The sequence below is a fragment of the Echiichthys vipera genome (assembly GCF_963691815.1).
Source record: "Echiichthys vipera genome assembly, chromosome: 14".
NCBI lineage: Eukaryota > Metazoa > Chordata > Actinopteri > Perciformes > Trachinidae > Echiichthys > Echiichthys vipera.
Window position 1 is genome coordinate 14,930,635 of NC_139839.1, and position 71,621 is coordinate 15,002,255.

Below are 71,621 nucleotides of genomic sequence, written 5' to 3' on the forward strand. Positions count from 1 at the left end.
CTGCGGTTCTTCATCTTCCTCTTCCCTCCCCTTGTCATCGGTTCAGCCTACGGTCACTCACACAGGAGTCCTGGGCTCTACCATGGAGATGCGGTTCAGTGGAGAGGGGCTCTATTCCAGTAAATCTCCTAATAAATGCCTCTTTTCTACACCGCCGCAGGCTGTTACTGTGATGTACATCTCCTATATGGTGTTTGTTGCATCTACGTAAATCTGCTGCCACTGGCCTGAATGTCAGTGATGTAGTAAAACCATAATTTAAGACTTTATTTGGCTCTTTGGTAATAGAGGCCCCTAAAGTATGTACATAAAAAACACATTTTTCCCTTTATACTACCTTTCACTGCATCTCCTTCACTCCCTGATACGCTATACGCGAAAGCCTCAGTGTTTGGTTAATCATTAGACTCTATGCTGCTCCTCGACTCCTTGATCATGACTGCACCTCAGACTTACAGGCCTTCATTATTAGCTGAGGGGTGTTGTGTAATAGCGCCACTGGCTCCCTGCCAATGTCACTTGTCAGGGTCACCTTTCCCCTTTAGGTTTGTCCAGCAGCTGCTAATGTGTCTTTTTTCATTTAAAGATCAATTAGAACAGCATTTTAAGTATTCCTGGTGATATTGCTAGGAGATACTGGGCGCTTTGATATGCATACTTTCTCAATTTAGTACACACACACACACACACACACACACACACACACACACACACACACACACACACACACACACACACACACACACACAAACATATCTCTTCCTCAGCTCCCCCAGTCTTCCAGTCTTATGTAATTGGATGTGCTTGTTGTTGTTCAGTCTCTTGAAAGCAGAACAGCTTGTGAATGCCTTTGTATTTGGATGTTTTGCCACCCACTGTCGCTCTGTTTCCTCTTGCGGCTTTCTCTGTTCTATGTCCTCAAACGGGAGTAAAGAATGTAAAAGACAGAGAAAATGTCACCTCACCTCAGTCACCCCTTCTTGACAGTGTGCCGTGTGTTGGACAGCTGTGTGTGTTACGTGATGCTGTTTCATACTGCTTTTCGTGGTGTTCCATGTCACTTTGTTTTCTTTTATTTTCTCTGATGTCTGCTTGTTAATTGGTTTCCCACTGTGCACTCTGACCCTGGTGTCAGTAGGCGCCGTCCTCATAGTGTCCCCGATCTGCCACACTGCAGCTGAGATCACCAAGATCTCGGCACTAGATGTTTTAACCTTTATGCTTACTTATAGATATGTATCTCATTTCGCTTGCAAGTTTGCACAAAAGCTTAATTCTAGAGTAAAGGAGAGGTTGTGATGATGTGTCTTTTTCTCTCACTTTCTCGTTCCCTCATAGCTCCCTAACATGTTTGGGGACCTCCGTTCCACCTTTATCGCCCTGATGATTGGCTCCTATGCCTCCTCCGCCGTCACCTTCCCTGGTGTCAAGGTAACAAACACACTTCTCCTAGAATGATTTTCTAATGTCTTGTGTTTCACATAAACTGCCGTAACTCTTGAATGTACTGTGCAACAACATTTAGTTTCTACCTTTAAAGGTCTCATATTGTAAAAAGTGTCTTTTTTATCATAAAGCATGTTGAGGGTTTATATAAATACTAGGGAAGTATCAAAACACTCAAGTCACAGAGAAATGCACATATTCCTTTAGTGAAACTCTTTAAGTGAGCCATCAGGACTTACAAGATATTCATTGTCTGTATGAGGAACATGTGTTTGTTTTTTGAACATTGAAGCATGCAAACATGTTCTCGTAGAAACCCAAAATACAAGTATGAACCTGAAAATAAGCATCATATGGGTCTTTAGAGGAACAAATTTAGCGCATTGTGCAGCCTTGGCAGAAGTCTAGGACTCGACTGATGAGGTGTTTGTTGTCTTCTCTGTTTTTTGTTTTTTTTTGTATTTATTGGTCATGTTCTGATGTGCGTAGGTGATCTATGACATGGACGTATCTTTTATCACTATCCTGGTGGTGTGGGCTGCCTGTGCTGGACTGGTCTTCTTGAACTGTTTCTTCAACTGGCCACTGGAGCCTTTCCCAGCACCAGAAGACATGGACTACACGTGAGTACCACGGATTCAATTGACAGTGAAAGTCCCACATGTACAAATGTATGCTCACTTATAAACAAGAGTACAGGCAACAATTGGTCACTCATTTTATGTACAGTAGGATAGAGTAATGAGTGTTTTAAAAACAAAACTAGTTGGACCAATTAAGTAACAGCAGGATCTTGCATGTCCCAAAGTATATGGAGTACTCAACACCACTGACACTGTTTGACAAATAATTATGTAATATGTGCAAAAATGTGCAGTGTAATGCTGCCAGGTTAAAGTCTATCTGCTGATAATCGCACTTTTTTAACTGTACCTATCCCTGTGGTAAAACCTTGTTGATAAAAATGACTTCCTTGCAAGAAAATGTTTTCCAGTGGACTGATTCACGCAGGACATGCATGTTTACTGTATTTCACCCATTTCTATTTGATATTTACTTGTTTTTTTGTACACTTTTCTATTCTGTCCACTGTCCACTACTCCCATTCTTTTTGTGTCTCTTTTTAATCTCTCTCCTCATCTGTTTCCTTAGTGTAAAGATCAAGTTCAGCTGGCTGGGCTTTGACCATAAAATCACAGGGAAGCAGTTCTACCGCCAAGTGACTGCGGTGGGCGAGCGTCTCAGCGTGGGCAACAGCCTCAAGCAGAAGGAGGTGACCACTAAGGATGGACACAAACTCTGCCTTTCCACCATGGACCTGGAAATGGATTCCAAGCAAAATGATGAATGTAAGAGGGCAGATTCCGACCCCCCTATTTGACACCTCGCTGTTTCTGCTTCTCACTCATTAATGTGTGTTGTTTACCTCTGTTGCGTTCCCGTTTCTCCCCTGCAGCCCAGTCATTCTTGAAAACCCTCAGCACCCCGATCTTCATGCTCAGTCTGGTGACCATGTCCATCACTCAGCTTCGTCTCTTGTTCTACATGGGGGCCATGAACAGCGTCCTGGAGTCGCTCAGTGATGGAGACCTCAACACAGGTCCGTGGCTTTGCGTTTTTATTTTTATTTTAACTCTCTGTGAGTGCAGACATGATTTTTTTTTCTTTACCTTGAATCAAGTTGTTTCTCTGTCTCATGACATGCCTGTGATTAATGACTTAAAAGCAACCAGACTTATGTGGTTTTAATTTCATTTTCAGCGGAGAAAATGGAAGTTGGTAAGAGTAAAAGCTTATAGTTGTACGAGTGGATTAGTGAGGCATTATACTGTTAACTCTCAAGCTGGCTACAATTAGAATTTAACCCCGGTCTTGTTTGCCATCGCAATATTGTACTAAATCCACCACCGCTACTCTCTGGCTTCTGACATAGTTGCTATTTCATTTGACCTTGCCTGTTGTGTTTTCCATGTCAATAACCCAGTCCTTCAGCTGTCATTCAGGTTTAATCTGAAACCACTAAGTACCATTTGTTGTACTCATTAACTAACATTGCCCCTCAGCACCAGCAAAGATCTTACATCATAAGAGCAGTTTCACATGACTCACTCATTACTGCCCTGGCCATAAACCTCATAATGGCATCAAATTGACTTTTGAGCTGCTGTTTTCTTCATATCCACTGTTGTTTCACTCAATATTGCTCTACCTAGGACTAATAATTAACTGTACCATCATAGTCATGAGAAACATTTCCTGGACCCTTCATCCCTGTCATATTTGTATCCTTCCCTCTAACAACCTCCCCTTTCTTATTTATTTTTAAAATTTCTAATTTGTTTTTTTTTCTTAATCATCAATCAGTGAGCCTGTACTCCTCCATCTTCGGCATTCTGCAGCTGCTTTGCCTGATGACCACTCCTGTGATTGGTCAGATCATGGACTGGAAGCTGAAGGAATGTGATGATGGAGAGAAGGAAAAGGATCCCTACAGCATGTGAGTCAACTTGTTCCTTAGACTTAACTCCATTTATATGTCCAGACATTACTGCATTTTTTTATTTAGCAGTGTGACAAATAGAATACAGAAATTAACCTTTATTGTGAATTCAAGATGATATACCAGTCCTTGCATAACCTGATCTCTCTGATTTTGACCACTAGGGGGGAGCCAAAGAAAAATCGCAGAGACAAAAAGATGCAGAAGTTGTCTAATGCCTTGCGAGCATTCGTCCTCACAAACGTCCTTTTAGTGGGATTTGGGATCACCTGTCTTGTGCCCAATCTCCCCTTACAGGTGAGTGGTCCACTTCAGATGTTAGAGATACACGAGGGCCTTCACAGAGACAACATACTTTCTGGCATATCATTTTATAACCTTATTTTACAAATTCTTTAGAGGGAGTATTAGGGGGATTTATGTTTGGACAGAGCCAGGTTAGCGGCCTCCCCTTTATGCTAAGCTAAGCTAACCCGCTGCTTGCTACAAATTCATAGACGTGAGTGGTGTCGATCCTCTCATCTACCTCTCTGCAGGAAAGAAAAAAAGCCCTGTTTTTTCAAAATGCTGGAACTATAGAGTTCAACAGTGAAGTTCCGGATGTGAAAATGCGATTCATATTCTCAATCAGGATTACGATTATTTGCCATAATGTCTTGACCATCAAAGGCAGACTTACCACGAGTTATGAGATTGCACTGACTGAATGACCTAAATGATTCTGAATATTGATCTCTTCTACTTTCCTCAGATTGTGTCATTTGTCTTACACACTGTGGTGAGAGGATTCATTCACTCTGCTGTCGGCGGCCTCTACGCTGCTGTGTAAGTTTCAATGTGCTTTTAACCTCATACACAATCATCATCATCCCCTTTGTCTTCTCTAAACTAAGATAGGTAACACTTCTGTCTCTGCAGGTATCCCTCCTCCCAGTTTGGCAGTCTAACAGGCATGCAGTCTCTAGTCAGTGCTGTGTTTGCTCTACTGCAGCAACCCCTGTTTCTGGCTATGATGGGACCCCTGCAGGGAGACCCATTCTGGGTATGAATTCACACACACACACACACACACACACACACACACACACACACACACACACACACACACACACACACACACACACACATTTCGCAAAATCACAAATTAAACGGACGGGCATGGCTAATTCTGGTGTTTTCCCCAAGGTCAACATTGGACTCTTAGCTCTCAGTATGCTGGGCTTCTTGCTGCCTCTCTACCTGATCTGCTACAAACGGACTCTCCTCAGACAGCTAAAGGAGAGGGAGGACCGTGCTAACATCTACAGCAAAATCAACGGCTCCGACATCCCTGAGGCGTATGTCTAGAGAAAAAAAAATCTTGAGAAATGGATGGCAGAGGATGAAGAATGAAGAACATTTGCAATCCAAGAATATGTGCATACATATGCATGTAAAAGGACAACTGAAATCTTAACTATTTAGAATGTCACATTTAGACCCACTGTGTAATTGTTATAGTCTCTAACAATTACGCTACACAAACAAACTGCCACATCCGTTTCCCAAAACCTCACCAAGATAAAGTGATGCTGCGGTTGTCACAGAAACGAGTCAGCTGGACAGTTGCCAAGGAGGAAAGGGAAACATGGAGGGAAAAAGAAAAAAACGAGGAAAGACTGTGAAAGGAAAGAGGCATGAGCCCTCTGCATTCCCCCAAAATCCTCTGACTTCTCTTTTTATTCCCTCATCTCCGAACGGCACATCAGTGCTGTTCCGTTTCCACCTAAGACTGCTTTAATATTCCCCATATGAGCGGAAAAGTTGTTTAGCTCATGTGCCACTGTGACAACGGCAAGGCTGCTTAACGTCACACTCACAAACAACCTCACCATTATCAGTGAGTGATTGCAATTTTTCAAGTCTTTTCTGTTTCTGATTGTATATCCCATAACACGGTGCTACCTATCTCTTTGTCAGCTGGATATTTTTTGATAGATGTTGTCAGGTAAATGTGGACCAAATGGCATTAATGAGCGACAGGTAGGAGAGAAGAGCCTTATTGCTGATGTTTTTCGGGCGAGTAGAAGAGAGACTCATGATTAATTATGGGACTTGTTTTTATTTCTTTTTTATTTCTTTTTTTTTTTTTACCAGGCTGACATCTTATTAGTATAAAACTACTGGAGCTTAGAATATATTGCAGTATAAGATGAATATCGTTGTTTTTATTGGCTGTACTCTGTAAGAGGGAAATCAAACAACGGTATGTTTTGCGACAAGCAAAATGTTCTTGTACGAATATTTATTTTGTTTTCTGCTTTCTTTAGTTTTCTTTTTATACTTTAACTTTACCAGGGGTGCCTTCATATATAATATAATGAATATACCTTCATTTGTAAAGGAGAAGATTTGTTCATTAAGCAGCATGTTCTGTTGAACTTTTTTACACATAGTGAAATGAGTCTCCCTTTTGCATTACATGGTAACACATTTCATACATGTTCTCCAATAATCCTTAAAAGTATCATCATTCAGATGCCTTATCGTAAAGTCAGTATTCCATTCAGTCTGTCAAACTACTGCTCAGCACTTTACGCCCCATAAAATTTCAAACATCAGCTCATTTCAGCACTTCTCTCCTGATGCCTCTCTATATAAATAGTCCCACTTTCATTTTTGAGCTCCTGCTACCTTCATATATGTATTTATTTCGATTTACACTCACTTTTCCATATCCATTTCATCGTGTATTTAAATTGTGCCGTGCTGACAATGACTCATATGCCTGATATGTTGTCTGTGTTGCTCGCATAGAGCTCTCTCTTCTACGGTTGAATATAATGTAGCTATGTTTTTTGTTGCACAGGCACTCCTGTTTAAATGTGGAAGAGTTTGGTGGTTAATAAAGAGGTGTTGTTATATGTCTCTGTGTAATTGAATTCTTACCTGGTTGCAGAAACTGGCTATTGACTCCACATTATGACATGGCAGATCATAATGCAGTTTTCTAGTGCAGGAGTTTTTTTTCATCCGCAGGAACATTGATGGGTGTTATAGATGCATATTTTTTGTGCTTCTGAAACAAATACAAAATTAATGTTGAAGCCCACTGATAGTGTCTTGCATTCGGTTTCAAGTAGCTGTAATGATCTATTGTCAGGCTTTTAATTTGAAATTCAGATTAGAGTGACCTTTTGAGATGTGTGAAGTTTTTACAAATTGTTCCTGTATTTGAAGTGACACAATTCAGAAAAGGCCATGAAACAAATGTGGAAAAATTTGCTGATAAAGGGGTTTCTGTTGTGCCACCAACCAGCAGAGGTCAGTATTGGCACCGTGTTTTAGCGAGCGATCACACTGAATGAAGACAGGAAGCTTGAGGTGAGATAACTGTATGAGTAGTTCCGATCAGTTTTCCACCAGAGGTTCCCAGCAAAACTCTCACTACATGATTGTTGTTTTTTTACCAGGCCTGTCAGTGCAAAGAAATATGCAATAAAACTGCTTTTAGATTAAAAAGATAGATAGATAGATAGATAGATAGATAGATAGATAGATAGATAGATAGATAGATAGATAGATAGATAGATAGATAGATAGATAGATCCTTCACTTCACTATAACAGTATTACAGAAGGTAGGTGGGTCATATAGGCTGCAGATGTGAAGACAGAGGAATGATAAGCGGATGTTGGCAGAAGGATACAGATGCTGCTATAAATACAGCAGCAGTGCGCTGTTATGTAATTTTAGACTCACACACACGCACTCACATCCGATCTCCGGGACGTGAGGCTGTTGGATTATAGGGACCTGGCTGTGACGCGCCAACACAATCTTGTAGACCGTTAGGTGCTGGACCAAAGCGTGGTCAGGGGACCTCCAAGGGTCCTTGAGAGAATTACAGGTCAGCCTGTGTGGATTTGCGAGGATGACTGCACAAGCTCGCCTCCACTAGTTCATCGTCTAACGCAAATATGATCGGTATTGGAAATTCCCCGCCATAAGTGCATTTTAAATCGGTTGTGATTGAAAACACATTTAAAACAATGTCAGTCATGAGTGGCGGATATCTAGAGGGGGAGTTTGGAATTTCTGGAGGCAGATAATCACGTTAGATACGGGGACTTTGTTTAAAGGGCTTAGAGAGCTGACGCACCGTGCGTCTGTGCCAGCGGTGGTGGTCCCCGTGTCATACCCATATATACTCTGATAGCGAATAACCACGCTTCTACGTCACCGTGACTGCGATGACGCAGAGGGTGTAGCACACTCTAAAGAACAACGGTTCAGAGAAGATCAGAGGAGCATCATTTTATGTTGTTTGTGTATTTATATTGTGTTCCTTAAGACGTTTTGTTTAGACGGGCTATATAGGCTATGTTTGTTTCATTGTCTGTGTTTTGTGATGATTGGTTCGCATTCTTGTGCTTTATCTAATTCATTATAAGTCTAAATATAAGTAAGAATAACTTTTGTGTTCTGGTGCTGCCTGCTCCTGTAAAAGACTATTAAGATTATATTTGTGTCAGCGAATAATCTTCTGCTTAAATAATGTTAGCATATATATAGGCTACCCTATTATGGAAACTGTGGCCTTGTCTACAGTTTTGATAGTCTACAATCTGAACTATTTTATTTAAACTTTGCACCAAAGTCTGGTGTTTTTCGGTTTCCAAAAATAAAGGATGAGCTGTTCCAGAATCTGCAGAGCCAGACACTTTTATAGACATACGTGTAATGTATTGTGGTTTCTGTGCACCCCTAGGTCACTCTCTATCTCTGTCTTTTGGTCATAGGAGTGTGGTCTCATAGAGTCTGAACCACACTAGAGTAAGTCTGAACCACTGGTCCAGACTAATTCTATATGGAAAGTATCCTAACTGATGTCATGATTTGACACTAATAAAACTGAATTACATTGTCAATGTCAAGAATATATATTAGGCTAATGCATCTATACAATTGGATGACAGAGTGTAGACGCACCACTGCATCCACAAAGTACCCCCAGCTGGTGAACCATCCTTTTTCTGTGTGTGTGTGTGTGTGTGTGTGTGTGCGGTCTGCTCTGAACACAGGCCTCGGTGCTCTGCGCGCAACAGCAACGCCGCGCCGCGGCCCCGATCAGGAAGTGAATTTGAAGAAATAAGCGACTGTGGAGGTAGAATGACATAGAGAGGGGAGAGGTGGGAGAGAAGCGAGCGGTGAAAGAAGAGACTACCGGGAGGGAGAGACCGACCCTGTTTACTGGACCCATATTGAGCTGCCCCCTTCTTGGATATAGGCATACTGCACCGGCAAAAAATGCTCATAAAGGAATTGTAAGTAGCTGTCTGTGCATGTGTGTGTGTTAGAGAGAGGGTCGAATTTGCGCGCGTTTATCCGTCTGGTTTCGCAGCGCTGACATTGTGGCCAGTTGCCCGAGAGTGGAATAACAAGAATGCGGCCACAGAGATGTCGAGGTCCCGTATATCTGCTCCACTTCGTGTCAGTCATTATTTTTCATGCACATACGACACTCCATTGCCCCTAAAGCATTCGCCGAATAAACCGAGAGGTAATAAAGCCGCAGCTGTGGATGCATCAGCAGCCGGCGCAGGCATGGCTGTGCCCTTCACATTTTGCATCACGAGCCCTCAAGTGAAAGATGGGAGTGCTTTTACTGTAGAGGATAAATAGATGTCTCTTCGCTTGGTGCTAAAATGACGGATGCCTTAGAGGAGTGGTGGTGGAGGTGGTGGTTGCTGAGGGAGAGATGGCTGGTGTAAGCCGCGCCGTGCAGCGCCGTGCCAGCGTCCATCCTCGTAAGCCGCTGTGTGGCCATGTTATTGATGCGCGGTGAAGGTGAAATGACTGATGGAGCATTCCGGCATTTACCTCTGGAGGAATGGAGAGATGGCGAGGTGTGTGGATGGATCCCGGTGGAGAGAAGTGGTTGGGGTGGGCAGGTATTAGGGAGGTGGTAGCTTAGCTTTGGCAAAAAAGAAAAAAAAGAAAAGGCAAATGGCGAGGCTTTGACGCACTAGTCAGACATTTCTGAGGATTTGACAGCTGGGCTGAAGGGACGGGACGGTACATCAAGTGGGATCGCGCGTGCAAGCGGAACGAATTGGTTGTTTTTTTTAACACATTACTTTAACACATTGCTGTTGCAGGCCTCAGTGTCCTGCAACTGACCGAGGCCTGCAGAATCAGCTGGTTGTTAGAATGAGGACGATGGACTGCAGATGACTTGGGGATGGGAATGGTCTTCAAATAAAAAAAAAATCACGACTCATGGTTGTGGACTTCACACAGTATGGAGGTTCCTTCATGTTCATGCCCTTAACCGGTGTCAGCAATGTAGGCTCAGTTTGACTCGAGGAGTAACCCACTTGTTAAAAAAAAATAAAATAAAGTCTTCACTCTGATTTTCTCTAGTGTTACAGTTTAGTTTCAGATCATTTTTTATCACCTTTCCATGACAATGTATGTATTCTTAAGATATATGTATTTTAATTGTTTTATTGCAATTCTATTGCAAGGTCAGAGCTATGCTGCTGTAAATTGGCAGACGTGTTCAGCTTTGGCAGCTCCAGCCCAATAACACTAATCTAGGAAATTCTATATTGTTCAGAGCATGGCTTAATCTGGCATACATTAATCAACACTCATTGTTGTCATGGTTTCTCCCCACCTGTATTCAATCAATAGATGGCCCTGCATAATAAAATAAATAAATAAAAAAGTGAGCTCAGGGAGACAGTGATGGCATGGCTAAAGATCTGAAGTGATTAGGGAGAGTCTGGGTCTCAGCAGTCTGCCTGGAAATTAATTAAATCGGTCAAGATTAAACGCTGAATGCATTTATACACGCTGTCAGCACACAGGCACAAAAAGCACACAAACACACAAGTCCCAAAATGCCAGAGGTCAAGAGGTGGTGAATTATATCCATGTAGTATTCACCTGAACCACTGACCTAAATCACTCCTGATTCACTTTTTCTCCAATCCCTCAAGCTTTAGCAGTAGTGAAAGAAACTGAAAAAAGGATCAGAAGAGACGGCAAAGAAGGACATTGCAGGAGAGAAGAGGGGTGTTCGTTTCCTGAAGCAACAGAGAGACACCTGATCTTCCTGTCAAGACCTTTAGACCAAGGAGATTGCACAGAGAGAGAGAGAGAGAGAGAGAGAGAGAGAGAGAGAGAGAGAGAGAGAGAGAGAGAGAGAGAGAGAGCATTAAGGCAACTAACTCTTTTACCTCTTGCACAAAATACTTATTTTGGGAGATTTGTGCTTCCATCTATACTGTAAATTTAATCCTATGTTAATATTGTCATTTGACATTAAACAGGCTTTCTCTGCCTTACTTGCAGCATCTGGCCTCCCATCTAGTGTCTGGCTGCAACTCAGACCCAGATTACAGTCAGTGGAGAGTGGGATGCAGGATTACCTGAATTTGGGCATACATCGTCACAACAAAGCAGCATACTGTACATGTGCATCATTTGGTACAAAATGTGCACAGGTGTCAGCGAAAGGAGGTAGCGCAGTGTGTTTTAGGTGCTGGTTCCATCGATGTATGTATGCTCAGATGTTTGTTTGTTTTTTAAATGTGTGTTTCCTCATGCTATACTGTATGAGGACAGATTTATAAAGTGTACAGGGGCTACATCGCCAAAGAATAAAAGCAAAGACTTCCCCATCAACTTGCACCCTAGTTTTCTGTCAACCTCGTTGACTTGTAACCAGCCATGTTTTTTTCTCCATAAATATAGATTTGCTAAACATGATTATTTTCATCATTATACATTGTACTAAAGCTGAAGAACAACAAAATGTTATTATTTTCTATTTTATTCCTCACTGCTTGTATTTCATACCCAGCTGCAAGAAGATTGTACATTATTACGTACAGTATTGGATAGAATTGCAAATATCAACACTCACTTTTTTGAGATCAGTTAGTGCAACACTAATCATCAGAACATATCGCATGTTCACCACGCAACAATAAAAACCTTCAAACAATTGCAGTTAAAAATGATTAAATAAAAATAAATCAACAAAAATGATAGAACAGTGTCAGCAGAAATATCCACATACATGGGTAACACCTGAATCAAGTGCAGTCAGCGAGAAAACGGCTTGTTCTTTTGCACTGCAAGGAGCCTTTGTAGTTGACCGATATGAGAGCTTAGAGGCCGATACCGATACTGTAGAGTACTTTAGAGGGGAGAAATTCAACGGTTACCGGCTGATGTAGTGAATTTTTATGCTGGAATGAGAATAGACCTTTTCTATGTGGATTGTTATGACTGCAAAGTGATTTTGCTCTGATGTGACTCTGCAAAGGTGCTTAGAAGGCTGCTTTCATAAACAAATAACTTTATTAAAGAATATTTAACATTACTGTACATTATCTAACAATGTATTACCAATTCTAAATGGACACTGAGAAAATAAACAAAACAAAAATTTAAAATGAAAAGTTAAATAAACTTAATTTTCAGTATCAAACAATTGCTGACCATTTAAATAAAGAATAAATAAAAGATATAACAAATAGCTAAATGTATGTTCAGTATCAGTCAACTGCTTATAATTCAAATAAAAACTAAGCTATATGACACATTTCAAAATCACTTCAAGCACCATTTTCTGCATAATAAGTAAAAGAGTTTCATATCGGGGCATATATGACAACATACATCTTTGTGATAGGCCAATATCGGCCGATAATATGGCCCATATCAGTCCGCCTCAACACCATGTCTTGATCCTATATAATACTTATTATCATAAAAGCCTATTGAAACTATATATTTTCTCCTTAAATATATCATATATTGATGTAAATCCATATCTCACAAGGTATTTCTCTTCATCTGTTGAATGACCAGCAAAGGTGGACTTGCTTATTCTCAGCTGATCTTGCCCCAGTGTCAGGCATAACCACAAAATATGACATAACAAAATTTTAATTCTCCTCCTGCTCCCTTTTTACCAGCTAACATACTACCCATTGCAAAACTGACAAACGTAGGTTCTTCCCGTCTACGTGACTTAAATCATTTTGTCTGATTTTGCGGGAAATCGGATGGTCCAAGCATTGAATATAACTATATAGAAGTAGCCAATTTTTTCGCTTATGGTCTGGTTTTCTTATGTAAGTCAAAAAGAGGCATCAGTATTAAATTGAGACCATTTCATACCAATTTAAAGACTCCTTGGAGCTGCTTTAAGTGGTACCTTTGATGGAAGTTATTCTTAACCTTTATAGAAGAATCGTCCAGCCTGAGCCCAGGCTTCACAACTCAGTCTGTCCCGCTGTTTTCCTGCTTTAGTGATGCATATACCCCCCCCCCCCCATTACCCCTCAGAACAGCAAAAATAGATCATCAATTCTGTCCAGATGACTGAGTAATACAGTGTCAAAGTGAAATACAGAAATTAAAGTGTTACTCTGTAAAAAATCGAACCCACAGTCTTTTTTCAGCACAAATACACATCAAATAAGCCATTGAGACAAGTTTTTTGGTTGATCACCTATAAACAGAGAAATCCCGGACAGCCACTAACAGCCAGACATGGCTAACACTGAGTAACTCGGGGCGGTGCGCTGAACCATCCAAACCACTAATACGACTCAAAATAGCAACAAACCTCTGCAGTAGCATGATAAGAGTCCTTATACATAAAACGAAGCACCAATGACGTAGTTAGAGAACCCGGAGTCTATTAAAAAAAGACTGTTTTGCAATGCTACAAGCCTTAGCAATCGACTGGTCCATATTGAGAAGGAGCAAAAACAAGATGGTTTAGCGCTCCACCCCGAGCTACTCAGTGATCACCTAAAAAACTTGTCTTGATGGCTTATTTGATGTATATTAATGCCGAAAAAGACCGTTGGTTCCATTTTCACCGGAGTTCCACTTTAACTACTTATAAGGCTGTTTTTTCACTTTAGATTTATTATCATATTGTTAATGAAGGATGCGTCATATGCCAATGTATAGAAAAGTAGCCTTGTCATTTATTTTGCAAAATCACTGAAGGAAGTCTCTTTGCTCTGTGAGAATTAAAAATCCTCTAAAAAGAAGTCATTTGTTTAGTGCTTGTCTGAGAGTTGAAGGAAGTCAGAGACCAAATCCCTTTTGGCTTACTCCAGCTCGGCTGAAGAGTCCTGATAGCGTCATGGAAGAGACTAGTTTGATTTCTTCAGGCTAATCTAGGTTCACAGAGAAAGTTCATTATGGGCAAATTAAAGCATGGTTAATGTCATATTATAATGCCTATAATGAATTTGGCAGCACAATTTTTTGAGGATTTTCTTCTCACACAAGAAAGTACAGTTAAATTAGAGTAAATAGACAATTGGAAACCTGAATTGCTTTGGTGTAACGGAGTAATAGAAAGTTAGTTAATCTTGAGGTTTAACAAGTATTAATCTTGAAGCACAAGAAACCACCTGTATCTTAATGTGATGTTTTCTTCATTTTGAGTGACTTCCCTCTTTTTTCCTTCTCTTCCAGTCGAGTGATTCTTCCTATCTCTGTCGAAGAGGTAAGTTTCATTTCAGTATATATATGTGCGTGTGTGTGTGTGTGTGTGTGTGAGTGTGTGTGTGTGTGTGTTAGCCAAAGTTGCTCAAGGCTCAGTTTTTGTTATCTGTTTCTCCAGTTCACTTTACTTGTAAAAGTGAGGCACAAAAGCCTGCCATCACTAAAGATGCTCATTTAAAGTGTCCTTTGGACTTTAATAGGTGTTTATATTTATTTCCTAACACACACAAACACACACACACACACACACACACACACACACACACACACACACACACACACACAAACACAAACACACACACACACACACACACACACACAGAAGACCTTTTTATATTTAGGAAAACTCAGCAGCCATCACCTTCTGAGAAAAAAAACTCTTCATCACATTTAAGAGCGCTCCAAACAGCTTTGACGCAACACAGTCAGCACAGTCCTCGTCCTCTTTTCTCTCTGTGTCCCTCTGTTCTCTCCTTATTTCCATTACAGTTTGCTCTTCTTTTCAAACCTGCATCTTAAATGAGTCACCTGAGACCACTTCCATGACTCCCCTTGCGGTCGCCCTCATGCGTATGCATATTTACAAGAGTAATCTACTTTTGGAGACATTTGACTTTGTGCTGTTTATTGATGACAAATAAATATTGACTACTGTGTCACCAACAAGCACTTAATCTGCACTTACACACAATAAACAGTTTCAAGTATGAGCGCAGAGCAGCAGCGAGCACTCAAAGACACGATGACCGTTTTTCAGCTGAGACAGTACTGCCCCTAATGCACTGTGCCACGTCAATGCCACATCAGCCACAGGACTGCAGGAAGTCAAATCTGAAACATATATTGTGACTGTGCTTATACTTAGATACTTTCATTCTAACTCAAAACCACAAACCAGCGGAGACAGAGTAATACGCCCGGAATTCCTTCCCCTTGCGTTTCCTCTGGCTCATCAAGGCTTTAGATCTCCACATGTTGCTTCTCATTAACTGTGTGTGTTTGTAACCTTTATCTAAATCATATCTCTACATCATTAGGCAGGTTTCCTCTGAAGCTGGAGGCCCGGAAGTAGTGTGACGGTCAGCATGCTCTGTCACAATTAGACACGGGCAAATATACTAAATGACAGTTATTTGTCTAAATTGTGAGCCACAAAGCCTGAACACAGTTCTCTTGAACTATGTGTGCCGCCTCTTCAAAATGTTCACTGATTCTTTAGATAAAGCACAACAGTTGTATCTTCACTGGGGATGACTTCGGATCCGTCTTTCTGAACAAAAGTTTTGTTTTGGGAGTAAATGTTGAATGAGGCTGCTCCAGCTGTTGAAACCCCTGCGGAGTTTACTGAATTCAGTTTGCTCTCTGTGGTAACTTCCTCCCAGGAGTGCATTCGAACCTGAAGCTTAATCTGTGTTTTGTTTTTGTGAAAGACGGAAGTTAAGCGAACATGGACTCACCCCAAAAGGCAATGTTGAATTATATTTGTCCAACACTGTTACCCAGGAGGCTTTGCTGTTCCTGAATCCCATTTATCTCGTTGACAGTTGCGGTGTCTGCAGCTGACATGAGGGAACAGTCTCTCTGTTGCTCTCTCGGTGTGTCTGGTAATTCAATCCAGAGGCAATCATGGTCACAATTATTACTTTGTTTCATCTCAGTGTTACCATTATGTGAAGGTCATTTGTTACAGGTTATCTGGGTCTTTGTCTTTTCCGTGGAGGCTGTTGCTGTGGAGGCATAACCTTTTCAATGCACACAAAAGTTCAAAAGCTCATGGTTTAAAAGAGAAGTTTCTGAATAGTGACTTAGATAAAGAAGATAAAGATAAACCAATTTCATCATAGGCAGATGCAACTCTCAAATCTCCACAAAGCATTACATCCACATTTTTAAATGGTTTTCATCATTGTTTATTTGTACTTTTACTACATTTGTGCCACATATTTTTACGAAACATCTATACATTTTTAATTACATTTTTTATTGGCTACATTATCTGTGCTCTGATGTATTTTTTTTTTTCGTTCGCCATTTGACGTTCTGTCAAACATAGTTATGACTTTTACACTATAAAGAAAATGAAAGGCTCATCACACTATGTATTTCTTCAACATGACTAATGACATTTGAACTAATACAAACTTGTGAGTGTCGAATCCACTCTGGTTTCTAGATCGTGTGTTTTCTTTGGGGGGATGTAGTTGCTTTGTTATGTGTAATAAGGTAACGTATAATATTATCAAGGATGGTTTGCTTTACATTAATGTACAATGTAATAGAAAGATTAAATGTAATCTCTCTCCTGTGAAAGTGACAGACTAATTTGGACTACATCGACTTGTTCCATCTTTGTGATGTTGTACATGTGTCTGCAATCTGGTCCAGCTTTGTGCAGAGGTTATATGGTGGATTAGAGGTGATTAAGGAATGAAAGGAGCCATTGTCCTGTGTTTAAACACTCCATGCAAACTCGGGAAAAGGAAGATGGAGAATGAGAGGAAGAGAAGGATGAAAGAAGGAGTGTTTCGTAAAAAAAAAAAAAAAAGCTGGCCGTAACAACCAAAAAGTTGACATCTCAAAATGACAAACAAGAGTGTATGGGAGCGATTATGAGGATTCAAGGACAAGGAAAGGAGAAGGTAGAGATCAGGAAGAGGATCAGAAGAAAAAGTAATCCCCTCTATGTGACTGTGAAAGCTCCCTCATCTACACAATAATGCATGTTGAGGGAAATAGCTCCTTATTTCTCACACAACTCGCTTCCTTCCCCAGACTAACCTGTTTCATTTTCTCTGTTTTTCAGTACCAGGTCGGCCAGCTGTACTCTGTGGCCGAAGCCAGTAAGAATGAGACGGGTGGAGGAGAAGGCGTGGAGGTGCTAAAAAATGAGCCCTATGAGAAAGATGGAGAGAAGGGACAGTACACACACAAAATTTACCATTTGCAGAGGTGAGCTGTTGACCGACATGTTTAAATGTTCACTCAGGACTGCTTTGTTCGTCTCTCCCTCGAGGCCATACTTCTTGGCTCCTATCCATTCATACATTTCTTTGCTGTTATCCCATCACTTTAAAGTCTTTTGCCTGGTTCACACCAAACAGTCTACTAAGACTTAAGGAACACTTCCACATTTTTGGAAATACATTTATTTACTTACTTACCAAGAGTTAGATGACAAGTTTGATACCTCATGTGTGTATGGTGAATATAAAGCTAACCAACAGCAGACAGTTTATTTTAGCTTAGCACAAAGAAAGGGAAGCAGGAGGAAAGTTGGCTTAAATAAAACACGCTAGTGGCTCTGTTAGCCTGTACTTAGTGGTGCTTTGAGCTAAATACCAATGTTAGCACGCTAACACACTCACAATGACTAACATGCCAATGCTAAGCGGTTATGCTGTTTACAGGAGTGTACCTATGTTCCCCAGGTCCTATGTTTTCCACTTTGTATGGAATGATGTTCCACGCTTTTCCCAAAAAGGGTCCTATGTTCCCCGGTCTGTTATTTTTTCCACTTTCAGTGCCGAAATTCACGGCAAATAGGCCTATGTAGACCCTAACACTACCCCCTAACCCTGACCCTTACCTTAACTACTAACACTAATAAAATGCGGAATTAAATCAGGGAAGGCTTATGCGATCGGGGAACATAGCAGCCATTTTGGGAAAGATAGGACCAGGAACATAGGACCCGGGAAACATAAGGATGACCCCGTTTACCATGTTCACCCACCATGACGTCGACACCTTAGTTTAGTGTGTTTGCTGTTTCCACCTGCTTACAATCTTAGAAAATAAAATCAAATGATAAAATAAAATATCCCTTACCTTTGTCTGTTCTCCATTCACCCCTCTGTCCTGCAGTAAAGTGCCGTCATTCGTCAGAATGTTGGCTCCGTCTTCAGCTCTCAACATCCACGAGAAAGCCTGGAACGCATACCCATACTGTCGCACAGGTAGCACACACACATAAACACACACACACAGAAACCTGCTACTAGCACATAAAAAGGCACTCAGCATCATCTTTCAAAGCTCTGTTTAAAAAAGCAATTAAGATTATTGGCTTTAGTGGTACACCAAATAAAGCAATTGTTGTCGACAATGTTGGCCTTTAAGTTTTTATTGTCTTTTTAATGAAATGGCAGTAAGAAAACCATCACATCATATCAGGGTTACAGGAAGTTAAATGGGGGAATATAAGTAGCACATACAGAAGTGAGAGATTCTGTCCAATATTTAAATGAAAAGAAAATGCCACAGTCACAGGAAATGGTTGAATAGAGGTGCCAGGAGGAAACTACCTTTTAATTGTAGATTAACTGCACAAGGACTCATAAGAGGCCATCTCTACCATTGCATCTACCCACTCTTTCAAATCTGGAGCTTTTTTTCCAATATATTCCAAATCATTCTGGAGTCTGCATCCATAACCACAACAATTACTCACATATAAGTATATATCTGGTGTTTGAGATCTGTCCTGCAACAAACTTGAATGCACTGTAATGTGTGAATACAGTTGATTCAAATGACTTAGAGGGCACAGAGATGCTGATCCGTCAAAGGGATTGTCGTCCTCTGACTCTCTCTCTCTCTCTCTCTCTCTCTCTCTCTCTCTCTCTCTCTCTCTCTCTCTCTCTCTCTCTCTCTCTCTCTCTCTCTCCCTTTCTCTCTCTATCTTTCTCTCTCTCTCTCTCTTTCTCTCTCTCTCGCTATCTCTCTCTTTCTCTTCCTTCCTTCCTTTCTCTCTTTCTCTCTCTCTCATCGTGTCTCTGTCACCTTGAAGGAGTAGTTGAATAATTAACTACATGTCCATGCAATCACTCGAGCCTTTCAGGCTGAGTTCACACACACACAGACACACACCCACACACACACACACACGCACTGGCAGCTGCCAGGCAGCAATCTTTCATACAAACACACAAGACAGTCAAAGACACAACGTCAACCTATACACACAATACTCACTGACAAATATCGATGAACAATTCCCCTTGACCTTCGTACATTATCCAACATTGTAAATGTTATTACATACTGTATCGTAGGCCTATATGATCTTCAATCTCATTTTTTTTCTTTCTCTCTTCTTGCTCCTGCGCTTTCTTTCATCTGGCCCTGCAGTTATCACTGTAAGTATTTATTGTCTTCTTTTATGTGTACAGAAACAGAAACTTTGATTGTTCATACAGAGGGAGCACATGAACCTGAAAGTTGAGAAAGACATTTGATCTATTTCAGTGACACAGAGGCAGCAGCAGGGATAGTCAGACACCATTACTCTGTGTGTGTGTGTGTGTGTGTGGGTATGTGCGCGTGCACGTGTGTGTGTGCGTGAGTAAGAGCGAGAGAGCAGCAAGCTGACCTGTGTCAATTGGAATAATTTTTTTTCATTCTGTAGATGTACTACTCCCTCGTCACTCCGGATTATTTCTCTTTTCTCTGCAGAATGAGTATATGAAAGATAACTTCCTGATCAAGATTGAGACGTGGCACAAACCTGACACGGGACACCTTGAAAATGTAATTAGTGGAGACTGTAATGAGCAGAGGAGATGCGTGCATGTGTTATTTGCTCATTTTACACCACTAATACTATATCTCACACCTTAAATTGATGTTTTATGTTTATCCATTTTCTCTACTGCTAGGTTTTTGGTGAAAATACTTCTCACTGCTTCAGTTTGTGTACTCCCATAATAATCTTGGGATAATGCTTTTATATATAAATCAATATTATCATAAAAAAACAGTGAGTAGTGATCTGTCAAAAACCTTTTTACCTCGGAGGAGCCTTGTATTATAGCCTTGTACATGGGCTGCCTGCACAGATTTGTGCCTGTATCCAGCTGTGCTCTGTGCTTCTGTTTCAGGTACATGGTTTGGATGCGGAAACCTGGAAGAAGGTGGACGTAGTCTATATTGATATCGCGGACAGAAGCCAAGTGGATTCGAAGGTGAAAACGTTTAAGTTTAAGATTTACATCGAATCAACAACAGAGACTACACCTCTTACCTTTTGTGTCACCTCATCCACGTCGTTTATTCTGGTTTTTCTTGTCTCTGTCCAGGACTACAAGCCAGAGGAGGACCCTTGCAGGTACAAGTCAGTGAAGACAGGACGAGGCCCTTTAGGACCAGACTGGAAGGTACAGTGTCTTGTTGTTAGTTTCTCAGTTGGTTGAGACATATTTTAAGCCACTGAAATACATGATAAACAAAGAACTCCAACCAAATTACTGTTAATTATTGATGTGCAATATAAAAAAAACATCACTCTCACTGATACTTGTTTCTTAGCAACTATGATGTTTCGTTGGTGCTGATGGTACGCCAAACATTTTATCATATTTGTAACCGGGTCCACAGCTACTTTCGAGCGCACAGAGGTCATGTTTTCCTGGGAATTTGTTGGAGTTACATCCTAACACATCCTAAATCATACTTTTTTGGGAAACACTCCTGAAGGTAGGCGGTTGACAGTGTGGTTGAACTAGAAGTAGATGAATCAATAAAGGTTTTAGTGTTTCTCTGCCACCCCTTCAAGAGAGTTGGCAGAGTTTTGAAGGTGCAGCGGTGTTTGTCCATGCTTGCCGTAGTGTACTGTTGGCGCAAGACACCTTAGTATTTCCAAAACCGTGGTTAAGGCCATGAATGAAACCAATTAAAAACTAAATATAAATATAAACTACAAACATGTGTTACGCCTGTGTATATTTTATAGCCCAGAAATCTTTGTTAATAATTTAAAGATCCCTGTATGTATATTTTTGCGCTTGCAGCGAGAACTCCCTAAGAAGACAGACTGCCCACACATGTGTGCCTACAAACTGGTCACTGTCAAATTCAAGTGGTGGGGCCTGCAAAATAAAGTGGAGAACTTCATTCAAAAGGTTTGTTTACAGGTCGGACAGTGGTACTGAACAGTGTGTGACTTTGTGATCATTATGACATCCAGGTAGCCACAGGTCAATGCCAGCTACTGGGGAGGGATTATTGACAAACTGTTGAGCAATGTTTGTGTTGTTTCCCTTCCTGGACAGTCCTTGGTTGTGTGTGTGTGTGTGTGTGTGTGTGTGTGTGTGTGTGTGTGTGTGTGTGTGTGTGTGTGTGTGTGTGTGTGTGTGTGTGTGTGTGTGTGTGTGTGTGTGCGCGCGCCATGGTGTCTCATAGCCTGTGCATGCAAACAGTACATACAGTGTCTTACATAGCTTAGAGGTAATAGTGGAAAACCACCCACTATGATGCTGAAAATGGGCTGCACCAACCTCTAGTGGATAAACAGGGTAAAGCAGGATGGAATTCAACTTCTCCTTCTACAAAACCACAATATAATAATAATAATAATAATCATAATAATAATAATAATAATAACACATTTTATTTGTTGGAGAAAAACTAAGCAATATGTCTTTCTCTTTATCCTCATATGTTGTTTCACAGCAAGAGAAGCGTTTGTTCACTAATTTCCACCGTCAGCTGTTCTGCTGGATCGACAAGTGGATCGACTTGAACATGGAAGACATTCGTCGCATGGAGGAGGAGACACGCAAGCAGCTAGATGAGGTGAGCTAAACTGTATTTCTAAATCAGTAAAGGTATAAGTAAGATAACAATTCAGTAATTCAGCCATAGTCTCAGAGTCCTGAAACAGACACACTCTGAGTACAGGCTCATGTTTGGATAAGAATGCGAATAATCATTCAACTACAACATTTCTGCGTTCGTCAGATGAGAGTGAAGGATCCGGTCAAAGGAATGGTGGCTCTAGAGGACTGAGGTTATGTTGGACCGTGAATGCTGCTGCTCATCAGGTGAGAGGAACTCAAGTGTTTTGTGTGACATCACATTGAATCTTAGTTTTTCCAAGTTTTACCAAGTTCAGGCATCAAAACTGCTAACTAAAGCGTTTTTTCCGGTGACTCGTTCAGTGTATACGATCGATCTATCGTCCTCCTGAGATTTATTCTCCACTTTAGTGCTCTTATGCTATGTCACCTGACTTCCTCCTTTGCCCAGACCTTTTTTAAAACGTAAATATAGATCATAATAAGCTTCTTGCGCAATCAACCTTTATTTATGTGTTTTTGGCGAGGACGGTCTGTCACATCAGAAAGTGCCTCTTGATTCTACTCTCTTACCTTTTCCTATCTCTTTCAGACCAGACTACCCGGACACCAGCGGATTCACATCATCCTCCTATTACAACTGACACAACATCTGACCGGCCGGTCCGACCCCGTCCCCCCTCCTGTCCCCTCCACCCCCCTTGTCCAATCTGGCTTTCAGGGACCTGGACCCAGTAAACAGTTTTCAGATGATCACCTCCACCACATCCCTCTCCCCTTGAAACCCATCCATCTCTTATTTGTTTTTCCATCCAGTGTCCCATTTTTATTGCAAATGCTCTGAGGCCTCCAGTAGCAAAACTATCTCGTCAGTCAGTCCTCTCTTTCTCTCTCTCAGTCTCTAAACCGTTTTAAACTACAGAGAACAGTGTCATTTATGTCTACGATTAAGGATCTATTTCAATTTAAGATATCCAAATGATGTATATATACCGTATACCGGAGCTAAATAACCGTATTGAAATATATATATATATATATAAATATATATATATAAATATATAGATATATATGAACAGGGTTTTTAAAAGGATTTTGTCTGTAAGTTTGTTTGTGGATGTTTATTTTTTCCAGACCAAGCTGTTTATGGTGTTGAATTTTGATCCTTTGATTTTTGTTCTTCTTTTCTTTTACTTTTTTTTTTGGATTTGTCATATTACCTCCTTCTCACCATGTGTGTCATGCTTCATACAGTGTTTCCTTTTGTTGTTCAAATCAGTTTGCAACGTTGGGGTTGTGCTGAGAGTGTTACGTTATCTCTGCTATACTCCTGATTCCCAGCCTCTCCCTTAATATGTCGAGGCAATCATTGGCTTTTTCTGCTGCTTTGTAAGTGTGTGTGTGTGTGTGTGTGTGTGTGTGTGTGTGTGTGTGTGCGTGTGCGTGTGCGTGTGCGCGTGTTTCTTTAGCATTGTGAGGATTTCCAGCTGTGCTTTTCATTTTCCTCTCTCCAGATCCCTTCTAGCTCTTCAGTTTTATCAGGCTGTTCAAACAGGCCACTTGAAAGTGCAGTAATTTAAACATAAAACTACAGTAAATACACACAAACACACATACATATACACACACAAAGAGATAGTACTCAAGGATAGATGTAAAATGTATCACTCTGCAAAGGGAAATGCACAACCGACTCATTCATAAATGAGTCCTTCTTTCTACAGATGTCCCATCCGTGTAGCCATCATGAATATGCAGCTCCTCCTGCTCGATGTAGATAGATAGATAAATGGTTATTTGAAAAGTAAAACTTTATGTGATCTGCATCAGTTCTTGCCCTGTCACCCATTCTCTCACCTCCAGTGGATAAATGGTCTTATCCAGCAATAGCAATAACTACCATGCCACGTTGGTCTCTCCTTTAATCATTGAATCTTACTGTTTGTTCCTACCCTGAAAACAGTTTTAGTGAAGCAGAGCCCAAGCCGAAAGTCAAGGATGTGGATTAATAATTTAATTAATGCTGGTTTATCGTGTTTGTCTTTGGATGAGGCTGATTTCTCCCCTGCAGGAATCTGAAGCCTGTTCTTTAAATAGTGTGGGGTTTTTTCGGTATATGCATGAGTGTACGAGTGATGTACAGTAGCATGTCTTTGAAGAGATCTGATGCTGGCTGGGAAAAGAAGGGAGGAAGCAATGGAGCTAGAGGAGCGAAAACAGCAGGCACTAACCTTCCTCTTGTTGATGTCTGTTTGGCCTCCTTTGTCCTCAGTCACCTTTCCATCTGTTTAAATTATCTACACATCTTATTACAGTGTGGAAACTTTAAAGAGCAAGCAACAGATAGTGGCAATACCATAATACTTGATTTAGGTCACTCGCAATTAATACATTTGGATCATAAACAAAGACTCTCATGGCCAAAAAACTGCTATCAGAACTAGTAGATAATTATAACTGTCCTTCCTGCCTCAAGATGTTAAAAGAAAACATTTTCCACAATAAAGTTCATAGTTATTGATATAACTACAAATATACGGTAAATTGAATATAACTCACCCAAGTTACATCATTAGAAAAGCCTAATCCCTTGTGTGGATTCCATTTGAATGTTTAACTGTATGAATGAAGGGCTTTTCATGAGCAATAGTTAGACAAAAACTATATCAAGTCCAGTTTTTACCAAAAAGTCTGTATTGGCCTGAAGTTTTATTAATATTTGTGTTCGTCTGACTGGCCTGTAGCTACTGTACTCTAGCTACGGGGACAACTCACCTTCTGAAAAGTATGATCAGTCTGGAGAATATAATCGGCTAAATCTAAGTCTAATTCATGATATGACTTAAGGCGAATTAAGTAAATATTTTATTTGTTGTATGTCACCTTAACACTGATGCGCTCATAGATTTGGGGTGGGTTTTCTGTAGAGAGCATCCCTGACACCAGTCTCCCCTGTCCTCTTGAGTTATAATTAATCACATATCATTTGTCATCAACTTGACAAAATTCTTTAAAATGCATAAGTTTTCAGATGATTTCAGAAGGTCCATTTGACTGTAGCTCATCAATTCAATTTGTTAACCCTTAGCATGACAAAGCTAGTTCGGCCTTTTGCATTTTTGTTTCCTCTTCATGATATTGGACCCAGAAATGGAGAATTCCTAGAACTACAGGATAATATGGAGTACTGTTAATACCTGTACGGTTATGTGGTCTGTCTATAACCCAAGCACAGTAGCTAATAAATCCAAATGTCTTTTATGCCATCAGGATACTAAAGGCGTAAAAAAACTGAAAAATCGGCCATTTAAAATGCTCAGGGCATTATTGACAGCGATTCAAGTGCAATAGTTCTAATTGGCTTCATATTGTGACACTTTTTTGTCATGTCCTGGTGTAAATGTATGTCAGATTAAGTTTATAAACGTTTCTGTTGCCTCCCCTTTAAAGAAAACACTGTCCCTGGATGTCCAACCGGTCCACCTCTCTCTGTGTCCACCGAGCATCTCACTTACTGTCCGTGATGGGGCTATCAACTGAATCATGGAGATTTGTGGATGTACTTTATGTATTGACTTTGTAAATAGTAAATAAATTAATGTAGATGAACTGATATATATAGATCAGACTGTCCTGCCACACCTACAGCACACCTTGACACTTGATCCTCTTATTCCATGGATACCCCAGTGAGCAACTCTAACAGAGGTATTATTGTAAGGAAGCGTAGATTTAGAGTTGCTGAATCTTAGTGCTGATAAGACATTTTGAGGAATACCATTTGTCAGCTGTAGACATGGAAAAAAATGCATTCTCACATAGTGTTAGATTATTTTGCTGCGGATTTTAGGATGTTCCAGCAAAGCAGTGAAGAGTTGCTGTAGGGTTTGTTGGAGGAAAAAAAAAACTCTTCTCTATTTCCTCTCCTCCCGTCGTTCTTCCCTCACTGGGATCACATTTCATCGGCAGGACAGTGTATAGATATATATTTTTGTTCTGAGTGTTGTTGTACCTCTATCGTCAGTCTCTGAACTGCACTGGCTTCTCTCACGGAAAAGGAACATAAAAGGGCAGCTTGGGTCAGTTTATTGATCCACATAATTAGCTGATGGTGTCAGCCCTACAATAAGTGGAGCCACGGTGCAAGTTAGATTTTCCCCTCCTGTGGTTTGTGATGGGGATCAAGGTGCTGGAGGGTTGGAGTTACAGCTACACAGAAAAAAAGGACAATTCAATGTGATGATTTGAAAACAGATAGGTCCGTTTTAAATAGCTGGACGACACCATACAAACTTGTGAGAGAAAATGGCTAAACAGAGACAATCTCATAGATATCTGTTGTTAGATTCCTCAATTTATAATCTGAATAATATGAAACCAAATGATTCCACCACCCCAAACTGTTTTTAAAATCTCTCTCTCTCTCTCTTTCTCTCTCTTACTCTCTCTCACTCCTGTTAACTTGTCTCCTGTTTTCTTTCTTTTATTGTGAATTTGTGCCTTTTTGTCATCTTATCTTCCAATAACACTACTGTACATTGGAGACGTAAAGAAATGAATAAAAAGAAGCAAAGCAACTGTACATTTGTTTTGATATGAATGTTTATTTTACTGGAATGTAACACAGGAGCAATGTTCTCACTTAATAACCATTTTAGCAGAAGAGAAATTATGTTTATTATCTCTTTATGAGATCCTTGATTATGTGGTACAGAAAGTTGCTCTTCCCATTTCCAGAGAAGCTTCGAGAAACTTAGAAAATATTTCTGAACTTGTTCACAACCCTTACATCAGAAAGGTCAATAATAAAGCTATTTATCTGTGGATTTTGTGGTAATGCATTTTCACATCTCTGGTAATATGTCCTAACAGGTGGCTTTAGTTTACCAGTTTATTGTAGCACATGAGATACTGTCCCAAAAAAAAGGTACTTAAAAAAAAATACAAGAGGCTTTAACATATACTGGACATTTACTGTTGACTGATAAGCTTTATTGTAGAGCCTTGCAAAAGACCGGGAAAGCAATCAATTTATTTATCTGAATGTTAACAATGGGAGATTGAAGAATGTTTTAATCCATAGTCACATAAATCAATTTATAAAGTGACAGGAAGGAAATTGGATGGAGCAAAGATGTATTTACAAAAAAACAAAATTCATTAAATGAATATATCAGTCCATTGTATAGCTCCAAATACAAAAATGTTGCTGAAATGACCAAATGGTAAAAAATGCAGCATATAGCATATGGATAATTGTTTTTGCCACCCCCATGTAAGTAGGAAAAACACACAGTGGCAGCCAGCAGCCACCACATACAAACACTGTGTAAATGTAATCAGGTTTGGATGGCAAAGATTACTCTAAATCCTGATTATGAGGTAGAGGAGGGGCCAGAACAGAGTGTTGCCACATTTTGTGAGATGTTGATGAGACTCTATAGTGTGTGGGTTCCTAAGAGGACATGTTTTTCTCTAAAGAAGTTAAAATGTTCTATCTCTTTCTCTTTCTAATCTTGACTCAAAATCTTAACTCAAAAACCTGTGTAACAAAAATGTAACTGAAAGCAGGGTTGTAGTGGTAAGAAAAAAGGTGGATACGCTATTAACTTTAGCTGCAAGATTACACGATTACACTGTAGCCTTCTAAAACCACTGATACCAAATCATATAGCCCTATAAATAAAGTATTATTACCATTTTAAAGTAGCAGTCAGGGGTGAAAATAAAATACGAATATCACTGGTCACTAAGCCAATTAATCTAGTCGAAGCATTGACAAAAGGGATTGCTAAACTGATCGGACCATTTGTAATTGGTTCTCAACTGGAATCTATTCTTGATTACGTTCTCTAGAAATGCTTTCAACTCTCACATTTCACTTCATTACCACCAGGTATGAATACAATAAACTCAAGACAGTATATTTATTATTCTCCAACATGGCACTGCCCAGAGGTGTTGCCTTTTAGGAGAAATTACATGTTTACTTTGATTGAAATAGCACACGCAAAAGCAGAGCACCCTACACATTCCATACTGTTGAGAAATGAAGGATTATTTATAACATACAAAGAGGCTTTAGTGCAACAAATACCATGCGTCATGGTGACATTTAATAAACAGACATGTCCATTCATGAATAATACAATACTCGCCGGGTCTTTAACCAACCTGGGATAGGCTAATAGCTTGATCCGATGTTACGCTTTAAGTCCAGAGCAGGTTGTGTGTGGGAGCTTGAAGGGGAGCAGCAAAGTGAGGGAACCAAAACAGTCCAACAACGGGTCTCACCGCAGGAAAGCAGGTCCAGTCTCTCGACACCCCTTTGGAGACTTTCGTGCTGTGTGCCCAAGGGGTCTGCGGCTTTTTCCAGACTCCACAAGAAAGACTCACAGAGAAAGGTACTGTACTAAATGGATTAAGGTGTTTTTGTTTTCAGCAGGTACTCCCAACAGATGCAGCAAGCATTTCGGGATATTATCATATTATTAGTTTTTTACGAAGTTACTGTAAAGGACCCTGTGGAGGAGGCAAATGTGTTTCCCTGTTTCGGTCTAAGTAGAAGTGAGGTTCTCAAAGGTCACAACCACAGGTAGAAGTGTCCTCTAGGGCCAACAAGTGTTAAACTTGTTACAATGGCTGGACTCTTTTGAAAATCTTGAAACACTGTTTGGAATTGGTTTTAGGGACATTTCTAGAGTTCTCAATTTTAGTACATTCGATTTTCCTGTGTAATCCTTCCACTCTTAGATTCCTGTGTTTTATTATAAAATGTAGCTGTGTATGTATGTGTGTGAGTTTCTGTGGTTCAATTTTTCAAGACAAAGACCACATGAGCTACATGATTGATCTTATAGAAACTGATGTCAGGTGGGTTTGGGCAGAAAGCAGTTATTAATCAATGTTTTTAAAGTAACAATGGATAAAATGGCTAATTTATTCTTATTTTTTGGCACACATCTTCACTGTTTTGGTTGTCTAGAAATACAACTGTACATTACCTGCCCAGCGCCAAACAATAGGGAAACAAAGTAAGCGAAAAGCTAGCTGGCGAACATAGCGGTGCATGTAGCATAAAGAGCCAGATACCCTCAGGAGTTTTTTTGTCAGGTATCCAGAAACATGAAACAAATCAATGCAAGGTGATAATATTTGAATATGTTTTTTAGCTTGTCTTGCTGTGACCAAATGGACAAGTTATATCTAAATGTAATGATATTAATATATTTATATTAACAATAATGCAAACACAAGTGTGTGCATTACAAACTGGTCACAAATGGTTGGCGATATGAACAGGGATTCCATCTTGTTTTAAGTAAAAGGACAAAAATGGACACCCCTTTTTAACCTGTCATCCCCCTCTCCATCCCCTATAGTAGAAAGAGAGCAGGGGCGAAGGGCTGTTTTGTTAAATGTTAGTCTTGTCTGCCTGCATGATTGATTATTTGTCTGACTGGACGTTTGTGCAAGTTAGAATCCATGGCCCTGACCATGGCTCTGAAATATCAGTAGCCTAACTGTGTACTGATAAATCCATGGTGCTGTCCGTGGTACTGGAGTAGCAGGCAGGTTTGAATTTGCGAGAGTTTCACCTTGGATCTATAATATTCTCTACACTATATACTATAGGTCAAGGTTCGCTTTTCCTGCTGAGGACAATAATCAATAATAATACGCGTGTCAACCACACAGCCTATCTGAATGAATGTTCACCTCTGAAGTGTCCCTGCAGAATGTACTTTCAGCTCACTAGCAATAAGACTTTTACCCATGAATTCACCATATTCACCTTAATAAATCTAAGAATTTTTATATATCACAATCTTTTGTTGAAGTTTTACATAATGGCCCCTCGGTACTTGGAAAATGTGTCTGTTTTTACATGTGAACTTCAGGGCACTGCCATTTTAACATGGATGAAGTTAAGCGTGATTTGACATGATTACAAAGCCATTTCAGAAATGACTTTCAGGCAGCCCTGTCAGGTCTGTTTTATTGGGCAATGGTCTGTGCTCCCGGTAAACTAGCTGTGTAAAGGCAAGTATTTTATCTTGGCATGCATGTTTCCTCTTTCTTTCCACTTTGTTTAGGCATACATGTGTTTGTGTGCTCCTACAGGGGAGAAAATGAGCGCTGGAAGAGTTCGAAGTGGTGGAAGAGACAAATGCAGGTAGGATCCAAATCCTCTTTTTCTCCTTTATCATCTAATGGTGTGGTGAGGGTAAATGATGGGAGGGAACAAGAGAGGGAAAATGGTGATTAAAGTCATTATGAGAGAAAACACAGACTTCAGGCAGCAATGGTGTATAGAGACCAAGAAAAGGAGGTATAAACCCCCTGTGCAGTATATGAATTGCCTAACCTTCATAAGTAGCTTTGAGGCTGCAGGTTCTGAGTCTTTGCAGAGCTCTGTGATAAACTTAAATAGCCTCCCATTCATCATTTCTCAGTGGACCGGTGAACCCCCTTGGTTATCCACTTAACACTTCTACTTGCTAAAGAATGTGCCCTAAGTCTATGCATGTGACACTGTTACATGAACAGGCAGGGAGAACTGGGGCACCCAAGATTAGCATGTTTTATTTCATAAGGGGCAATCTCCTCTGGTTGTTTCTTTCCTACTGAGCCCAAAGCTCTTCGAAAATTAAAAATGCTGTTGACTTTCTGCTGAGATTTATTGCTTGAATTCCCCCACCATACCAGTGACCTAATGAGAAATTATTTTATTACTTTTGGAATGATTTACTCACACGACAACAATAAACACAATATCTATATAAAATGTTATTTCTGTGTTATTACTATGATTTTTTATCAGTCTTTACAGCTGCCATATGATACGGCCCATAGGTTCAGAGTCAATGATCCAAGTAGATATGTTTCATGGAAGAGTAAATGTAACGGGTAAAACATGCTGAAGACAATATATGAGATTATTAAGTATTACAAAATACAAAACACATATTAGGGAAAAAATATATACTTTTGTGTATAGTTCAGGATCTATAGATTATTTGAGCCAGAGTGTAAAAGTATAAAACGGTATCCTACTGTTTCTTATCACAGTCTGTTTTGTTTTTTTAATTGATCATCTAAATTTCATCTAAAATTAAAAATATTATCTTACCGCATACTTGGTTTCTAAATCTTTAGACTATTTAAGAATTAGGCAAAATCCTTTAGAGTCGCTGATTGCTTCATAAATTGTGTGCTTCCAAATCTATTATGCAATTTGTCCACGATTAACTGTGCTGTAACACTTGTTAGATATAATCATTTGAGCTGTTGTCCTCTGACCAAAAAAAAAGTCTGCGTCTGAGTTTACAAAACTGCATTTAACCCCCCACTTCTCTCTGGGTTTACAAAGATAACCTTTCACCTATATGAGGACAGACTGGATTGAGGCCAAAAGAAGCTAATGCTATTGTGCGCTGTTGTCCCCTCGTTAATGCATGACTGTAATTGTATGGTTACATGCTTTGTTCAGGGCTCTCAGCTGATAATAAACCTCTTATGGATCTGAAGGGTTACTCAAGTCTTACAACACTACTCACAATGATGGAGGATCAGCCTCTAGTCCTCCTCTTCTAGTCTCTGTGACTACACAAACACACATGTTCACATGCCCGTCTCCTGCCTGCGATTATTCTCCAAATCTGACTTGCCCACATTCCTGAGTCGACCCCAGTGCTTTGTCAGTCGGTGCTCCATTGCTGCATGACCACACGGGACTCTGCCACAGGGAGGACTGCACGGGTACGGGAAAACTTGATCCTGGGCTTTTGAGTTTTTCATCCTGGCCCATTTGGAGGACCTAAATCAAAAGCTGCCTGGAGAGATTTGACTAACTAGAAATCCGTCCGTGAGTGGGGGCCTCTCAAACCAAATGGCTGCAGCCAAACCAACCAAAGAAGTCTGAGGTGAAAACAAGCCAAAGGAATTTCTTCTACTGGGTTTTGGTTATTTGCCTTGGAAGGACAACACGTTTATTTTCTATCTGAGCAATCTTAAATAACTTGCAGGTAACAACAGTGGAAAAACATTTTCAATCTAAGATCGAAAGATGGACCCCTTTACAGACAGTCCACGAATGCGCTCAGACAGCATGAGCAGCTCAGCGTCTCAGGGCTCGAGGTCCAAGGTGCTCCTCCGCCAGCGTTTGACTCAGCTGCTGACCTGCATAGAGGACATGAGCTCTGACGATGAAGCCAGCGACGAAGTGTCCCGTACACTGGACGATGCCTTTCAGCTCTGCGGCCGCTTCATTCCCGCAGACACATTCAGGTTGACATGTGCACATGCTTATTCATGCATATACAAGTTTACACAGATACAGGCAGGAAGTGTGTGAATTGATCTGGGCTCTTTTTTTGTGGTTTCTAAGATTAAAGAGCATTGTGGTACATATGTTCTTAATATTCTTTAGTATTTTCACCATATTATTGTTCCAATGCCGGGGTACACAAGAAACTGTTGTATGTTGTATTATACGTTGTTGAAATTAATAAATAGAAATGAATTTGGACATAGAAATAAATTAAAAAAAAAAAAAAAAAAAGTAGAATTTAAACAGGTTCAGGTTCATACTTGTATTTTGGGTAAATGTTCAAAAGACACATTCATTTTTTCATTGAATTGGTCAGTGTTTCTGGGTCTTTCAGATCTGTACAGATTGGCGTCGGGAAAATGACTGTAGCTCACTGCAATTCCTACCTATATATAGAATAGTTTTGACATCGCAACTGAACAGAAGTCCTGACTGCTCGTTTAAAGGCACGATTTCTGAATGCCGGCTGTGGGCATTTCACTATGGATTGAGTATTTTGATACTATCACTGTATTTATTTAGCACCTCATTATGCTTTATAATAAACACATAAAAATACTTTTCATAATATGGGACCTTTAATATCGGTTAGTTTTTAAATGGCTTGTTTTCCAGTATTGTCTAATGTATTTACAACAGGTAAAATGTAGCAATGCAACTGATGTTTGTCAGTATTTTCTCCTCATAATCATAATCAAACTCTGACAGGCTGCACATGGTGACCTGGAATGTGGCCACAGCGGAGCCTCCTGAAGACGTCACCTCTTTGCTGCAGCTCGATGTCCAGCCCCCCACAGACGTCTATGTGATTGGGTGAGAAATAACAAACTGGGATGTAAAACTTTGCCAGGAATTGGGGCTGAAGGATAAAAGTGTCTCTTTTAATGCTTAGAAAAGAAGGAAAAGATGACATACAGTATGTTTGTGTGCTGTGTTTTTTTTTTTCAGCCTGCAGGAGGTGAATGCCACACCTGTGAGGTTCATCTCCGACCTGTTAGTGGAGGACTCCTGGAGCCACGTCTTCATGGACACACTGGCACCAAGAGGCTTTGTCAAGGTGGGGGATATAGTACTGTGCTAGTACTGTGAGAAACAGAAGTTATACATTTTGGGTCATGTGTAGCCGGTATGAATTACAGTCTCCATCTCTATCTAGGTCACATCAATGAGGATGCAGGGTTTGCTGCTGCTGGTTTTTGCCAAACAAATTCATCTCCCCTACATCAGAAACATCCAGGGCACTTACACTCGTACCGGCATCTTTGGATACTGGGTAGGTTATCAGAATGGGAGCGCTGATTAACCCTGAACCTTATAGACAACAACACTGTTAAACTCTGCACACTAGGAATCCCTTTGGCATCAGATGCTGTGTTTAAGCACATTATGAAAGGACCATTGTGTTTGTTTTGTGGGATGTACCACAGCTTTGACTGAATGAAATCACAGACAAAGAACACTAAAACTGGAGCAGTACACTGTGGCAAGACAAATCGTCTATTTTTTAGTTGTTGTTGTTCATAGTAAAGCTAAATAAAAAGAACTACTTTATTTTATTGTCTTGTAAAAACTGCAGTTAAATCAATCAGTATTTTTACTGCAATTATTCTTCCTAAAAGATAACAAACTTATGACTTTAAACTTATTGTATACGTCTTTAGAAGTCTACTTAATCTTTCACTTTATACTGTTTATCTTTCTCAGGGTAATAAAGGAGGTGTGTCTGTGCGTTTCTCCTTCTATGGCCACATGGTGTGCTTCCTTAACTGCCACCTAGCCGCTCACATGAACTACGCTCTGCAACGCGTCGATGAGATTGAACACATCCTGGAATCGCAAGACTTTGACATCACTGACACGCCACATGTCCGGGATCACAAGTCAGTACACCAACTGTACATAGACACACATACACACTATATGCGCTGAGTTGCTGTATAGCAAGGTAAAAGAAGGCTCCATTCCTCTCACACAGGGTGGTGTTCTGGTTTGGCGACCTGAACTTCCGTATTGCAGACCACGGTTTGCACTTCCTCCGCTCATCCATCAACAGCGGTCGCCTTAATTTGCTGTGGAGCAAAGACCAGGTGATGTGACAGAATGAGCACACACACACTTTAATATCACACATTTAATATGACACACTTGCTAATTTCTTTCATGTTCCTGCAGCTCACCATGATGAAGAAGAATGAGTCTTTCCTGCAGGAATTTGAGGAAGGGCCGTTAAATTTTAAACCAACCTACAAGTTTGCCCGTAACTCTGAAACCTATGATACCAGGTAACATGCCTACAAACAAATACATCACACATAGATACTCATCCCATTTCTCAAACTTCCTCTTATTTCCCTTTTAATTTTGCACAGCACTTCGAAGACATGGTTGGGCTTTAAGTAAGACGCATTCTACTTTATTGCAGGCCCCACGTTCCCTTATTTCTTAGCCACTGCACCATCTGTCCTTCCTGAAGCTTTTGCCATCACATCTTCTTTCTTTGAAATGACACGTGTAAACCCCGAGACACACTAAACACGAACCGGAAGCAGTAAACCTGGATGCTCTTTCCGTGAGTCATATCCATCGTTGACACTAGCACCATGTATGTATCTCTCTCAGAAAGAGCACTGTGGCGCTGCCCCTAACCATGTACAGACCCAGGCCCCTGCAGCGCTGCAGCACCACCCTCTTCTTCCTCCTCACCTCCCTCACCTGGGGGATGCTCTCTGTGTGGTGGGGGGCCTGGTACAGGGAGCTAGACCCCCCAAGGTGGGTGTCTCCATAGATATACCCTGTATGAATAAGAGCAGGGGCCCACAATATAGAGTAGGCACCTTAAAGGTTTAATACAATCACAAAATAACTGGAGACACTGATATAAATGACAAGGGGTTTAATAAATGACACCTTGATGAATTTCAGACATGTTCTGCAAATTCATTATACCTGAGACAACTTCCTCCTGCACCTGGCACTCCTTTGTTTGTTCTTGCATAATGTGTAGCTTTATATAGTAAATGTATATAAACATAAAGTGTAATACCAATGTCTAATGGAAATGTCCACTCTTGACATCTATTATTTCTCCACAGCATGCAACACTGTAGGTATACAGTATCTCTGCATTGGTTGTGTGTGTGTGTGTGTATGTGTGTGTGCGTGTGTGTGTGTGTCTGTGTGTGTGTGTGTGTGTGTGTCTGTCTGTCTGTGTGTGTGTGGGGTGTTTGTTTTTTAACAGTATTGTTTCCGATATTTTTATATAAGAATAAGAATCGTCAGTTAAGTTGACATGGATAGCCACAAATGGAAATGTGACATATCTGGTAAGCATTAGAAAGAGATCCTCATTCTCAAATTGGAAACTATGTGAACAACAGTTACCTTTGCTTTTCTCAGTGGCAAGAAGAGGAAACCGGCCTGGACAGATCGGATCCTCTGGCGCATCAAACCGAAAGCCCTGCCGTCGGAGGACGAGGATGAGAAGGCATCGACATCTACCGATGATGGGCTCGATGAATATCCGCTCTTGGTCACTCAGGACAAGTACACCAGTGACATGAGCTACGGAGTCAGTGACCACAAGCCTGTCATTGCAACCTTCAGTTTGGAGGTGAGCGGAGGCTCATCGTAGGACACTAAAACTCTTCTCTAGGACTATTTGCTTCTGAATCAATAACTGCATTATTGAAGCCCCCTTTCCCTCTCTTGGCTTCCCCACAGCTGAGGAAGTGCTATGACACACCACTGGTGCACATATCTCCTCTGGGTGTATGGAGCGCCGACTTTGATGCACTACTTAGCTACACCATCCAAGAGGAATTCATGTCCTCCACATGGGACTGGATCGGCCTGTATAAGGTACTGGGACAGACATAGAGGGAAAACAAACAAACAATATTATCCAAGAAAGATTTGAACTATTGGGGTTATTTTCTTGCAGGCGGGATTCAAGAGTGCGTTTGATTATGAAACCTTTGTTTGGGTTCGAGAGGATGAGTTGCCAGAGATAAATGAAGTCATACAGGTAAAGTGCAAGTGAGACATTTGTACTATGTTTGGAAAATTACTATATGAATGTTTGCCTCATTAATATGCATGTGTGCGTGTTTCGGTTTCAGATATCTGTGGATAAGGATGAGATACCTCTGCTGGGTGGACATTATGTTTTGGGTTACTACAGTACAAACATGCAAAGCATTGTCGGCCTCAGCGCTAACTTCCAGGTGAGTGTAGCCTACCACTAACACATCTGAAGTGATACTTTAGTTTACTTTAATTTACTTTACATTATAGAAGAAGATTGTGTCATTTAGACACATCAGTCTATGCTCATTAACATCCAATGCTGTAGGTAGAATGTCAACAAAAACTGAACATTAGAAACTTTGTAAAGGGAGAATCTATGGCAGATAAATATGCACCTTCTTACTGTAGGTGGTCACTGGGTGTGTATTTTCAGTATGATATGCGTGTCGGCGGGGGGCTGTTTAGTTTAAGGATCTCATCTTTGTTTCAATCTTGCAGATCCTGGAGTCAAAGCGTGCTGTCATGGAAGGTCTCATTCCCGAGAACATCAATGGACTCAACTGATAAAAACAAATTCACCAGTGTGCCACATCTTATTCATCTCCCCTGGAAATGTAGTATTGATATAGTATTGATTCAATCCGAGCAGGATTCCGAAAGGAATAAGTTAAGGTTTTTTTGCAGGTCAATGCAGTCTTTGGTAAATACATCTTTATGTTTTGGTTTGGTCCACATTAGTGCCAGTACAGAGAGTTGCACAATATGTGTAAAAATGATCTGCCAATCATAGTCGGAACTGTTGTATAGAAAAGTCTTTGTTGATACAGACTGTTACTTACTTACCGTATACTGACTAACGTATATACTGTGTTAATGCAGAAGGATGCATCTGGTAAATTCTTGCTAAGGATTATTGGACCCACGTGTCTTAGGGTGAAATATAAATTAATTTGGGAGGAAGATTTAAAATATAATGTACTTGTTGTTGATGTGGACTTCAGAATCAAGTATTGCTTTATAAGCCATATGTGAAATGTATACGAGACCATATAAGTCTAATTTGTATCGTAACAGCTTCTAAGGCAGTGAACATAATCATAATAAGATTATATTCTGAAGTAATTATTTATCTATCCTGATCTAAACTTCTTAACTGTAGTTTCTTACATTTTCTTTCTTACATTTTCTATCCCAATGCAAAAATGATGATTGCTGTCAAATGTTAAAATGTGTGTGTGTGTGTGTGTGTGTGTGTGTGTGTGTGTGTGTGTGTGTGTGTGTGTGTGTGTGTGTGTGTGTGTGTGTGTGTGTGTGTGTGTGTGTGTGTGTGTGTGTGTTGTAGTAAAACTGTGTCTACATGATTGATTGATTGATTGGTTGATTGATTGATAGAGTGGACAGCTGAACACAATGCTCAGCATGCATGCTTTGTATTGGGGTTATGCATTTCATTGTGGTAATGGCATGTATGTATGTATGTATGTATGACTGACAGGTTGCAGGTTATAAAATTTCTGGAAAAAAGTATTTCAAGTTTATCTGTGATCACAGAAAGCAGGACTTCTGTTTTCCTCCTGATGAAAATATGTTAAACCTCCCAAAATATTTGAGGTGAAATTAAAACAAAAAAATCAGCAGCTGACTGTGAGAGTTCATTGGCGTATTACACAGTAAGTAACACATTTGTGGTTGTATTCATAAAAATAATACAACCTGTGGTCTGTACGTGTAACTCAGCCTTTTATGTTGTAATCACACCGCACAAAGTCAAATTTCTAGTAATTCTTAGTATACTTTCACATAACACACTATTCTATCCTACGATCAACACAACTGAGATGTGGGGGCATTGTTTTAAATAAATGCTTTAGTTATGTTTCCTTTCAACTTGAATCAATTTATGTGTTGCAGAGGGAGATAGTATTCAGAAGTATTTAAGACACAGATAAGGGTCATTTGGGTACTTGAGAATAACAGCTAGATTTAACACAACACAACACAACACCAACCAATCTAACATTTTCAAGTCATTGGCCATCTTATTATACCACATAATCTGCTACACTGGCAAGCTAATAGGCTACTGAAGGAAATGGAACCCATAATGTGTCGGTTTCATACCGTATGGGAAGTTATAGGCAGGTAGGCCTACTACTTAGGCTATATATGGTTCTACTTTGATGGTGATTATGGTTTGCATGTGTGTGCGTGTGTGTGTGTGTGTGTGTGTGTGTGTGTGTGTGTGTGTGTGTGTGTGTGTGTGTGTGTGTGTGTGTGTGCGTGTGTGTGAATAGATAAATGTATAAAAGTCAAAGGAAGCCCTATTTCTAAACAAAATAATATATTCTTTTTTTTAATTGATTTAGAAATCCTTATTTATATGTTTGTGTTTATATTTACTACATTTTACTACAGAAATGTAATACAGGTGAAGATGAGTAAAAAAAAAAAGAAGAAACAACTGACGACGGTCCCATCCTTAGTCTCCCATAATGCTTTGCGAGTCCGTTCACATGACAACTACTCCGGCTCTCTACTGTGAAGCACACGTGGAGAGTTTGATCACATCGCTACCTCGCTAAAGGTAAAGTTTTAGCACATATACGTACCACGTCCATGTGATTTAAAAGCTGACACAGTTGTGGAAACAAATTGCTGTTTTCTTACTGTCCTGCGATCGCTGCTACATGTTATTAGGTGTCCAAAATGTGAGCTAACAGCAAGCTAGCTGAGTTAGCTTTATTGGTCGACACCATAGACGATGGTTGGTTGACATATGCTAGCTTAAAGTAAATCGTAAACAGTTAATTTCGGGTGGTAAGTTTTGGTGTAAATATTTCATAACAATGTGAAATATTCTCGTTCACTGTTCGCTAAATTAACGTTAGTGAGTTAACGTAATAGTTATTCTGTCAGGTGACGTTAGTTTAGCTAGCTAAAATGTTGGGTTCAACAAAAACTGACAAATGACAACTTTTCCTAGCGATCTATATTCACTTAATGGACAGACTGCGAAATGATAAAACTTGGAGCCAAAATAACTTTACAACATGGAACTGCCATTTAGAGATCCTCCAAACACTAAGAATAAACTCGTTTGTATTACCAACTATTTATTTACACTGTGGGCCTTTTTGTTTAGTTCCACATTACTTGAATAAATATAACATCCCTTAATGTAGGCTTAAAAAATACAAATTGTTTTAGATCCAAATCTGAAGATGACGAGTGAGGACGTGGAGCGGCTGTTGATCCAGTTTCAGGATGAAGAAGGGCAAGTTCTGGGTTCACCTTTTGATGTGCCTTTAGACATCACCCCAGACAAACTACAGCTCGTCTGCAATGCACTGCTACAGAAGGTACACAGCTGCCATTATATATCATAGATGTAGAATTTAAGTTTTGATTATTAGACTGTTCAAATCTGCACAAGGCATTTCACTATCATATGTTTAGCCAGGCCTCGTTCGCACATACAATATTTACTTCAAAATGAAAATGTGTGTCTTGCATGAAGGTTTGCATTCTGATGCAAAAGTGCTAGGCTACTGTGTGTGTGTGTATATATATGTATGTGTGTGTATATATATATATATATATATATATATATATATACTACAATGGCAATATCACTTACAGTAGTCTTGAATACATTTCTCACTGTTAGCACGTTAAATACCAAATGTAAGTAACATTATTCAAGCCTCCAAATATAGATTTCTTTATTTCTTCATTTATGAACACTTAAATCCGACAAAGAGATTATCTCTCAAAGACCTTGCAGTCCATATATTGTTTGCTGTATTAACCCTTCTTAGACATTGTTAGTTATTAAAGTTATATAAAGCGGACATTTTAAACTCCGTGAACATATCTTGTGTTTTGCTGTTTTCCACTGTAGGATGAGCCAGTGCCACTGGCATTTTTTGTGAATGGAGAGGCTGAGGTGGTGTCCAGTCTTAGGTCGTGTGTGCAGACACTCGGGGTCGAGACAGAGCAAGTTCTGCCTGTAGTGTACCAGCCTCAGGCTGTGTTCAGGGTCCGAGCTGTAGCCCGCTGTACCAGCACACTACAGGGGCACACAGAAGCTGTCATCTCAACTGCCTTCAGTCCCACTGGCAAGTGAGTTACTCCGATGCAGAAAGAACAGCTGCCTGTTTGTGATGCTTTTTTGTACTCCGATTTATCTAAGAGTCCTATTGATCTGACAACCGTTGGAGGGGATGAAACTAAAAATAATGTTCTAAAGACACATCCATGGGTAGATTTACACATGTTTTAAATTCAGTTGTCCTTGTTTACTCTCAGATATCTGGCCAGTGGTTCGGGTGATACCACAGTGCGTTTTTGGGACTTGATGACTGAGACGCCCCACCACACTGCCAGAGGTATGAAGTCACTTTCAAGGTTGTCACACTATCTGTATTTTACACTTTGATACAAAACTAGTTTAAAAAAATGTAATTGATACCCATTTCGATGTCATAGCAAAAAGAGGGGAAAAAAGTCATACAAAACATTTTTTAGATTTTAGTGCTGGTACAGAAAAAGCACCTGAATACATACCAACGCAGTTCATTTTCTCTCCCATTGTTTCACCTGTGCAGCCTTGGGTTGATAATATGATTGTAGATCTGATTTTTTTTACTATCTTTACTCAGTTTGCAATACTATTGAATGTAGATATCTTATAGTTTTAAAACACAAAGTATTGAAGTAGCAATACTTTTGGCTTCTACAAGGTAGTGTGATCTGCTATGCATAAATGATGGATTAATGGTTTTAGGCACCATTGAGCTGTATTCTGTTTTATTTAAGGACACACACACTGGGTACTGAGTATCGCCTGGTCACCCGATGGCAAGAAGCTGGCTTCAGGGTGCAAGAACAGTCAGGTAAACATACAATATGTTGTCTTAGGATGCATGCCATGAACATACAGTAGTATATTTATTTTGTTGTGGCGCTGTTTCTGGTAGATCTGTCTGTGGGATCCAGTGACGGGGACACAGATAGGGAAGACTTTGACCGGACACACCAAGTGGATCACATGGCTCAGCTGGGAACCTCTCCATCTGTGAGCACTCTCTCATTTGTGTAAATTCCTGCCTGTGTCACTCTTGACCTAAAATCCCATTGTGATGCAGCTTCTGCACTGATATATTTTACTTACGGAAATGTAAAATGACAACAACCATAGGCCTTTTTCAATGAAATGGCCAGATTTAGCTTAGTTTCAAGGTCCTGCTCTTGTGCATGCTGACTCACTGTCACACTGTCCTGACTTACTGGGACACTTGAATAGAAAGTAGCCATGTATATGTAATTAGTAACGCCTATACACAAACCCTCAAGTCAAGTGCAAACCTTCCACCATTTCCTGTTAGTACAAAATGGTACAGTAATTGCGTTACTTGTACACTAACTACCAAAACAGTACATTAAATATTGTTGTATAGGGAACTTCTGTGTTCTGTTCCAGAAGTAAGAAACAATAATTAAAAAATAATTTTACATTTGCAACAACACAAATAACAAAAAAATCTAGCCTTGGAACATAATCTTAGACAAAAAAGGATCTAATTTGGGTTGGTCCGGCACCATAATGGTCCTAATAGTTAAGGCACGTATTTCATAACTGTACAGCCATGATTCGACTACTAAAAAAAACACTTTGGTGAATATTATGGATATGGACGAAACCAAGTCACAATAACCAAAGTGCCTTCACTGCCACACTGATAATTTTTTTGTTTGTTTGTTTGATTGTTGCTAACAAATTAACTGTTGTTTTAAGTTTGGGAAAATTGTGAAAATTTCTCCTTGTAATAACAAGTGCTTGAGTGGCTGATGGTTTGTCTTAGAATATGGACAGTAAACCCGTAGAAACATATTTTTTCAGAAAGAAATTGGGATACATTGTTTTTAAGCATTCTGTCCTGATTTACCGTTTGTCCGATCCGCCTCTTCCTCGCCCTTTCAGTAACCCAGAGTGCCGGCACTTAGCTAGTAGCTCTAAGGACGGCTCTATACGTGTCTGGGACACTGTGTTGGGACGCTGTGAGAAGATCCTGACTGGACACACTCAGTCAGTCACCTGTGTGAAGTGGGGAGGAGATGGACTTCTTTACACTTCCTCACAGGACAGGACCATCAAAGTCTGGAGAGCCAAAGATGTAAGTGTGTGTGTGTGGCACTTCTTTAAATGCTGATTGAGGGGGAGGAGACATCTGTGAGTCAAAGCCAGACTTAACGTGCGTTAACTTCTATCTGTGGGTATAGGGAGTCCAGTGCAGGACTTTGCAGGGTCACGCCCACTGGGTGAACACCTTGGCTCTGAGCACAGACTACGTCCTGCGCACTGGAGCTTTTGAACCTGCAAGCGCAACTGTCAACCCCCAGGACCTCACAGGATCATGTAAGGATCATGTAACATTCTTTAAGGAAACAGTGTTAGAGCGAACATTTTAACTCTTACTTTGAAGAAGAGGCTTGCTGGCTGAGATATTTTCATGTAACAGGCATTTTCTTTCCCCCCAGTGGAAGAGCTGAAGGAGAGAGCTTTGCAAAGATATAATAAAGTTAGGGTAAGTACTGCTTGTTGTCTGTACTGATGTGTTTTAAGTCTGTATATCAGTACCCTTACTCCTGTTGTTGTGCTGCAGGGGTCCGCTTCAGAGCGCTTGGTGTCTGGCTCAGATGATTTCACCTTGTTCATGTGGAACCCTGCAGAAGACAAGAAGCCTCTGGCCAGGATGACTGGCCATAGTGCTCTGGTCAATGAAGTGCTCTTCTCCCCAGACACCAGGCTCCTCGCCTCTGCCTCCTTTGACAAGTCCATTAAAATATGGGACGGACGCACTGGAAAGTAAGAAAATCTCTCATCATGAATGAATCTGTTATACTGCTGTTATCCAGGTGATGGTGCTGTAGGCATAAGATTAGTGTGCGTGTCATTGAAGCTGAGTTCCTAATTCATATTTTTCCTTTTAGTGTATACTGCATACTGTATTTGACATACAATGTATTGGGACATACTAAATCTTTTTCTAACATACTAATAATATGGTAATACAGTTATTGGAGCGCAGGGTTTGTAATTATGTCTTTGCCTGTCTGGCCACTTTCCCAAAGGTACTTATTGTCACTGCGTGGCCATGTGGCATCTGTGTATCAAGTGGCGTGGTCGGCAGACAGCAGGCTGCTGGTCAGCGGCAGCAGCGACAGCACGCTTAAAGTTTGGGACATCAAGACTGGGAAGCTGAACATGGACCTGCCTGGCCATGCTGATGAGGTGAGGGAGAGTGCTGCTTCCTCACAGTTTTGTATTGATCCATTTATTTTCTTCATCTGATTGCCTCATTTTGTGTGTGTGTAGGTTTATGCAGTTGACTGGAGTCCTGATGGACAAAGAGTGGCCAGTGGTGGGAAGGACAAATGTCTCAGAATGTGAGTGAGACACATAGAGACCTTCTTTTTGTACAGTTAAAGTGAAATACCAGTGTTTCCTCATATGTAACCCTTTGTTGCCTTGTGTTGTAATTCCAGATGGAGAAGATAGCCACACATCTGTTCCACCTTCCTAACTTTGAGATTTCACATCTTCTAATATCAAGAAGCCTGACAGCTGGAGCAAAGGTGGCTAGGCTGTTCCCTAATCCCCCATTTGGCTTCTTTACACTGTCTGTCAATAATGGCATTGAGCTGTAACCTAGTCATGACGCAAATGGCCTCTCCAGGTTTGAAACCCATGTGGGAATAGTGCCTTGTAAAGGTGTTTGACGTGGGTATGCATAACGGAGAGTTTATAGTCTCTCAATGGAACTTCCATCCACTGAGATCACTTAAGGTATACGCTACGCTGTAAAATGTATGTCAGTGTTAGCATCTCGAATTGAAAATGTTTCCATTCATGTACATTTAATTCTGTACACATAAGGGGCCCTGCCATGTAAAGAACTAAGTGTCTTATGATGCTACGCCCACATGTAGAAACCATAAGCGTTATGTATTTTAAAATGAATACATAATTAAATTTCTGAATACAGAATAAACTTTAAAGAGAGGCACAAGAGTTTAAACCTGAGTTTAAAAAAGGAATTTAACCTTACTAGATGAACTATATACTGCAGGTCACAGGTGGAGCGGCGAGGCAACAGGTGGGAGCGTTTAATACCTTCCTCTGTGATGTTAATGCCAGCCACGCTCGCCCTGCACCTTTAGCCTTTAATCTCCTCGGTCCTGCGGTCCGCAAAGCCTCAGGCTGCTGACTTTTTTTTTTCTTTTTTTTTTTTGCCGCTGCGCTGAAGCCAAGGGTCACTGGCTCTGAACTCTTTCTCTCCAACCTGCTGAGGAAGAAAGAAAGGCTCAACATCACAATCAGAATAACCTTTTCTTGTTTTCTGTATTCAGCTTTATGAATATTTGACATGAATAAATATTTACAAAATATACTACATACATTAATTGTATTTACATTATTTTTACATTACCTGCTTGACTTCATCTGCTTCCCCATCATCTAAAAAAGCAGCTTTAAATTAACCAAATGCTTGAGGTCTGGAAGGGAAGGAAACCAACAAGGAAAATGATTATCTTTTTAGCTCTATAGCACCATTGTATGGCATGTAGTCCAGTTCCAATTAATTTGACATTTCTATTAATAAAATCAAACCCTATAAGAAAATAAATAAAACTAACCCCTGCACGCTTTTTTGCATTTCTTACAGACACATAAACGTATAAAGTCATACTTTTGAGTTTTCTTTGGCCCCTCTAAACTGTCCACTGATGTCATTAAAAAAACAACATTCTTTGTATGTTAATGAACATTTGCTGGAGCTAAAATTTACTGAAATGTGTGAGATGGATAAAACTCTTTTCATCCCCAGTACTGGTGCTACTTCTGTAGTACCAAAAAAGTAGTCGCTTTTATTATAAAGCTGGTGTTTTCTCATCTATGTTTACACATACACCTCCTACTAGTATCTAAATGACAGGGCATTTTATAGACCTGATGTCTGACCACACATTTCCAGAGTGACGCAGATCGACTTTATCAATTAGTTTATTGCAACCATGTAAAAGGAAACCGTATTTGGAGCAATGTTTTTTTTTTTTAAACAATATTTCTTCTGATGTCATACCAACATTTCACACGCAAATCTTTCACTATGCCCAACAAGATCTTCTTAAAAGCAGCAAAGCATAAACAGATTTAATACAGTAAAAAAATGTGCTTTAGGTAATGAAAAAACAGTACAGACAAAGACTAAACAATATTGTTTTGCTCTTGGTTTAAAATGTAATAAAGATTTGCGCCTATCAGGGATTTTATAATTGGAGATTCTACTGAAGTAGTTTGGCAAAGAGGAGTAAAAGGCTTCTGTGCAAGGCTTGTGTGGTGCAACTAGGACGATCAAAACCAAGCCTCGCTTTATACTAGTAACTTATGTTACCAAGCCTCTGACACTGTTCCATTGTTGTCATTCAAAATATGTAAACACTATATTAGATAAGAATGAGTGCATTCAAAGATGGCTAATTAACTATTTCATCGGTTAGCGTCCAAACGCAGGTTAGCTTGAGGTAAAGAAAGAATATTAAAGTGACATAATATCTGACTATAGGACAGTCTGTTGGATGAGCAGATAAGCACATGAAAACCGCTGAAGGTTCAAGCGCACTGGACATATGGCTTACATAGTCAGACGTGTTGTCAGGGAATTCACTTTTCTATTTCAGGCTGCGCATCAGCTGCTAAATGAGTCCAATCTAACACCTTAATTCTTTGTCAACACACTCCTGTCACCACTTTCAGTGACATCGCCGTCACCAGACGATTTGAGACAACTTTTGTCTGACTTAATTTCTCTCACCACTGTAGCATTAGCAAGCTAGCTTACTATCCAGTTGTCCGCTACCTACATTGGCTACAGAAAATATATTGGTCCCTCCGCCTCACTCCCAAATAAAGCCTTCACATGCAGCTGTAGAGAGCTCAACCACCTGCTGAACACCTCAGTATCCATCTGATGTTGAAAACGTAACAATGAGCACTAACTTCTATTAATGACTCACCTACTCTTTCGACTGCATGTGAAGATTGTGCTACATATGTATTTATTTCCTACAATGTGTGCTTAACTTGTATCAGTTTTTAACACCTTTAGAGGTACTTACTCCAGGCCAGTTTGTGTAGCCACCTGTCAGAATATGCCACTATCGAGATCCATGCAACCACACTCCCATGAAACAATGGACAGTATCTAAAGTTCATTAGCGAGATACAGCGAGGAAATACCGCAAATGTTCTAGCGCGATGACACCACAAACACAGTCAGTTAAGCAATTACAACACAGATGTGTTGAAGTACTACACAGACATTTTAAAGCACTGCAACAAGTTTGTTTTGTGATCCGTAGCATCTCTTCTCCCCACAGTATAGTAAGTACTCAGTGGATCAAAAGACACGTTTATGGTTTCAGTACAAAGTGTTCACTCTACAACATGTACCATAACAGTCAGTCAGCTTAAACAGACGTACATAATATCCCTTTTCCCCTCCTGTCTCTATTGTGAACCTTTGGTTAGTAATAAGTGTGTCAGTTCTCTACATACACTCACGTTCTGGTAATAAGACTCAAGAAACTGAGTCTACACGTTTGATCGTTTCATTACTTCCTTCGGCTTCCTGTACTTCAAAATAAAAGGATCCCCCATGATTCGGTAATGATGAAGCATCATCTGCTCAGGGCAATGCAGAGAGCTAATGTGATCTACAATAGAGGTGTTCAGTTGTGCGTAGCATGAGGCACTGGTCTGTGCTTCCCTCTGGACCTCTTGTCATCATCTGGTCGCTCTATTGAGTCTTCCACACGCCGTTGAGTAGTTTGACCACCTCCTCATAGATGACAAAGACTATGGCAACGTCCAAGCACACACGGCCGAGTCTGGGAACTGTTCCTTTGTAGAACCTGCGGATAAAGATGAGATGAGGTTAGATGGTTAAGCGGAAAACTAAACTTCACGCATCAGGCAGAGGGATACTCACGCCTGTGGTCCTTCATGCTTCAAGATCTGAAAGGCACAGTCCACTGTGTTTTTGTAGCGGTGGGCCTCCAAACCCTACAGAAAACAGTGTGTTAAAAAAGTGTCAAACCTGAAGACTGATAAAATCACCACAGGGTGTGTTTACTACCTGCATCCTGGTCTTCACCACATCCAGAGGTGTATTTCCCAAAACACTGGCAGCTCCAGCCGTCGCTCCAAACATCGCCGTAACAATCGGGTGCATGTCTTGTCTGGGGTCGTCACCTTTAGAGGTCGAATCCAAAAGTTGGATTCATGGAGAATGGAAGGAAATAGGAGGAAAACGCTTCAATCCATTGGACAGAAAAGGAGTAAAACTGGTCTAAAACAGCGACCGCAGATTTTGTTTTGCAGTCAGTAGGCTTTCTGACCTTTGTACCAATTGCGCAGCATGTTCATCACATAGAATCGGATGGCCTGATTGGTTCCTTGTTTCAGCACAGTCGCTGTAAGACCTTGATACACCCCCCTCACACCTAAATGAGTCAAACAGATTATGGAGCACAAAGCACAAGTATGTTGGTAGTTACAAAACTCAGTTATCAGTAGCTTAAGAAAAGGAGCAGGGCAAAAGTTACAGCAAGACAATGTCCATGATGTTGATCCAGCCCGCTGTCTTACCCCGTTCTCTGATAATCTCACTGACTCCGTGAAAGAAGCCTCTGTAGCGAGGTCTGAGGGAACACTGGTCATGGATCAACTTCACCTGGAGGACGAAGGAAGTACATCAGTCCATTATTCATCAGATCATTGTTGATTAAAAAGCCTCCTACGGTCAAAGAATCATGTAACCACATCCACCAACCTTGAGTGTCTCCATGGGGCAGACAACCACGATGGCCTCCGCTATACCCGCTCCTAAACCGCACAAGAGGCTCCGCGTGTTGTCTAGCCGACCTGTGGTGTCTCGCATTGGGTTGCTGAGCATTTCAAATGTGCCAAACCTGTGAGAGAAGGCACGGTGATGCACACAAGAATAACAACAAAAATAACCAAATAACATAGAGGAACATTTGTGTGGTGGATTTCGCTATAATCAATAGTTTATTCATTAACCATATTTGAATTTCTGGCTCCAAACAGCTGACTCAATGGTAGTATCAGTAAACCAACTCCAGTAAGTTTCTAAGTAGCAGTAATGTAATTGATTATTGGTTAGCTGATTGACTTTTATTTTAAAAAATTGTCATGCAAAAAATAGCATAAAAATAGCAACATTTGATGTTCTGAAAGAATTGGCAGATTTTTCCCCTTAACATTGTAGTACATAAACCATCTTTAGGGTTTATGAGATCACATTGAGCGCTTGGAAATTGTAATGGCCAGATCAAACAATTAGTCAATAATTTGAGTAAGTAATCTGCAGATGATTCGATAATGACAATAATCATTAGCAGTTGTAGTCCTACACATGTGGCTGACCTTTAACTGAGTACCAAGCAATGCTGTGTCACTGCTTTCACTGTTAAATTAATTTACATGAATTAAGTTTACAAGCATGTTGATCTGTGATGCAACAAACCAAAAGGATGCCAGATGCAAATTACAACTCAAGAAAGGCATTTTTCACATAAACTGTGTCAAATGTGAAGTAAACTGTAACAATATAGTATCATGTTTGCATCTTCACCTAACTGCAGACTTGGGTATTGATCCATAGAGCAGGGAGCTGAGACCTCGATACAACCCTCTGAGCCCGTGATCTTGTACAGTCAACTTCACACAGTCGCCTGCACACAAACGCACACACACACAAACACACAAGAATAAGTAACTCAGCAGAAGACTAGCACACAAACCTGCAATCAGGCAGCAGTTATACATGTCCCAGTGACCTACCAATCCCTCTGTATCGCGGTGGATTGGCTCTCTCATCAAGCTGCAGCTGGGTCTTGACATACTCTGTGGGGAAGGTGATACAGATCTCTATTCCTCCTGCAATTCCACCTGAGTGATGAAAAAGGGAGAGAAACACCGCTGTGAGGACTTCTTGATACACTGTGCTCGCATCGTTCTTGAATGTTCTGGGAACAGGATTGCAGAGAGTGGTGCTGATGCTACAACATTCCTGTCCTTGTGTTTCAATTAGAGCCTAAATACCAATGTGGTGTGATTACACAGCACTGGCTGCATTGGGTTAGAAAGAACAGCAGTGGGTTGAATAAATGTATGATCTATTTGTTTCTATTCAAAATGCAGCATAAACCCTGCAGCATCTTTACAGGTGTTTTAGATGTGCAGAGGAATAAGGGTTATACAAATGAATACAGAAAAGACACATGCAACTACATCATGCAACTGCTGTAGCATCACTGCTGGCTGAATGCGTTTTGACCCAGTTCTGCATGGACATAGCCTTATTGGGCGACGGATTGACAGATTAGGCTGTGCTGTGTAGAGAGAAACCGGCGACTGTGAAGAGAGAACATCTACGGGCTGAATTAATATGAGCGTTGCAAAAATCAACCTGCAAGGATAGCTTTTCCAGGATGCGTGATTTTCCTCCCACCGATCGCAGCCGCCGCGAGGTTTCTCCTCGCCGCGTACGACCGCTGGTGGGCCGGCAGAGAGCCCAGCCCCGCCGCGGCGACCAGACGCTGCGGTGGAGGCTGGCTATGGGGCGCTGAGCTCGGGCATCCCCTCCTGACACCGCAGCTCTCGCACGGCCCCTCAAACACCGAAAACGGCTTCAGCAGTGAGGACATGTCGGTAGTCAAGGCTGGTGATATAAAATGTCCCTCTGTGGCGACGGTCCCACTCGGACAATGTCAGACAACAACAACCAGGAGTCGGATAGGAAGCATCAATATTCAAATAGTGGTCAGGTGATGGCGCAGCCCATTGGCTCACCGTGCTGCCTGATGTCTTTACTCCGTCACGTGATCATGCATGACTTTTGGCGACCAATAACGTGGAGGATGATGTTTCATCGGGGAGCTCAGACTGTCTGATATGAAGGACTAAACATGACTGAAGCCTCAATATATACATGCATAATTAAATGTATGAATAAATACAGTAACAAATAAATACAAAAAACGAATGAATAAATATATAAATGGGACCTTCTACCTAACATATGGACGTATTCATTCTTCTATTTCAGCATTTGTTTATGAATGGAGATATTTAATTCTGCATTATTTTCATTTATTCCTGTATTTATGTATTAATACATTTGTTTATGCATTTATTTATGTATTGAGATTTAAGTCATGTCTAGTCCTTCATGTCTGACCCTAACTGTCAAATACTATAAAACACAACAGTTATCACCAGTATTACATGGTTTTGCTTTATATATTAAAATGATCCATTTGTTTGTTGTGCACTAATGTGATCTAATACAATTTAATAGTTGTAAATCTAATAAAAAAGGCCACAAATAACATAATATAGCCTATATCTAATTTAACTGAACTTTGATTTGTACCATATATGACCAATAACTACTTGATATGCACACATAGTACAGTCATAATACCTGATGATATTCTGCACATTAGAAGTTAAAGTCAAGATTTGCATGTGTGTGCATTTAACAATAGAAATATATTGATGTATCAAATACAGACATTTACTCTACAATGTATATTCTAAGATAATCTTAAAATAATAATAATACACAGAATATTGTAAAAATCTAAAGGAATCAAATCAACAAGATTAAAACAATACGACAATGTGAGTTTGTTAGGTTAAATTGCTGCTGCTACTTAATCCTTGTTACCTCAAATAGTGCTCTTGCCATGCCAGAGCACACACACACACGCACACTGCCTCTCCCGGTCACCCTTTACAATGAAACTAGGTCAGTGTTTCCACCCACAACCCCCACCCCCCTGAGAAAAATCTAGACAGACATGGAGAGAGACAGATTCCAAACTACAATGACCAATTATTGTTCATTTGGTTAATTGATTTGAAAAACAAGAGGAATTTCATGCTTCATTCATTCTTTATTTTTGTGTGGACACAAGCCTGTGAATGTGTGATCACTCAAAGGGGTAGACTTTAGCCAAAAAGTCCAGCTCAGGAGGGAGTTGCTGATAGGAAGACAATATTTCCTCCAGCTGGTCTTCCTGGTTTCCAATGTCATCATCTACTGTATAGATCCTCAGCTGGAAAGATACAAAAGAGCATTATTTAGTGTGTGTATACGCATCTCAGTATATTTGCAGATTTGGAGCAATATTAGTCTTTTACTCACTCTGATCTTGTTGAGTAAAATCCTTTGCGTCAGTCTGATGTGCAGCATCCTCTGAACGGTTGGGAGTTCCAAGAAAGCCCAGACTCTCAGATGCACCAGACTTTCGCACACCCTAATCAGCTCCAGCAGCTCCTCATCCAGGGATTCATTGCAGTTGCTCAGGTCCAGGCTCAGATACTACAGTCAGACAAGATAAAGGTTTAGAGAAAGTCCCACATTCTCACTTCCCCAAACTGCGTTGTTGCGATTCTCTAACTGTCCACCAGATGTGCTCTGACTTTACCCGCCGTCCTGCATTTAAGCCATTATATACAGAATATGTTCACTTTGGCAAAGGCATTGAGCTGTCCCTGTCTGCTTTCATAATCTGCATGCATCTGAGTCCTTTCCCTGTTTCCTCATGCTCACACCTGCCTGAGGTGTATAGAAGCTACTTTTAACTTTTTGTTTCAAAATGTCAGCAGCTCACACCGGAATTGCCTGATATAAGTCACATAATGTGTCTCTGGGTACACTTTTCAGTCTAGCACCATCTCTTTACACATTGTAATCTGTTCGCACAGCACCCTGACCTGCAGACTGTGCCTGTACTGAGGCAGCATTTCACAGAGGACAGGACTGGCGCTCCACTCTTGGTCAGGAGCGTAGAAAGCTGTCATGCTGTATTCTGTCAAGGGAATCTCGGGCAGCAGTATCCTTGCGAGCCGGTCAGTGTTGAGGATTTGGTCCACTGTAAGCTTGACTTTGAGGCCCTGACAACTCGATGCCAAAGTTGCCCATGAGCCACCACAAACCACCTTAGACGAAGAAGACAAAACAGAGACAGAATTTAACAAAGGAGACCTGAGGGGATTCCTTTTCAGCAAGTTTCTTTTTTCTTCACTTTTTCGCTGTTTCATCATGGGCTCACACCCATGACTTTAACACCAATCTCACAGTACCTACACTATTATGTTTCCAAGAGTAACATTTCACTTGTGTGTGTCCTTACAGCTCCCCAAAGCTGATGTCTATAATTGTTCAATGATAGCCTTCAGTGCCCTCACACTTCAGCCAGTAAGCAGTCTTCTGCTATTTCCCATTTCCCACGCAATTTAGTAAGTCATAGTAATCTATTCATTTCTTGCTTACCTGTTCATGGGGCTCATTCAAAGTACAATGCAGGGAAAATGTCTGCAAAGGGTTGATATTTCTTTTCCGCCCTCGCTGTCTCTGCTCGAATGCCATTAGCAGCTCATCTGACAGACAGGAGTAACTCAGGCTCAGGTCCGTGAGTCCGAGCAGGTGGCGCAGAATCTTTGGCACTTCAGAGTTGAGGTGTACGTGCACTTCTCCCGAAAAGAATCCCCTCAAGTCCAATGAAGAGATGTAGCACTGGGGTTGGCGGCGCTTCTGAGAATGTGTCAGGGCAGAAAGCATCTCCAGACCCTAGAGGTTAAAGGATCAGGAATCAGAAACAGATCACATTTTTAATGTGCCCACCATCTGATGAGGTCTGACTTATTTTTTTGATTACCACTGGCACTTTGGTGAGGCACCCTTGGCAGTGACATATTGCTGGCACATTATCTTTGGACTGGTGTTGTAGTCACCTGTTTCATGCCGATCCGTATATCCTTCAGACAAACAGAGGTGAGCCTTGAGGCCCCACTGCGGAGGAAGAAAATCAGGCAGTCTACTACAGAGTTTCTGAGCCCTGAAGTCCAGGAGGGCCGGTTTAACTCCAGTCCCATGAGGGAGAGGGACTTCAGTGGGGCATTTACACTGTGGAGACAAAGTAATGATTCATTTGGGGAGTTGTCTGTGACAGTCTAATTAGTTTATTGGAGTGTTGAATTGTGTGAAACCAAAATTTGGTTTAGATGTGCCTCAAGGATGCACTCTATTTTACCTGGTAAGCTCAGAAAATAGCCCATTGATGGTTTGCTCCAGTCGCCGGGCTACCAGGGACCTGTGTGGGGGATAGACACACACCTCCAGTCTCTCCAGGTAGACTCCCAGAGAGCGGGCATAGGACACAGCAGAGCAGTATTCAGACTGTCTGTATTTGGACAGCCGTCCACTGAAGTGGAAGTAGTGGAAGCGCCAGAGAGATGGAGATTGCATGACATTGTGCCAGTGGTGACAAACAAGATTTGCGTTCTTGCGATCACGGTCAGGTACAAACCCGAACATGTGCCGCAAGCACACATCAGGAAGTGACCCCCAACCTCTCACCCTCTCTGAGCTAGACCCATGACCTGCATCTCTGAGATCTTCACTGTCACTGTCCTGATCTTCTCCACCATAACCCTGCTTCAGAGAGCAAAACTTTGCTTCCATTTTTTGTTTCTGCAGAAAGAATAGAAATGGGAGACAGGGAGATTGCCTGAAGCCACAATCAGTCCAGCAGTGAGTGGAACACTGTGGAAGAACCAGAGAATGTCACGGTTCTGTTGTGACATCACAGGAATGGATTCTCAGTTCAGTTCCACATTCAGTTCTATTCAAAATGCTACAAAATAAGAGAAGAATTCAAGGAAAGCTGGTTTACAAACTTAATCAACACATAAAAACAAAACATTTGACTGGTTGAGTTGAAAATCAAATAATGGAGTGGGCATGTACAATATAACAAAAGTAGAGGTTACAAAAGCAAAGTAAAAACATATAAGGAGCCAGTACTCCCTTAAACACTCTCTCCTCCCCACCTGCCCGGACACAATCATAATCGTCATGTTGTAGACCTGTGAAGCCACCTGCAAGGCCAAACAATCAAACATACAAAATAAAAACAACAGGTAAGTTGTAATCAAGTAATCGAAACAAAAAATAGGAAGGGATGGGGATGGGGTGTAGGGATGCTGGGACGACATCGATAAATAAGATATGAAATTAGGAGATAGAATGGAAGTTTAAAAACTTGGTTATAATCCAGGTAAAGAAACTATTCAAAAAAGAAAATTGCTAGTTAACACATATGAGCTTATTGAAATTTATAACTGCAAATATTAAGGCTTTATTGTTGGATTACTAACATTTATAGCTGCAATTAAAAAAAAAAAGTTATTTTTTCTCAACCTTGCAACCCTAAATACATTCCTTATAATGTCTCATAATTAATCTATTAAAAAAATGCAATTACTAGCTATTAATAAATCCATTGGCAACAACTTATAAGCCCTTTTATAGAGGGTACTTAATTAGAAAAACATTTCTGAGGGCGGCTTAAAGTCTTAAAGGAAAACACCGATTGTGTGTGTGTAGGAGCTATGTACAGGTATGGGACGTATGATGCATTTATCTATCTTTGTACTTATGTGAGGCCTTGGGCAGACAACGGCAACACATGTTTGGGAAAAGGGGAAAAAAGGACAATAAATAATCTTCATGGGTTTTTGAGGACTTATATTTTGCCAAAATGTTTTGGAGTTGAGTTTAAAACCACACATTGCAGTGAACGTGTTTGTTGTGTGTATGTGCACTTGTGTGTGTTTGCGTGTTCCTGTCACCATTCTCTTTCTGTGAAGGAAGGTACACATACTTCAGTTGCAATAGAAAGAATTAGTTTCCATTTCATGTTTTAAAAAAAGACAGACTGATTTGTACACATGCAGTTTATTTGTATTAACAATTTATGAAAAAAATCACAGGAATTAAACTTGCACTCAAATTGAAATAAGGAATAGACATGGCTAAACTTAGGTGTAAACAGATTCTTTTACAAGCATAAACAGCTATTGCACATAACTTTTAGCTGCAGAGTATTTCCTGAGAGCATTAATACAGAGTAGACAATTTAATGTTTTTGTTTTTCAAATACAAGCAAGATTTTTTTTTCTGTGACGACGACTTTAGTTCTTTGAGTTCCTCAGTCCTTCAAACAGAAGACACTTAGCCTGTGCAGAGAGAAAGAAAACAGTCAGAGGCTCTCTGGTAAACAGTGACAAAAGCAGAACTGTGGTATGTTTGGTGACTGTGAGCTCTATTTATGTCCTTGTGTGTTTACAAGAGACTGTGCCAACCTCATGCCAACGCAGTGTGTCAGGGGGCAGGCCCAGATTGCAGTGAGGGCAGGTGTGTGTCTGATCTGGAGCTTCCTGGCTTCTTTGACCCCAGCAGGGCCCCTCACTGCCCCACAGGGGGCGACATGTGGAGTGGGAGGACCAAGCTATGCCAAAGTGAGGTCGGGGGTCTGTCTGATAGCTCACTCTCTGGCCACTAGAGGGCGGCGGTGACAAAGGATTCGAGTTGTCCTACAACACAGCACAAAATAGGATTGTACACCATATTTAAGTTGGGAATTTGAGTGTTGAGGCAGACAGGTGATGACAAATCCTGCCACTGCTCGACAGACACTGAAATTGAATGAATGATGCTGACTATATTGGGATATGCTCATAACAGCATGAGAAAACTAAATAATAAGCAGTTATACAAACCCACAGGCTCATTACAATTACTCTGTCTCAACAGACAAACTCCAGAAAGTGTTACTCTATGTCAGCATGAATTTGAGTCACAGCTTAAAGAGTCAGATTTCTCTTCATGAAGTTATTGACTTAAATTATTAAACAGCTCAATGAACACTAGAGGGTGCAAGCTAATTATTTGACTATAGCACTGCATCCCTAGCAATAACACAGTAAAAGGACCATTTATAGATAAATGTATGAACTTGTGCAGGAGCCTGAAGGTTATTTCAGCCACATATAGTATAGCATGTCTAAAATATGAATCATTTATATCATACATACTTTATGTTGTACACTTTTTACAACTCTCAGTTTTAATCTCCGTACTCTACACTGTAGATCAAAATTAGAGAACAATTATAAATACTTGATTCATTTTGAAATATTGTTATTTTTTATTGTTCAGACTTTGATATAATATCAGCTGTGGCTATATCACTGTTGTAATAGCATTTTCTTTTTTTAAATAACCAAGGCACTTTAACAAAAAACTTTATTTTGTGAAAAAACAGTGACCAAATTAGAGCGCAGTAACCACTGTGTCAGAAGAGAAGATTTAAACAATGTTTTATTCAGGGCTGTAGGATTCAAAAATGAATAGGACGTGTAGAGGCTTTTGCTTTGAGCAGCACATCCACAGGACATCACTAGTTTATCACATTGCTCTGGTTTGATCTTGGTCCATTCTTCTTCAGTCTCTTCCACAGTTCAGTAACTGTACTGAGTTTCTTAACTGTTACATTGTTAAGATTTTCCAGAGATTCTCTACGGATTTAATCCTCGACTCTGATACTTCCTCCCTCCAAATTTAATTGACTTCTTTACACACTTTGGGTTCAGTCATTCTCATTCTCATTCTTCATTCTGAGACGCCTAACATAATGATTCCCATCAGACCCAAATAAATTGAACTTTAGCAATGTCATGTAATGGTTTGGGGGATGTTTTCTGCAGCAGTACTTGGGCCTCTTGTAAAGCTACATGGCAGGATGGATATAATGTTTATGTGAACCCCTTTCGGCAACATGCAATACCTTCACTGCAGTTGTCTCCCAATCAGCCCGCAATTTCCATGCAAGACAATGCCCCCTGTCCTGCAAAACAGGTTAAGCAGTTCCTTGAAAAGCTAAGAGTATGGAAACAATGAAATGACCAGCCCAGAGACCATATCTAAACCCCATAGAGAATCTCTGAAAAAATCCTCTGCAACAAAGTAACGCCTAAGAAACCTACTACAGATACTGTGGAAGAGACCAAAGAAGAATGGACCAAGATCAAACCAGAGCAGTGTGAGAAACTAGTGATGTCCTGTGGGCGCAGAGGTCTGGAAGTCATTCAAAGCAAAGGACCGCTACACTTCCTATTCATTTTTTAAATCCTATAGCCCTAAGAAAACAATGTTTAAATCTTCTCTTCTGACACAATGGTTACTGTTCTATAATTTTGCTCACTGTTTTTTTCACAAAATAAAGGTTTTTGTTGATTGCCTTGGTTATTTAAAAAAAATATATAAATATATGCTAGTACAACTGTGGTATATCCACAACGTATATTCTACTTTTGGAGTTAATGGAGTTGTCAACTCAGTTTGTGCTTTTACGAAATGAAGATTTTTTTTCCCCACACAGCCTTTCTGAGAAACATCTTTTCCACTTCTCGGTGGATCTGATATCATGTGTTTAAGTCAGAAATGTGAAAACCTGTTCAGGGGTTTCAGGAAGATACTCTGAGTCAAGAGCCCTCAAGCAATACCAGCAGGGTTCAGACGGGCGGTCTGTGACACAAACACAAAAGTATACACCACACCATGAGCATGTGCTGGTTACAGACACATTATATAAGTTGTGTGGGTGTATGTTTGTGTGTGTGAACGTGTGGGACTTACTCTGTGTGTTGGAGGGATGAAATGACACTGAAGGGGGGATCAACTCTTCCTCTGTTGGCAGGGGGGACAGTGGGAGGCAGTCAGCATTGTCCTGTGTGTTTGTGGCTATCAGAGTTTCCTGTGGTAAAGTCTCTGTGTCACTGATACATACATCCTCCCCAACCTTTATCAATCACACCAACCAAGGGACAAAAAACTTGAGCGTCAATCTCCCTTAATTGCTTTTTCTTTGAGTTAATTAACTCCGATGATGATGATGTAAATGTACAGTAGCCTATATATTATGAATGCTGGTGTATAATGTGATTCCCCCCCATCAAACCTGACCTGACTGGGCTCTGTCTCTCCATCACAGGCTCGGCTCTCGGCCTGGTCGTCGTACTCCTGTTCCTGGAGGTTTTGGGGCTCGTCCCTCTCCTCGCCGCAGGTCTGAGTCAGCGTGTCAGCCTGGGTAGAAGTTGTCCCACTGAGATTTGAGAGAGAGAAAGCAGAATCATTTCGAAACATGCCCTCCTAACTGCTTGACTAGAAGGTTATCAGCCAATCAATCTTCAGCTGATTACACCGCTGCAGCCTCTACTGTTACACTCGAGGCAAGCACCTGATTATGCATAAACATTCACACTCTCCTTGCCTTACCTCTCGGTGCTCTCTCCATGTTCCTCCCTCTCTCCCTCCATCTCTGCTCATGTGTCTCCCTCCCAGGGTGCCGGATGTGTTATTTCCTCTTAATCCTATCGTCCTTTTGAGTTTTCCCTCTCTTTCCTCTGCCCCTGTCTGTCCTCCCCGTCTCTCTGCCCCTTTGCCGTCTCCCCTCCCTCTCCGTGTGTGAAACGTAAACCACAGGCTTTCAATATTTGATGTGTCTGAATAGCTCACAAGCAGGTTTCTGTAAAGAGTGATCAGGTGAGGACTCTGATGTCTCTGCTGTGGAGTCTGCTTTAACACAAGCAAGCCTCCTGAGGCCAACACTATGTAAAAACAATTTCTGCACATTATTGACCTAGTAAATTGATGATGTCATGACATTTTCATTTTATTGATAAACAATAAATTGAGAAAACACTCTGTACATTACGATATTGAAAATGATCTGTAGTGGCAGCCTGAGACTGGTCTGTTGATACTATAATACTAACTGATGGCTCTTAGCCAACTGATGGGCTATAACTGTGTTGGCAAGTATATTTACCCAAATAACCCACTGTACTCAAGTACAGTATTGAGGTACTGTTACTTTACTAGAGTATTTCTATGTTATACTACTTCATACTTCTGTTTCCCAGTATTTCAGAGATGTACTAGTAGATAGATACCAGTTACATCTTAGCGACACTACTAGCCTAGTGAAATTGCAGATTATGATTTAGCACACCAGCTACAAAATTACGCTTCTTACATTTGAAATAGGCTATTCTGATGCCAAATATGTACTTTTACTTCTGATACTTTAGTATAAATTTGGCTTAAAATACTTCTGTACTTCTACCTAAGCAAGATTAGGACATTTACTTGTGTGGAGCATTTTTATACTGATTTAATGGTACTTCCTTTAATCCTGCTCCTGGAGAGCTACTGCCCTGCATGTTTTAGGTTTCTCCCTGCTCCAACACACCTGAGTCTAATGATTATCAAACCTTTGACACGCAGGGCAGTAGCTCTCCATGAGCAGGGTTGGGCACCCCTGTTGTAAAGGATGTGTTATCTGGGACAGCTAATAAGGATAGCTAAGCCAGTGATTCTCAAAGTGGGGTCTTTGGCGCTCTGCCCAGTGGTCTGTAAAAAGTTTTCAGATTCATTAATTTAAACAACTTCTTCTTCTTTCTTTCTTTTTTTCTTTTTATTACAAAAGGCTTCATACTTCAAAAAATGATACTTGACCTTTTTATGTATATCTGTTCATTTTATGTATATGTTCTACTTGATCCACCCTATTCTTAGAATCTGCAAATATATTTAATACATGTGTAATATCGTTGTAATACATTTCTCCTGTGTTGTCCTTTCACAACTATGACTACAAAAGAGTTTAAAAAAAGGCTATGTCGAATTATTCCAAGGAACATATGAAGGGGGCCTCTGTATATTCTCTATCTTGTAAGGAGTCCTTGGCTGAAAAAAAAAGAGAAACTCTGAGCTAAGATAGATAGATAGACAGACAGATACCTTTATTATAACTCGTAAAAAGGTGACAAAATAACTACAAAATAAAATTTCTCAAATATTTTTTTCAGCTACAGCTTTATATATCCAGGACTGCCATCTTGTGCACAGCAAAAGCAACATGATTGCATTGTAAGTGACTCATTCCTCCAGCAGATGGGGGAAGAGCATTTGCTTTGCAGCTCATAAACCATCTGTGGACAAGCCCAAAGTCCCATCACTACCTCAGGGAATTTCTGTCTTACTCTCATTTCCTCTCTCTTTTCTTCATTTTGTCCTTTTCGTTTTGTCTCGCCTGTAGTCCACAAGCTTTCTCTTGCACCAGCAGCTCTCTACTTAGTTCTCCATTCATGTGTGATCACTTCTTCATTGAACATGAGTTTCCACCATACAAACTCCACATAAACCTGTGAGATATGATAGAAGATACCATAGGAAGCACACATGAATAAATGCCATTTTCAATCATTTTCATTTTGGGGTCTGTCTGTCTGTCTGTCTGTACGCGTCTTCCTGTAAGTGCACGGCAGGTAAGGAGTAATTTGAGTGGGTTTTTTCCTGTATATATGTGTGTTTTTTGTGGGAGGAGGAAGACAGGAGCATAAGTGGAGATGACTCACCAGTCTTTTGTGACAGTGGTGCAGAGAGAGTGCTTTTCACCCATTTCTCTCCCTTGGGGCTTGCATACAAAACAAGAAATGGAGAGAGGATAAGGATGGAGAGGAAGATTGGGTGTTAGGGAGCATTAGGGAGGATTGGGGGGGAGGCATGGATAATTGAATGAAAAAAATTGAGAAGATGGGAACGAGGGTAGAAAGTGGGATAAAGGAAGGGGAAGAAGAGATGAAAGGAGAGCAAAAAAACATGGGTTGCAGTGATCATAAACAAAGGATGCTGTTCGAAGGGAGAGGCCTTCACGGCTCTGCCTCTGTTGTCCTAATGGCTGGTGAAAGAGTGGTTGATGAGGCATATTATGTGGTAAAGATGATGTTCAACAATGGTAGTTTAACAGACAACAAATTCAACAAACATGAGGAGGAGAGAGCCACCATGACGAGTCTTAGATTTCATTTGAAAAACTGTGTGAGGCCTACATCTGTAGGAATGTTCTTGACTGTTCCAGTGGCTTTCATATCAAAAGAGCATAACTTCTCGTCATGTTTCAGCAACGTACTTGCTAAACAACCTAGTGTCGTGAACAGTATGGATGCAAGGCATTTAATTGGATGCACATGATTCAAAGTGTTCTAAGGTGTTTGTAGGTTTGATTGCATTTTAAGTCATTTTGGGAAACTAACAACATGTCAACTTCACACAGTACAGTTTCTGACTGTATCGTGTATGGTTGCGACGCAATCACAGTGGGGAAAAAATTGTCCACAGACAGACAGACAGAAGTATAAACACCTGGTAAAATATTCAAATACACTTCTGCTGTAATTCCTGGTACAGTAGGTGTCTCAGAGATGATAATGACACACACACACACACACACACACACACACACACACACACACACACACACACACACAGACTCACAATGTGAAAACAGTAGTCACTGCCGTAGCTTGTAATTATTGTCATACTTTTCTCAAGCAAATCAAGATGTATAAACTGATAAATGCAACATCCATTTAAGTCCATCGCCACCAGTAGTAACGCAATGATTGTGATGAGATTTTGCACTGTATAGATTGTCAGTAATGATTTGTAAAATACATATTGGACTGGGTTTTTATTCACTGGGTCAGAAAAGGCATCCAGTTATGCCTTGGTGGCCTTTAACTCTGAAATGATTTAATCACAGTTACACTGTAAGGAAGATGGGTCAAGTTACAGGCTAAATACCAATTATCAGCATTTCTTAGTTAAAAAAGAGGTGTGGAAATCAGCGGAATCATGTAAAATCAAACCAACAGCAGCAAACACAGGAAGAGCAACAGTGATGAATGTAAAAAGTCAAAATGTCAAAGCCAGAATAGTAGCACAACCCAGTACAGAGCCGACACATACAAAAAGACGAAGCAAAGAGGAAAAAAACATCAAAACAGGGCATAAAAATACACCACTGACTGAACAAAAAACACAAACAAGATACTGATGGTTGCCGAGCAACCTAATATGACCTATTTTGTATCTGTAATGGTGATTTGGTTCTATTCATGTTTTGTTTTTTTCAAGTCACGTGTAAACACATTCATTGCACCAACTCTTGCAGAACCAGAACTTTTGCCAGTGTTGGTCATTTTGCACTTTTAGTGTGTAAACATCTGTACTAATGTGTAAACTAGTGCTACTCTGTACTTAAATACGCATACAGTAGTGAATACTGTTTAGCTAATATCACACTGGCATTTAAAGTTAAAGGCTGAGCCCAAGTCCCACTGCTGTACAAATTCACGATCATTATTTAATCAGATTTTGAAGGCCTAGCTGTATTAATTCAGTGTTCACACTACTAATGGCTGACATTTTTCCTCTTGTTGCTGCTTCTGTAAATGCATGGGCTTCTGGGGGCCATTACTGATGAATTGCTTTGCTGTCAGACTCTTTTGTGCCAGGAGCTGGATGTATACCAAATCGTGTGCCTGTGAGAGTTGGAACCTTTTAAAAAAATTAGAATTGCATTTTAATTATAGCACACCCACCGGGCAAAATACAAATGATTACTATGAGGACGTAATGTGATCTAAAGCTTGACAGCCCATTGTGCTGGAAAATCTGTAAATCTCAATTGTGTTGTATGTCAAAGAATGTGAGAATGTAAATAGCGACATCACAACAATGCTCTCTTTGTAAAACCGGTAATTGTGGGTTGCCAGGGTTGTCTGTTGTTTGGTGCAGCTACTGTAGGCTGGCACTGGGTGAAATGGAGTTTTCCAATCCTGCAGCTGCTTATTTGTCCCAGCAGCTGAGTGACCAGAGACGGGCAAAAACCAGAGTCAATATAGGCCAAGCTTCCACTCCATGGACTGAGATAAAGGAGTTCAATGGCATTAAACGCACGCCCAAAATGGCTATGTTTCTCCTTGATCTGTAAGCTAACTTTCATGTTTACTGAACTGCAACGGTGTCAGTCAAACTCCACTGCAATACTTGTTTTTATGGTGCGATTTTTTGAGGGGGATGGGTACAAACAGGCTCGAATTTACCTTTTCTTTTAGTAACAGGTTCAAACGACTATGCGTGTGTGAAAGGGTCACTCGTAGTGACAACCCCTTCAAAGAGTTATCAGATGACTCTGTAGTATCCCTTTAGCTTTACAGAGCTATATAGCAACTGTTCTGGTTTATTCTTGTTTAAACATTAATTAGGCAACTGTTTGCAGTCTTCTGTACGCTACCGTCTCAGCACAAACAAACAAAGTTAGCAACTATCTGGTGAACACATTGGAGCATTTAGCAAATTAAGAGCCAAATATTTCCCTCAGGCGTTGGTGGAGACCAAAAACAGAGCTAACAGGAGAGTGAGTGTTGGACTTGGCCGCGTGACAAGAAACACCAAATGACTGAAAATGTTGCCAGCAGAGATGAGGAGCAGGCAACAGAGGTCAGATCTTTTTTTCATTTTGAAACTTTAACGCTAACTTAAATGACATCACACATTCATCCTTCTTTGCACCGCTTTCACAAGTTACAACCACAGCATATGTCATATTATTACATTGCTTGGCATGTCTAAGTGTTAGACAGGGTGACTCTCATAGTCCTGTTGAGGCTGGCTGTGTCTTTTTCTTTGTCCCGGTAGAGTCTAAACAGCTTTATTAATGAAATCACTGTGGCCACAACAAATAAACATTTTCAGAAGCAAGATATGTTGTGAGAGTTTGTAGAGAGACACCTTAATAAATTACTTTATCTTTAAATTTATTAGATTTTTAAATGTGATGCTTTGGCTTATCCATGTCTTATTGAGGAAACAGATTTTAGTATCTGAAAATCTACATTCATAACGTGTCCATGAATTACTAAACAAGCCAAGATACAACCATGAAAGGTACCATTTCCATCGACTGGTGCAAGCTGGCAAGATAACACGCGATTAGACCATATTGACAGCCTACTAATCACTGTCAGTGTTTGTACCTCTGACAGCATACATCAGGTTTGTTTTGATGCCAAACAAGCGGCAGCCAGAAGCACTTCAAGGAATTATAGCAGAAGGGCATATTGCCCATTTGAAGTCAGAGTGAGGAGGAGGTGTGGAAACAAGATATGGCAAAAACCTATCTACCAAACACCTTTCCATCGGCTGATTGGCTGGCTCGAGGCAGAAGCGAACATGGCTCAATCTTTATCTTGAATGCCAGCAGCTAAATTACTATACAGCTCAAAGAGAATTTGAATGTGTGAGTGCGAGAGTGTGAGTGTGTGGTCCTGCGCAGTAAAGTGTACAGATGGATGACTCATCCACCAACCAATCATGTGACTCATCAATCACTGCAGTTACCAGCCCCCCCCCCCCCCCCCCCCCCCCATGATTTTTTCCATTCTTCATTTATTCCTCCCCTTTTTTTCACTTCCATTCTAGCTGCTTTTCTCATGTTCATTTTTGATTGTCTGGGAATATAATAAACTCCCTACATAGGTTTTTCATCATGTGTCTCCAAATTGATGAAATTGTGACGAAAATGAGTCGCGCTGTCGCTACACTTCAACTCATTGTCTCCCTCTTTTGTGTATTTGTATTTAATAGTTCACATATCAAGTGTTTTTGGTATATTTCCTGCTATACAAATACGACATAGCACTCGCCAAAAAGCCATTAAAAAACTGAACTTTAATAAAATAATTGCTTTTATTTTTTATCATATAGCAAAACTAGTAATCATCATGCTGTTATTTACACATTGCACGGGCATATTTATTTCACACTGTACATGTTACAATGCTAAAGGTGACATCAACAACAACACTCTCCTTTTACAAGACAGATGGCTTCACTGTGGACACAGTGGCCCTCCTCCTTTGAGATTTCTTTTTTTATGTTCACAGTTTATTCAGAGAAAACAACAATCTTGAATTCCCTTTACTGTTTTATTTTTTCTCTTTTTTTGTTCTTTTTTTTGTTCATTTTTTAAGATGCAAGTAGAAAGACGTGCATTTAACGGTTTAAGCACAATCCCTGACTCCCCGCCCTGAAAACTTTTCATTGAATTTCTTCTGTAAATGAACAAAAATGTTTGTAGCCTCTTTGTGGAAATCTCTTTAAAAAGGCGGCAGAACAAATACTGTGATTTCAAGTAGGTTTTTTTTTTTAAGAAAGGAAAAATAGCGATAATGGATGATGCAAGAAAAATGGGACGTGTAAGAAAGTGAAGATGTGAATAGGAGAGAGAAAATGTGGAAGGACTCCTGAGGTCAAGGAGTACTGTATGGTGGTAGTGGTGATGGTGATTATCTGCCATAAATATGTTGACACAATAACCTCTGGATCCCAAAATGATTGAAAAGCCTTCGTCCACCAGGTTGGAAGTGTTTAGTATTTAAGTTTGTGCTTTTGGAGTCCACAGGGTTTCTCCATTGGGACCTGTTGTGATGATAATATTATGCAACATGATATTTCCCTCATAGAACCATGCTGCTTGTAAGGCAAAAATCTTAAAATCTTGGGTTTGAAATGTACGTGTTTGGCACCTTTACAAATTGCAGCTGTTTAAAGTTGATCCAATCCGGATAAGAAAGGCATCTACACACATCAAATACAACAAAAATATACTGTCATTGAACATTTGACAATAGAAGTGTTTAGTTTAGTTTTTTTTAGATTTGTGTCACTAAGAAGTCATTGAACTACTTTAGCTTTGTAATATGACATACAGAATATAAAACAAAAGTTACAAAGTGATGTTGTAAACATGGTTCTCTTACAATGGGCACATCTTGTGAATGTGTCAAAAAGGTGCTTATGTAGGTGTTGATGATTGCGTATATGTGTTAGTGTGTGTGTGTTAGTGTGTGCGTGCGTGCGTGCGTGCGTGTGTGTGTGTGTGTGTGTGTGTGTGTGTGTGTGTTTGTGCGTCCTCTAGAAAACTCTGAATAATGCAAGAGCATCAGAGATTGACCTGAATGGAGGCAGACATACACCATGGTATGTTCTGTTTTAAAATGTAAACTGAGCAAGAGGCTGAACATGGGAGCTTAAACTGGGACCCCTTCACCCTCTCCCTGACTGAGAAAAAAATTAATAAAAAATACAGCGATAAAAAGAAACATAAATCTAACTTTTCCTTCGTGACCATACATTTCCGTCAGGCTCAAAACACATAACTCCTCTGAGACTTTTTTCACCTCTGTTTTAGCTTTTCTCCAGCTACTGTATATCTATCGTCTGTCAGTCCCTCTGATCTGACAAATCCAATTCCAAAAAGTCTCTCAATACATTCTGCGTTTCATATAGATCCTCTCAATAAAGTTTTCCAGTTCCTCCTCACTGTCCAGCTGAGGCACCAGGCCGTCTTCCTCATAGTCATTTCCCGGTGTAACTTGTTGATAGTAGTATGGGGGTCGCCTGCCTCTCCTGGGCGGGGTTATTGGTTTGGGTGGAGGTAGGGGTTGGTAGGTCCGTGGGTGAGGAAGGATATAGTTAGAGATATAAGGGGTGAGAGGCAGACGTGGCGCGGGCTGCTGTCTCCAGCCCTGTCCACGGTTCTTACCCCCAGCCCTGTGCCTGCGCCTTGGGGCCTGGAGGTCAAGTTCCTGGGGGCCGAACGGCTGGTCTCTGGAGGGGGGAGGCTTGCCATAATATTGTGGTTTGGGATATGGGAAATAAACAGGGTAGTATGCTCGATATGGCTTCTGGTAGTATGGATAGGAGGGGAATGCTAAAAACTGTTTCTGGGGTTTATACCAGTAGTCAAGCTGCTTCTGAGGCTTATACCAATAGTCTTGCTTGTATGACTGGACTTTGTCCTTGTGCCATTTCTTGTTGGACTTGTTGTACCTATAAGGGGCTTTCTTGGGGTTTTTTGAGGCTGTGTAGTGATAGATAGGTGGAGCAGCTAGAGGAGGAGGTACCAGAGGCCTGAAGCGCGGGACGACAGGGTTGCTGTTGCTAGGCAGCTGTTGTAACTCTTTCCTTTTCTTCTTCTTCTCCTCCACATCACTAATAATCTCAATCACATCATCGGCAGGCAGGTGCAGCTTGCTGCTGATTTCAATCAGCCTGTCGATCATTTGCTGGTCCAGGTCATCTTCATCGGGGATGACCTCCTCAGAGCGCTTGTCCTCTGCGGTGTTGCTGGCGGGCCCCATGCTGCTTTTCTGCCGGGGCTTCATGTAGGACTGCTGCTTCCTCCCCATGTACTGCAGCAGCATATCGGAGGCGATGTCTGCCAGCCTCTGCTCCTCCTCTCTGGCTCGCTCCGCCTCCTCCTGCTGCCGGAGCACCTCCTGTTTCTCTGCACGTGCTCTTGCCTCCTCTTCCATGTGGGAGAGGCTCTCCTCTTCTTCTTCAACCTCCTCCTCCAGCTCCTCTCCTTCATCCTCAAAGTCATCCATGAAGTTGCCCCCCTTGACGGGTTGGTTTTGGGACTGGTTCTCATCCCAGTGCAGCTTCTTTCCGGCTCGTGCTAGCTGAGTGTTGTATGCCTTGTAGCCCTTCAGAGGAGGCAGGATCTCATTGTCTTGGAGACCCAAGTCAATATTTTGGAAGTAGCCTCTTATTTTGCGCTGCAGAGAGGGATCATCTCCCTGTGAGGCCAAACTTGGTCTGGCCTTGTTTAAGAAACTTTCTGAATCATTTCCCTCCTCATGCCCTGCATCTTCTTCTTTCCCTTCCTCCTCATTTACACTATCAGCTCCTACATCCTCCACAGACCACCCTGGATCCTCCTCTGACCTTGTGTTTTTATCCTCCTCATCTCTTTCCTTTAAGTTATCACCCTGAGCAGCTGTCAAATGGTCTACAATTAGCTGTTCAATAGCCTTATCAGCCCCTCGCCCCTCTTCCTCCACCCCCCTTTCTCCCTCTGTCTTCCCTCTTCTCCTTATCTCACCACCCTCCAGGCCTTCAACAGAGGGCAGCTCCTGACTGGGCTCCTCTTCCCAGTCTCTGTCTCTGCTTGCCTGGATTTCGCTCTCCCTCGGGTGGTCCAGGGCCTCCAAAAGAACGGCGAGCACCTGTGCAGGGTCCATCACTTTATCTGATTGGTTATCTTGACCCGGGCCCCAGCCCTGGTCTAGCGACATGTTGTCAGGGCTGGAGAAACTCTGGGGCGGGGGCGAGAGAAAGGGGGTGAGGTTGTCCTCTTTAAGGTCTGTCCGGGTGCGCCCCTCCACCCCTCCCTCCCTTCCCTCACCCCACGCAGGGGCGGCGCCAGTCAGCTCTTGAGTGACAATGAGCAGGACCAATAGGATGAGGTGGGCTGTGGAAGGGGCGTGATGACAGGTCATGACCATGCAGAACTGGCAGGAGGGAGGTTAAGCACCTGAAGAAGAAAGGAAGAAGGCAGAGGGAGAGAACAAAAGACACGAGAAATTATTTACATTTGTTTTTGGTCTGGATTCATGATTATGTGGAATATCAAATGCCAATATGAGCACATCTGGATCATTAAAATAATATACAGCTGTTTGGTGTATATTCAAATTGTATAATGAAATTCATCACTGAATTTAGGATTAGAGCTGGTGTAAATTTAAAATAGCAAAGAGATTACCATTCTCTAATTTAAACACAATATATATTTCCACCATGAAGCCACCATACAAAAGCAGTTAACACTGTGGGCAGTTTTGAATTGAGAACAAAGCACGCAGCCAAACGCAGTCATGAGCCATTCCTAACAAAGAAAGTTGCACGCTTCCCTCTCTCATGTATTTTTGGTATTCTTTATGTTTTTTGATGAAAATTTTAATTCTAGTTTATAACATTTCTTATAAGTCCCTTCTTTTGCTATTGCAACCACCTGGAAACACAGAGATGAAGGTCTGATCCGACCGTATAAACCAGTCGTGATTCTTTCAATATCTAATTTGCCATGTCTTTCAAGACGAAGGTAATCATTTGCATACAGACATTGCGCTTTGAACCTACACATGAGCAATTTTTGTCTGTTGTCGCGCGCTAACCCAGTCATTATCTCTACACCGCACGGGTGATTGGATGCATGCTCTCATATTTTTTTGTCTTCTCGTGAGATCTAACAGAGTAAACTGCAATAACGGTAATGAAACGAATGTACTGAATTTTCAGTCTGAATTTCTGGCATTTAAAAAAATGTCTCACCTCTTCCTCCAAGCCAACCCAACCAGAACGCACGCACTGGCCATTTTAAGCGCAAAACGTCTTTTTCATAAGAAAAATATAGAAAATACCAATTGATCCATGCTCTGTCTCTGTATTAGCTGTGATTTTTGGTATTCCATGCGTCAAAGCGATGTGGCCAGGGCACAGGTATAAAGACGGCACGCACGGGAAAGTCATGCGTAAAGCTGGTGGCTACGGTTGAGTTATTTAACCCTACGGCCCCTGATTGGTCCATCCAAATTGTAGATGAGCTCGATGTTCATTTTTTAGAGGATAAAGTCTTTTTTTGCACAAGGAACGGGGAAGCAGTCAGTAAGTAACGCGTCTTTGTCCTTGCGTGGTGTGGGCATGTCTCTCCTCAGTGGCAGTGGTGGAATGCAGACAAGCTCAAATTTGGGCAGCACAGCATGCAACCAAAATTTTAACTATTTCATTTTTTTAATAAACTGGATCAGCAAGGTGGAAAACGAAACAAATCCACTCCATAAGGTAACTGGCCTGCAGAAGACGGGATTTCGACTCTAATTTAATTTGAATTTAATAACAATTGACAGTGGCTTTTAAATCCCCACGAATTTTTTGTTGTATTCACGTTTGAAAAATATCGACCGTTTTTTTAACATGGGCTTTTGAGAAACAGCTGCACACATAAATATTTCTTATACATAATTATCTACGCATTGTTGAGGCTTCTTTAATAACACCCTGAAAATAATGCACAGTTTATTGTTTTTTTACGATGATCAATCATGAAAACATATCAATACATAATTAAATGGTTTGTAAATTAATGTATTTTATTTCTCAGTTTATTAAAATAATATACATATATATATATATAAGTTTTTTTTTTAAATAAAGTAATTGAATGAATTATTTATCTATAGCTTAAGTTAAAACATGCATTTCGTTTTACTTTAAAAAAATAGATCGCATGATTGTATCTAGTCGCAGTGCATGTCTGCTTTACAGTTAGACAAGCAATAGTCGCCCAGTTGCAGCAAACAGATGAATTCTTCTGATAAAGTTGAGAAATGCTTCCACACTCCTAGAACCTAAAACACGCACCACTCCTCCCCCCCCTTTAAACAGATACAAATCTGAATTCAATAATGACTCATTAAATCACAGTATAAAAGTGTCCTGACCCATCTGATTATGAATGAACGGTGACAAAATGAGATTTCTTCCACTTACCTGGAGTCCCACTGGGGGCCGGGGAAATGGTGAAACTCGCAACGCGGGTAAAGCCAAGATTATTTCATGAATGGTGGATCACCTGAGAGAATTTCTGTCTTTTTCCCCCCCTCTCGCTCTTCAACCTGTGACCAACATCAAGAAAAAAAAAAGTTGTCGGATCTTTATTTAGTTGTGTGGTGTGTTTGTATGGCAGCAGCCCTGCCGCTAATGTACAATTGAGTGAATGTTTTTCAGCCCCACTGTCAGCGCAACTTTATTGTATATACCCCCTCACTGGACCACGTGACCACCCTCCACCCCCACCCCTCCCCCAGCTGCAGGCAGTGCTGACGTCACTTCCATTGATAAGAATGTTGGTGTGGAGATGGCACTGTGAGTCTAGGCTGGCCCCAGCTGATGAATGAACGGAAATGGCATGAATGAAATAGTACTTTTCCTCAATGAAAAGAGAAAATTGTAGAGATAGAGCTGGTACGCTGCCATTTTCCTTCTCACATATTAAAGGTTAGGGTGTTGCTTCTTCCTCCCTTGTTCCTTCCTCTGCTTCAGCCTGTTTTCAGATTCAGGAGCTGGAGAGGGGGGAGAAAAAAAATAGAATGACCTCCTTCACAAGCCATCAATTAGGGTCATTTAATGACATGCTTCGACGAATCAGTGCCTTTGAATCTGCAGCTTCAGACAGAAAAGTGGTGTGCACTCGGGGGGCCGATTGCTCTTGCAGCATGGTTGTTAGGCTTTTGTCTGAGGTGGCCCTGATCTTCGGTGGCTACATGGCTCATGGGTCGTGGGAGCAGCCGTGCTTTGCTTGCTCAATTTCTGCTCAATTTCCAGGGATTGCACAATTTTCCACCCGCTGTCTCACATCATTTCTGGCTGCTCCACCCCCCCTCCTCCTCCTCCTCTTGTCAGCCGCACATTGTGCTCTTAACATGTCACCATTCTCTTTCACACCACAGAAA

General features: G+C 40.8%; 6 protein-coding genes across 7 annotated transcripts in view; 4 read left to right on the forward strand and 2 right to left on the reverse strand.

Moving 5' to 3' along the window:
• The window catches only part of slc43a2b (solute carrier family 43 member 2b), a gene marked incomplete at its 5' end in the record, with an annotated part of 9,528 nt that extends 4,230 nt beyond the window's left edge, over positions 1–5,298 (forward strand). Inside the window, 10 exons of the mRNA XM_083927544.1 lie at positions 1,339–1,431; positions 1,936–2,069; positions 2,599–2,795; positions 2,903–3,046; positions 3,208–3,225; positions 3,811–3,943; positions 4,111–4,243; positions 4,698–4,771; positions 4,865–4,988; positions 5,132–5,298. Coding sequence (XP_083783670.1) covers positions 1,339–1,431; positions 1,936–2,069; positions 2,599–2,795; positions 2,903–3,046; positions 3,208–3,225; positions 3,811–3,943; positions 4,111–4,243; positions 4,698–4,771; positions 4,865–4,988; positions 5,132–5,293 — 1,212 coding nt within the window. The 3' untranslated portion in view covers positions 5,294–5,298. The remainder of the gene's footprint in view (positions 1–1,338; positions 1,432–1,935; positions 2,070–2,598; positions 2,796–2,902; positions 3,047–3,207; positions 3,226–3,810; positions 3,944–4,110; positions 4,244–4,697; positions 4,772–4,864; positions 4,989–5,131) is intronic.
• Positions 5,299–9,235: 3,937 nt separating this feature from the next.
• pitpnab (phosphatidylinositol transfer protein, alpha b) lies at positions 9,236–22,895 on the forward strand (the record flags this gene model as incomplete). The annotated part of the gene is made up of 12 exons (XM_083926353.1): positions 9,236–9,252; positions 14,447–14,477; positions 17,280–17,425; positions 18,341–18,432; positions 19,607–19,614; positions 19,931–20,005; positions 20,356–20,439; positions 20,554–20,631; positions 21,265–21,375; positions 21,926–22,048; positions 22,214–22,296; positions 22,643–22,895. 11 exons carry the CDS (start codon positions 9,236–9,238, stop codon positions 22,259–22,261), a joined length of 813 nt encoding a protein of 270 aa, XP_083782479.1. The 3' UTR covers positions 22,262–22,296; positions 22,643–22,895.
• Positions 22,896–32,119: 9,224 nt separating this feature from the next.
• inpp5kb (inositol polyphosphate-5-phosphatase Kb) lies at positions 32,120–36,973 on the forward strand (the record flags this gene model as incomplete). The annotated part of the gene is made up of 13 exons (XM_083926587.1): positions 32,120–32,340; positions 33,092–33,196; positions 33,332–33,440; positions 33,540–33,656; positions 34,088–34,263; positions 34,359–34,470; positions 34,556–34,665; positions 34,753–34,779; positions 35,780–35,993; positions 36,104–36,241; positions 36,324–36,407; positions 36,502–36,606; positions 36,908–36,973. 13 exons carry the CDS (start codon positions 32,120–32,122, stop codon positions 36,971–36,973), a joined length of 1,584 nt encoding a protein of 527 aa, XP_083782713.1.
• Positions 36,974–38,912: 1,939 nt separating this feature from the next.
• Positions 38,913–44,793, forward strand: nle1 (notchless homolog 1). Of its 2 annotated transcripts, XR_014593480.1 has the most exons (14): positions 38,913–38,993; positions 39,617–39,768; positions 40,311–40,531; positions 40,718–40,797; positions 41,228–41,304; positions 41,389–41,486; positions 42,393–42,585; positions 42,692–42,827; positions 42,950–42,996; positions 43,075–43,277; positions 43,544–43,703; positions 43,788–43,858; positions 43,958–44,047; positions 44,719–44,786. XR_014593480.1 is itself a non-coding variant. In XM_083926784.1 (13 exons), exons 2-13 carry the CDS (start codon positions 39,631–39,633, stop codon positions 43,968–43,970), a joined length of 1,437 nt encoding a protein of 478 aa, XP_083782910.1. In that variant the 5' UTR covers positions 38,913–38,993; positions 39,617–39,630; the 3' UTR covers positions 43,971–44,793. The 2 variants fall into 2 exon arrangements, 1 of the variants encoding a protein (XP_083782910.1); XM_083926784.1 differs by having other exon boundaries at positions 43,958–44,793.
• Positions 44,794–46,971: 2,178 nt separating this feature from the next.
• On the reverse strand, positions 46,972–50,206 carry slc25a1a (solute carrier family 25 member 1a; the record flags this gene model as incomplete). Its single annotated transcript, XM_083926926.1, has 9 exons — positions 46,972–47,386; positions 47,464–47,537; positions 47,611–47,726; positions 47,873–47,977; positions 48,123–48,207; positions 48,307–48,445; positions 49,132–49,231; positions 49,341–49,448; positions 49,969–50,206. 9 exons carry the CDS (start codon positions 50,204–50,206, stop codon positions 47,272–47,274), a joined length of 1,080 nt encoding a protein of 359 aa, XP_083783052.1. The 3' UTR covers positions 46,972–47,271.
• Positions 50,207–66,587: 16,381 nt separating this feature from the next.
• On the reverse strand, positions 66,588–68,612 carry LOC310957040 (uncharacterized protein; the record flags this gene model as incomplete). The annotated part of the gene is made up of 1 exon (XM_083927450.1): positions 66,588–68,612. One exon carries the CDS (start codon positions 68,610–68,612, stop codon positions 66,588–66,590), a length of 2,025 nt encoding a protein of 674 aa, XP_083783576.1.
• Positions 68,613–71,621: the final 3,009 nt, after the last annotated feature.

Coding starts and splice junctions, on each gene's coding strand:
- nle1 (XM_083926784.1), top strand. CDS start 39,631: ATGACGAGTGAGGACGTGGAGCGGCTGTTGATCCAGTTTCAGGATGAA. Junction 40,798..41,227: donor GCCCCACCACACTGCCAGAG/GTATGAAGTCAC, acceptor GTTTTATTTAAG/GACACACACACTGGGTACTG. Junction 42,828..42,949: donor CCAGGACCTCACAGGATCAT/GTAAGGATCATG, acceptor CTTTCCCCCCAG/TGGAAGAGCTGAAGGAGAGA.